The 72,089-nt window shown below is 39.9% G+C and overlaps 1 protein-coding gene across 1 annotated transcript; it reads left to right on the plus strand.

The window, feature by feature from the left end:
- The first annotated feature begins 32,271 nt into the window (after positions 1-32,271).
- Positions 32,272-58,476, plus strand: AADAT (aminoadipate aminotransferase). Its single transcript, XM_064371041.1, has 13 exons — positions 32,272-32,599; positions 33,616-33,784; positions 34,873-35,005; positions 39,392-39,466; positions 44,965-45,174; positions 47,519-47,584; positions 48,946-49,028; positions 49,523-49,619; positions 50,811-50,872; positions 51,648-51,712; positions 52,991-53,097; positions 56,729-56,830; positions 57,756-58,476. Exons 1-13 carry the CDS (start codon positions 32,533-32,535, stop codon positions 57,795-57,797), a joined length of 1,278 nt encoding a protein of 425 aa, XP_064227111.1. The 5' UTR covers positions 32,272-32,532; the 3' UTR covers positions 57,798-58,476.
- The last annotated feature ends 13,613 nt before the right edge of the window (positions 58,477-72,089 follow it).

Consider the following 72,089-nt stretch of genomic DNA (forward strand, 5'->3'; position numbering starts at 1 on the left):
ACATATAACCATGTACACATAAAGATTATACCAACATAAAGACATTATAGTTTTTATTTTATTTTATTTTATTTTCCAGGGTACATGTGCAGGACATGCAGGTTTGTTACATAGGTAAACATGCACCATGGTGGTTTGCTGCACCTGTAGACCCATCACCTAAGTATTAAGCCCAGTATGCATTAGCTATTTTTCCTGATGGTCTCCCACTGGCACCCACTCCCTGATAGGCCCCAGTGTGTATTGTTCCCCTCCCTGTGTCCACCTGTTCTCATTGTTCAGCTCCCACTTATAAGTGAGAACATGCAGTATTTGGTTTTCTGGTCCTGCATTAGTTTGTTGAGGATAATGGCTTCCAGCTCCATCCATGTTTCCGCAAAGGATGTGATCTCATTCTTCTTTATGGCTACCTAGCATTCTATGGTGTATATGAAACACATTTTCTTTATGTAGGACTTTATAGTTTTAATTTTAAAATTTTAGCCATGAGATAGATACATTCACTAGTTCAAAAAGACAGTTGGATTAAATTGTAAAAATGATAAAGTTTATCTGTTTCTCATGGCCATAACTAACACCCTCAATAAGTTTTGGAGAAAATATGATAGCAAATTTACATCTCAAATCAGAGAGAGAGAGAAAGAGAGAGAAAGTTTGAGTGTGTTAGAGGAAGTTTTAAAATGGTTGCCAGGCCTGGCACAGTGGCTCATACCTGTTATCACAGCACTTTGGGAGGCCAAGGTGGGCAGATCACTTGAGGTCAGGAGTTTGAGACCAGCCTAGCCAACATGGCAAAACCCTGTCTCTACTATAAATACAAAAATCAGCCAGACATAGTGGTGAGCATCTGTAAATCCAGATACCCAGGTGGCTGAGGCACAAGAATCACTTGAACATAGGAGGCAAAGGTTGGAGGCCAAGATCATGCCACTGCACTCCAGCCTGGGTGACAGAGCTAGACCCTGTCTCAAAAAATTAAAAATAAAGTAAAATAAATAATAAAATGGATGCTATGGCAGCACCAAATCATAGAAGTCTATCATAGTATTTCATTAGACCAATTTTATTTAGATAGGTAGTTTTTAATTTATTATCTTTTAACTGAACCACTGAGCCCAAGGCAGAGCCCACACTGAATCCTGGATTCCCAAAAAGAGATAAATATCATGGAGCTAGGCCACATAATATTTTGACAGCACATTTTGTTACAAAGACATGTCTTTAAATGTTTAAACCATGCCCTTTCTTATCTTAAATACATGAAGAGTATCCCCTGTAGTAATAACTATGTACTCTAAGCAACTACCATTAGCCATCTCCAAAAGTATATCTATTACAAATACCAATGTCAAAACTTTTTTCATAACGCAAAGTAATTTTCAATTCCCCAAAAGCCAAAACCATTAGGTAATGCAGTACAAAAGAGAGAAGGACTTTTAGTCCTGAGTGGAATCTGTCCACTTACAATTCTTGGGATTCCATGAAGAAAAACAGAGGTTCCTTCCAGACACAGGAGTCAGGTACACTTTCCATTTTTCCCAGGGGATCCTAGGCTGTTAGAGATCTCTTTTTTATTTTTATGTCCTTCATGTGGTATACAGGATGGAAAGAGGAAGGAAGATAAGAAGAAGTAAATGGTGGAACAGAAAGAATTCAGTTGACTGAGTTTATACAGAGAGAGAACAGAGGCCTTAAAACAATATAAATACACATATGTAGCCTAAATACCTGTTTTAATCAGGTTGACTTTCGACTATGGAACTCTTTAAAAAAATTCTTTCAAATCTCTTAATACCAGATTTAAGTCAGGACAAACAGCTGATATTTCTGACCTTTTTTTCCTATTTTTTTTTTTTTAATTATTATACTTTAAGTTCTGGGATACACATGCAGGTTTGTTACATAGGTATATATGTGACACGGTAGGTTGCTGCACCCATTAGCCCATCATCCACATTAGGTATTTCTCCTAATGCTCTCCCTCCCCTAGCCCCCCACCCACCAACAGACACTGGTGTGTGATGTTTCCCTCCCTGTGTCCATGTGTTCTCATTGTTCAACTCCCACTTAGGAGTGAAAACATGCAGTGCTTGGTTTCCTCCTCCTGTGTTAGTTTGCTGAGAATGATGGTTTCCAGCTTCATCCATGTCCCTGCAAAGGACATGAACTCATCCTTTTTTATGACTGCATAGTATTCCATGGTATATATGTGCCACGTTTTCTTTATCTAGTCCATCTTTGATGGGAATTTGCGTTGGTTCCAAGTCTTTGCTATTGTGAACAGTACTGCAGTAAACATATGTATGCATGTGTCTTTAAAGTATAATGATTTATAATCCTTTGGGTATATACCCAGTAATGAGATTGCAGAGTCAAATGGTATTTCTGGTTCTAGATCCTTGAGAAATTGCCACATTGTCTTCCACAATGATTGAACTAATTTACACTCCCACCAACAGCGTAAAAATGTTCCTATTTCTCCATATCCTCTCCAGCATTTGCTATTTCCTGACCTCTTAATGATCAACATTCTTATTGGCGTGAGACTGTATCTAATTGTGGTTTTGATTTGCATTTCTCTAATGGGCAGTGGTGATGAGCTTTTTTTCACATGTTTGTCGGATGCATAAATGTCTTCTTTGAGAAGTATCTGTTCATATCCTTCACCCACTTTTTGATGGGGTTATTTGTTTTTTTCTTGTAAAATTGTTTAAGTTCTTTGTAGATTCTGTATATTAGCCCTTTGTCAGATGGATATATGGCAAAAATTTTCTCCCATTCTGTAGGTTGCCTGTTTACTCTGATGATAGTTTATTTTGCTGCGCAGAAGCTCTTTAGTTTAATTAGATTCCACTTGCCAATTCTGGCTTTTGTTGCCATTGCTTTTAGTGTTTTGGTCATGAAGTCTTTGTCCATGACTACATCCTGTGCCCATTCTTTCCAAAAGAAGACATATATGAGCCCAACAAACATATGAAAAAAATGCTCATCATCACTGGTCATTAGAGAAATGCAAATCAAAACCACGTTGAGATACCATCTCACATCAGTTAGAATGACGCTCATTAAAAAATTGCTTTGGGCAGTATGGCCATTTCACAATATTGATTCTTCCTAACCATAAGCATGGAATGTTTTTCCATTTGTTTGTGTCCTCTCTCATTTCGTTGAGCAGTGGTTTGTAGTTCTCCTTGACGAGGTCCTTCACATTCCTGGTAAGTTGTATTCCTAAGTACTTTATTCTTTTTGTATCAATAGTGAATGGGAGTTCACTCATTATTTGGCTCTCTGTTAGTCTGTTATTGGTATATAGGAATACTTGTGATTTTTGTACATTGATTTTGTATCCTGAGACTTTGCTGAAGTTGCTTATCAGCTTAAGGAGATTGTGGGCTGAGACAATGGGTTTTTTAAAATATGCAAACATACATCTGCAAACAGAGACAATTTGATTTTCTCTCTTCCTATTTGAATATGCTTTATTTCTTTATCTTGCCTGATTGCCCTGGCCAGAATTTCCAATACTGTGTTGAATAGGAGTGGTGCAAGTTACCAAAGGTAGCTTCCTAGGTGAAATCAATAAGCCTCAACTAAAGTTATGACTTAACTACAGCAAATTTTTCTCAAGAAAATTATAAAGGCTAGCCATAATATTATTACATGTCTTTTTAAAAATTTAATCTTTCCATCGATTCTTTAGAATAAAAGATCTCTAAAATCTTTCCTTTAATCTATTCTGGCCACTGGCAATTAGAATGTTCAATGGTGTACTTTATTCCACTAGCAACTCAATTCAAAAGCCCCTTTAAAGCCCAGGTGGTAATTTTTCAGGTTTTACATTCCTGGAGAGGGCATAGAGGAAACATCCTCATGATTCCCAAAAATCAATTCTAAGAAATAGAGTTAAGAGAGACAAAAGATGACAAAAGCTCCATAGGGATGGGACCTTATAAGACTAAGTTTCCCTAAGAGTGTGACATATTCAGTATAAAAAGTATCCCGCTTAAAATATTATGTGTCTCAGACTCCAGTCTTTTCAGACTGTCCATCTGATGTGAACCAAAAAATTCATGCCCTCCAGATGGTAGAGACTAAGAGAGAATGCCCCCGTTAGTCACCGACTCAAGTTCTCAAGGACATAAAACAAGATGAGAAGGAAACCTCATATAATTTTTGTATCAGGGACTCACAGAAATGTTTGTCTGAACACATGCTGGTCTATCCATACTGTAAAAACTGACCACACTATGCAGGGTCAGCTTGAACAGCATGCATAAACATTCTAAGCCCATGTTCTATCCAATGCTACCCCTCTTTATGACAGAACAACACAGAAAGACAAAGGAATACAGCAAGAGAAAAAGCTATTTCTGAGAGAAAAGAGGTCACACACAATATGAACATTCATACCACAAGGTAATGAAAGTACACTAGGGTCACTACAATTGAAGACTAGCCAAATTCCTTTTTCCTGTTAATCAAAACCTTGCAGATGTGATTTTTACCATCTGCTCACTGGGGTACACAGAGAAAGAGAGGCCAGGAGCCTGCTAGTAAGAAATTTTCATCCCTTTGCCAGCAGATCAGTCTCTCTGTTTCTCTTTACTGTAGCCTCTAGAAGAAAAGAGCAGCTTTGATGATTATCCTGTTTTGTAGGGGGCCATAGGCTCTTGGCCACCTAAATGATCACTAAAAATCACTGATGGGGGAAAATTGATTAATAAGAGAAAAGGCATACAAATGTATTTAATATATATATAAGGGAGACTTCAGTGTGAAGACCCAAATACCCAATGAGTTACACACACTTATATACTATCCTGAGGCCACAGTAAGAAACACAGACTCAGAGTATGGCCAGAAACAGGTAAATCAGGTTTAGTGGCAAGCAGGTTAAGAGAGAAAGAAAGAAGCTTGGCTAGCAAAGATGGCCTTGTTATGTGAATGAAGCCTCCCTCAGAGGGCACAGATGATAAATGTTTCCTTTCAGACTTTAAAAGGTATCAGACTGTCAGTCTCTCCTGGATCCAGGGAAAGGCATAGGATGGGGAGGGAGGCATGGTTACTTTCATGGGGATTCTCTACAGATGCAAATTCTCTCCTCTTAAGACAGCTGTGCAGTGTCACTTCCATCAGGTTGGCCAAGTGGCAGTCATTTTTAACATGTCAAAGAAATATATTTTGGGGTAAAATATTTTAATTTCCTTCAAATAATTTCTGTCCTCAAATAGTTTACCAACTATTGGAAAAAGGGATGCTTATAAGCAACATTGTAGATACTGTGATAAATCTGCATCATGTTGTAAAACCAAAGAGAATGTCTGAGATGAGTTTCCATTAATTTAGAGGTTTATTTTGCCAAGATTGAGGATGCACCCAGGAAAAAGAGACACAAACCACGGTAGTATCTGTGGTCCATATTTTTCCAAAGAGGATTTTGAGAGTTTTGACACTTAAAGGGGAACAAGCAGGCAGGAGGGAAAAGAAAAAAAGAGGAGGGAAGGGATGTTCACTTTCTTGTGAGGTTTTGATTAGAGCTCAATGAATCCACATGTTGTATGTGAAAAGGAGGTGGTAGAAGGATCAATCAATTATGTATTTGTCTCATGCTTAGTGTTTCATGCTTAGTAAATCTGCACTTTACAAAAGATTAATGTAAGGTTTAAATGAAGCAAGTGAGGTTCGAATGAGGCAACTGAGGCCAGTTATTGAGATAAAGAAATTTAATCGGCTCCTGGGCGAGGTTCTGTGGTCTGACAGGATGGAGTGGAGGTGTCCTCATTGGTTGTGAGGAAGGAGGACATGGATGGGGGCAAGCTGCCATTGGCAGGTAGGTGGGATTTCCGGTGAGCAGGCCGCCCAGGGAAAGTGGGACCTGGATGGGGCAAAATGCTATTGGGCAGGTTTTGGCCGGGCTTCTTTTAAATTTTGGTGGGGTTTTTCAACGGTTGGCTAGGTGCTGAGTGCAGAGGCTAGTGTTGAGTGCAGATTTACATGCTGAGTGCAGAAGTGGGCATGGAGTGGTGATGTGGTTTCTAGGCAGGGAGGGTGGTGGGCTTGTCTGAGCTCCTGGCGAGGTGACCAGCCTTACAATTAACATAGAGAGAGTACAGGGAAAAGACAACTAGGCATTTGTCTCAGAGCTGGTTTGGGGATGATTTCTAGTCTCCTCTTGTCCCATATCTGTGAAGATAAGCTGTTGATTTACACTGTCAGGGTGAGGGAGCTCACCTGAAGAGACATGTGGCCTTTCTCCTGTAGCTATTTGTTTAGGAGCAAAAGGAAAGGCAGCGTTGTGGTGTTGGTGTTGCTGTTGCTGTTGTTGTTGTTGTAGCACGACTCAACTTTCAAGCTTAATTTTTCCCTTTTGGCATAGTGAATTTGCAGTCTTGAGATTTTTATTTTTCTTTCACAGGGTAATGGTAAGAAGTGGTGAATTAAAACCAGGAAGAACATCTGTGATCAACCTCGCAGAAGTGGATGAATTGGAGATCAATTATTGTACATGTATCCTTTGCTCTGGTAAGTCATTTTTCTGAGTCACTGCCCCACCAGACTTCTTTTCTGTCTCCTTATGCAATCATCTCCCTCTCTTCCTCCTACTTGTTTCTATTTTTACCCATCCATGTGCAACAAATTATCTCAGTTATACTCTGGAGTCTTGTAAGCAGCCCTGGTCTCAATTTTCAACCCCACACTAATTAAAGTGGACAGATTCTGTAAGCAATGGCTGTAACACTGCATGAGTTTCTAAAAAGCAGACCACAGGATCCAATAAAGTGCAGACTGAAAACCTCATCCGTCTCAGGGCATGCCCCAGAGGCACACTGCAAGGTAGATGCTGCTGACCACGGCATGTTGATGCACTACTGGTACATCAAAGGTAAGATCCAGCCTGCCTTGGAAAGGCTCCACATGCTTTTCTGATTGAAACAAGAACAGACAGACATGAAGCAGGCATTATCTCTTTGCAGGAGTTCCACTCCCAGAGCAAGCAGTATGGAGCAATAGAAAGGAAAGAAACACCAAAATACCTTGCCAGCCAAGTCCACCAAGTCAACCCTGGAAACCAGTATAATGTGTTAACAAAGCTATTCCTGCCAACATCCACACATCCAACAACAACAGCCCTAAAACCGATTCCTCAAGGTTCTAGAAATAGAAATTCCATTTGACTTAGCAATCCCATTACTGGATATATACCCAAAGAACTATAAATCATTCTACTATAAAGATACATATACACATATGTTCATTGCAGCCCTGTATACAATAGCAAAGACCTGGAACCAACCCAAATGCCCACAATGATAGACTTAACAAAGAAATTGTGGCACATATACACCATGGAATACTATGCAGCCATAAAAAACGATGAGATCGTGTCCTTTGTAGGGACTTGGATGAATCTGGAAACCATCATTCTCAGCAAACTGACAGAAGAACAGAAAGCTAACCACCGCGTGTTCTCATTCATAGGTGGGTGTTGAACAATGAGAACACGTGGACTCAGGGAGAGGAGCATCACACACTGGGGGCAGTTAGAGGGGTAGGGGAGAGACAGTGGGAGGTGGGGAGGGAGGGGAGGATGGGGAGGGATAACATGGGGAGAAATGCCAAATATAGTATGCACCTAAAGTAAAATAAAGAATTTTTTTTAAAAACCCATAAAACAACTATCTAAAAATTAAAAAAAAAAGAACTACGGTTCAGAAAAAAAAAAGATTTATTTCCAAATATTACTGCTCATTGACAATGCACTTGCACCCAAGAGTTCTGATAGAGATATAAAAGAAGACACTGTTTTCATGCCTGCTAATACAACATCTGCTCTGCAGCTCATAGATCAAGGAATAATTTCAACCTTCAAATCTTCGTATTTAAGAAATACATTTCATTAGTCTATAGAGGCCATTGATAGTATTCCTCTGATGGATGTGGGAAAAGTCAGTTGAAAACTTTCTGGAAAGAATTCACCATTCTAGATGTCATTCAGAACATCCATGATTAATGGGAGAAGGACAAAATTTCAACATTAACAAGAGTTTGGAAGAAGTTGATTTTAGCCCTCACAGATTGTTTAAAGGGGTGCAGGATTTCTGTGGAAGAAGCAACCACAAACGTGATAGAAATAGCAAAATAACTGGAATTAGAAGTGAAGCCTGCAGGTGTGACTGTGCTGCCACTATAAAGGATGAGGAGTGGCTTATTGCAGATGAGCAAAGAAAGTGTTTCTTGAGATAGCATCTACTCCTGCTGTGAACATTGCTGAAATGACAACATAGGATTTAGAATATTTTTTTTTATTGCATTTTAGGATTTGGGGTACATGTGAAAAACATGCAAGGTTGTTGCATAGGTGCATATGTGGCAGTGTGATTTGCTGCCTTCCTCCCCTTCACCTATGTGTGGTATTTCTCCCCTTGCTATCTCTCCCCAACTCCCCACCCCCCACTGTCCCCCCCACTCCCCTCCAACAGACCCCAGTGTATAGTGCTCCCCTCCCTGCGTCCATGTGTTCCCATTGTTCAACACCCGTCTATGAGTGAGAACATGCGATGTTTGATTTTGTGTTCTTGTGTCAGTTTGCTGAGAATGATGGTTTCCAGGTTCATCCATGTCCCTACAAAGGACGCAAACTCATCGTTTTTGATGGCTGCATAATATTCCATGGTGTATATGTGCCACATTTTTCCTGTCCAGTCTATCATCGATGGGCATTTGGGTTGGTTCCAGGTCTTTGCTATTGCGAACTGTGCTGCAATGAACATTCATGTCCATGTGTCCTTATAGTAGAACGATTTATAATCCTTTGGATATATACCCAGTAATGGGATTGCTGGGTCAAATGGAATTTCTATTTCTGGGTCCTTGAGGAATCGCCACACTGTCTTCCACAATGGTTGAACTAATTTACACTCCCACCAACAGTGTAAAAGTGTTCCTATTTCTCCACATCCTCTCCAGCATCTGTTGTCTCCAGATTTTTTAATGATTGCCATTCTAACTGGCGTGAGATGGTATCTCAATGTAGTTTTGATTTGCATTTCTCTAATGACCAGTAATGATGAGCATTTTTTCATATGCTTGTTGGCCTCATGTATGTTTTCTTTTGTAAAGTATCTGTTCATATCCTTCACCCATTTTTGAATGGGCTTGTTTGCTTTTTTTCTTGTAAATCTGTTTTAGTTCATTATAAATTCTGGATATCAGCCCTTTGTCAGATGGGTAGGCTGCAAAAATTTTTTCCCATTCTGTTGGTTGCCAATTCACTCTATTGACTGTTTCTTTCGCTGTGCAGAAGCTGTGGAGTTTGATTAGGTCCCATTTGTCTATTTTGGCTTTTGTTGCCAATGCTTTTTGTGTTTTGGTCATGAAGTCCTTGCCTCTACCTAGGTCCTGAATGGTTTCAACGCTATCCCCATCAAGATACCAATGACCTTCTTCACAGAACTGGAAAAAATCACCTTAAACTTCATATGGAACCAAAAGAGAGCCCGCATAGCCAAGTCAATTCTAAGCAAAAAGAACAAAGTGGGAGGCATCACACTACTGGACATTAAACTATACTACAAGGCTACAGTAATCAAAACAGCATGGTACTGGTACCAAAACAGAGACATAGACCAATGGAACAGAACAGAAGCATCGGAGGCAACACAACATATCTACAACCATCCGATCTTTGACAAACCTGATAAAAACAAGCAATGGGGAAAGGATTCCCTGTTTAATAAGTGGTGTTGGGAAAACTGGCTAGTCATATGCAGAAAGCAGAAACTGGACCCCTTCCTGACACCTTACACTAAAATTAACTCCAGATGGATTAAAGACTTAAACATAAGACCTAACACCATAAAAACCCTAGAAGAAAACCTAGGATTTAGAATATTACATAAACTTAGCCGATAAAAGAGCAGCAGAGCTGGAGACAACTGGCTCCAATTTTGAAAAAAATTCTACTATGAATAAAATGCTGTCAAACAGCATATGTGCTATGGAGAAATATTTTTGAAAGGAAGAGTCAATCCATGTGGTAAACTTCATTGTTGTCTTGTTGTTAAAAGTTGCCACAGCCACCCCAACTTTCAGCAACCACCACCCTAACCAGTCAGCAGCCATCAACATCAAGGCAAGACCCTCTCCCTCAAAGGAAGAATCAGGGAAGAAGGGATGCAAGACCCCAGAAGCACGCCAGTGTGTAAGCCCCAAGTTAAAAGGTCAAACAGGGCATTTCATCTCTTAAGTCACTTCAAGTTCAAGACTTGCTGAAAGTGCAAGTGATTGTTAGCATTTTGTAAGCTATAAAGTATTTTCTTATTTTTACATTTAATTTTTATAGTAGTTATATATGTATATACATACATTGCAGATACATACATATATACATAAAATTTTTATATTTTATTGTAGGTGTATACATGTATGGGGTACATGAGTTATTTTGATACAGGTATATATTACATAATAACTATATCAGGATAAATGGGGTATTCATCACCTCAAGTATTTATTATTTCTTCATGTTTTGAATGTTCCAATTATACTCTTAGTTATTTTAAAATGTACAATACGCTGTTCTTGACTATAGCCACCCTGTTGTGCTGTCAAATGCTGGAACTTATTTATTCTAACTATATTTTTGTACCCATTATCTATCCCCACTTTATCCTCCCCAACCAATTACCCTCTCCAGCCTCTGGTAATCATCACTCTATTCTCTACTCTATTATGAGTCCGATTGTTTTAATTTTGAGCTCCCACAAATAAGTGAGAATATGCAAAGTTTGTCTTTCTGTGCCTGACTTATTTCACTTAACATAATGTCTTCCAGGTCCATCCATGTTGTTGCAAATGACAGGATTGCTTTCTTTCTTATAATGGAATAGTACTCCATTGTGTATATGTACCACATTTTCTTTACCTGTTTTTCTGTTGATGAACACAGGTTAATTCCAAATCATGGCTATTAATAGTGCTGCAATAAACATAGGAGTCCAGATACCTCTTCAATATACTAGTTTCCTTTTCTTTAGATATACATCTCGTGGTGGGTTTACTGGATCATAGGGTAGTTCTATTTTCAGATTTTTGAGGAACCTCCATACTGTTCTCAATAGTAGCTGTATGAGTTTACATTCCCACCAACAGTGTACACAGGTTTCTCTTTCTCCACATCCTCACCAGCATTCATTATTGCCTATCCTTTAGATAAAACCCATTTTAACTGGGGTGAACGATATCTCATAGTAGTTTTGATCTGCATTTCTCTGATGATCAGTGATGTTGAGCACCTTTTTGTGTAATTGTTTGCCACTCAAATGTCTTCTTTTGTGAAATGTCTATTCAAATATTTGGTCCATTTTTAAGAGGATGACTAGATGTTTTCCTATCAAGTTATTTGAGCTCTTTATATATTCTGGATATTAATTCCTTGCCAGATAGATAGTTTGCAAATGTTTTCTCCCCTTCTGTATTGTCTCTTCACATCATTGATTGTTTCATTTGCTTTGCAGAAGCTTTTTACCTTAATGAAATTCCATTTGTCTGTTTTTGCTTTGGTTGCCTGTGCTTGTGGGGTATTACTCAAGAATCTTTACACAGACAAATACTTTGCAGAATTCCTCTAATGTTTTCTTCTATTAGTTTCATAGTAATCCATTTTTATTTGATTTTTGTATACAAAAGTGATAATGTCTAGTTTCATTCTTCTACATATGGATATCCAGTTTCCCTAGCACTATTTGTTAAAGATACTATCCTTTTGGCCAGGCATGGTGGCTCACACCTGTAATCCCAGCAATTTGGGAGACCAAGGCAGGTGGATCACCTGAGGTCAGGAAGTTCAAGACCAGCCTGACCAATATGCTGAAACCCTGTCTTTACTAAAAGTACAAAAAAAAAAAAATAGCCAAGAGTGGTGGCATGCACCTGTAGTCCCAGCTACTTGGAAGGCTGAAGCAGAAGAATTGCTTGAGCCCAGGAGATGGAGGCTGCAGTGAGCCAAGATCCTATCACTTATTCCAGCCTATACTCCAGCCTGGGTGACACAGTGAGACTCTGTCTCAAAAAAATAAATAAAAGATACAGTCGTTTCCCCCAGTGTGTGTATGTTCTTGGTATCCTTGTTAAAAATGAGTTGGCTTCAAATGCATAGATTTATTTCTGGGTTTTTGATTCTGTACTATTGGTCTATGTGTCTGTTTTTATGCCAGTACCATGCTGTTTTGGTTACTATAGCTCTGTAGTATAATTTGAAGTCAGGTAATGTAATTCCTCCAGTTTTCTTCTTTTCGTTCAGGATGGCCTTGGCTACTCTGGATCTTCTGTGATTCCACACAAATTTTGAGATTTTTTTTTTTTCTATTTCTGGGAAGAATGTCATTAGTATTTTGATAAGGATCACCTTGAATCTGTATGGACATTTTAACAATATTAATTCTTCCAATCTAGGAACATGGAATACTTTTCCTTTTTTCATGTGTTCTCTTCAATTTCTTGCATCAGTATTTTATAGTTTTCTAAGTAGAGATCATTCACTTCTTTGGATAAGTTTATTCCTAAGCATTTTGTTTTATTTGTAACTATTATAAACAGGATTACTTTCTCAATTTCTTTTTCAGATTGTTCACTGTTGGCATATAGAAATGCCACAGATTTTTGTATGTTGATTTTGTATCCTGTAACTTTGCTAAATTTGTTTGTTAGTTCTAATAGGATTCTCCAAATATAAGATCATACCATCTGACAACAAGAATAATTTGACTTATTTCTTTCCAATTTGGATGCCCTTAATTTGTTTCTCTTGACTAATTGCTCTAGCTAGGATTTCCAGTGCAACGTTGAGTAACAGTGGTAAAAGTTAGCATCCTTATTATATTCCCAATCTTAGAGAAAAGACTTTCAGTTTTTTGCTGTTCAATATAATACTTACAGCAGGTCTGTCATATTTGGATTCTATTGTGTTGAAGTATGTTCTTTCTATCTCTAGTTTTTGAGGGTTTTTTATCATGAAGGGATGTTGAATTTTATCAAACGCTTTTTCATGATCAATTGTAAAGATCATATGGTTTTCATCCTTCATTCTGTTGATTTGATGTATCACGTTGATTGATTTGTGTATGTTGAACTATTGCTATACCCCTGAGGTAAACTCTGCTTGGTCATGATAAGTGATCTAATGTATTGATGAATTTGGTTTGCCAGTATTTTGTTGAGGATTTTTGCATCAATGTTCATCAGAGATATTGGTTCATTGTTTTCTTTTTTTTTTAATGTGTTTGTGTTTTTGTCTGCTTTTGATATCAGGGCAATACTGGTCACATAGAATGAGTTTGAAAATATTCCCATCTCCTCTATTTTTCAGAATAGCTGAAGAGGATTCGTACTAGTTCTTCTTTAAATGTTTGGTCGATTTCAGCAGTGAAGTCATTGGGTCTTAGGCTTTTCTTTGCTGGAAGACAATTACAGCTTTGATCTTGTTATTTGTTATTGGTCCATTCAGGTTTTTAATTTCTTCATGATTCAATCTCGTAGCTTTTACATGTCTAGGAATTTATCCATTTCTGCTAGGTTTTCCAATTTATTGGCATATGGCTGCTTATGGTAGTTCTTTAATAATACTTTGAATTTCTGCAGTATCAATTGTAATGTGTCATCTCTGATTTTATTTATTTGTGTCTTTTTTTATAGTCTGGCTAAAGGTTTGTCAATTATTTTGTTTTGTCCAAAAAAACAACCTTTTATTTTCTTGATCCTTTGAGTTTTTTATTTAAACTTTATTTATTTGTGCTCTGATACTTATGGTTTCTTTTCTTCTATTAATTTGGTGTTTGGTTTGCTCTTACTTTTCTAGTTATTTAAGATGCATTGTTAGATTGATTATATGAAGTTTTTCTACTCTTTTGATGTAGGCATTTATTGCTATAAATTTCCCACTTAGTACTGCTTTTACTGTATCCCATAGGTTTTGGTATGTTGTGTTTCCATTTTCACTTGTTTCAATAAATTTTTTTATTTCCTTCTTAATTTTTTCATTGGTCGTTTAGGAAAATATTGTGTAATTTCATGGGTTTGTATAGTTTCCAAAGTTCCTCTTGTTGTTGATTTCTAGTTTTACCCCATTGTGGTCAGAGAAAATATTTGATACAATTGCTATTTTTTTTAATTTCTTGAAAAACTTGTTTTGTGACCTAACATATGGTCTATTCTTGAGAATAGCCCATGTACTGAGGAGAAGAGTGCATAGTCTGTAGTGGCTGAATACAGTGTTCTCTAAATAGTTACTACGTCCATTTGGTCAGTAGTGCAGATTAACATTAAGTCTGTTGTTCTTTCATTGATTTTCTGTCTGGATTATCTACCCAGTGTTGAAAGTGGGGTATGAGAGTATTTAGCTGTTATTGTGTTGGGGGTTATCTATCTCTTTCTTTAACTCTAATAATATTTGCTTTATGTATCTGGGTGCTCCACAGTTGGTGGAGCTAAAGGTTTGTCAATTATTTTGTCAATTATTTATATATATATAAAATAATATATATATATATATATAATTATTATATCCTTTTGCTGATTTGGTCCCTTTATCATTATATGATAACCTTCCTGGGAACTAGGGCCTAGAATCAGGGACTTTAGGAATCTACTTGGTGCTTTATTTTGCTGTAGCTGAGGTAGTACCCAGGTTGCAGGACAAAGTCCTTTTTACTCTTTCTTTTCCTTTCCTCAAGTAGAAAGAGCCTCTCCCCACAGCCACTACTATCCCAGGACCTTCATGAGTACTGCCTGGCTACCGCTGATGTTTGTTCAAGACCCAAGGTCTCTTTTGTCAGCAGGTGGTAAATCCTGCCAGGACTGGGTCCTTCTCTTCAGTACAGTAAGTTCCCCTCTGGCTCAGAATGGATCTAGAAATGTTGACCAGGCACTACAGACTGGATTGAACAACCTCAAAAATCTACTTGGAGCTTCATTTTACAGTGGCTGAGCTTGTACAAGACAAAGTTACATGACAAAGTCCTTCTTACCATTTCCTCTTCTTTCCTCAAGCAGAAAGAGTCTCTTCACATGGCCATCACCAGGACCCTGGCAATAAATGCCTAGCTACCACTGATATTTATTTCAAACCCAAGGTCTCTTTGGTCAGCAGATGGTGAATCCTGCCAGGACTGAGTCCTTCCCAACACTACAGTAGGTTCTATTCTGGCCCAGAGTGGGTCTAGAAATATTGTCCAGGCACTAGGTCCTAGAACTGGGAAATTTAGGAATCTGCTTGGAGTTTTCTTTTACTATATCTGGGCTGCAACCCAAGTCACAAGGCAAAGTCCTTTTTACTCCTCCCTCTCCTTTCTTCAAAAGGAGTCTCTCCCCACGTCATCATTATTCTAGTTCCGTGATGAGTACTGCCTGGCGGCTACTGATATTTATTCAAGGACCAGGGCTCTTTAGTCAGCAGGTGGTGAATGCTGCCAGGACTTTGTTTTTCCCTTCAGGATAACAGGATCTTTTCTGGCCCAGAGTGGATCTCCGAATGTTATCCAGGAGCTAGGGCCTAGAATGGAGATTTCAGAGATCTGCTTATTGTTTTATGTTACTGTGGCTGAGCTGGTATCTCAGTTGTCAGACAAAATCCTCTTTACTCTACTCTTTCCTTTCCTCAAGCAAAAGGAGTCTCTTTTAGAGCTGCAAGCTGTGCTTTCTGGAGTTAGGAGAGGGGTAAAACTAACAGTTCTTTGGCCACTGCAGCTAGTGTCTCTCTGGGCCACACACACTGCAAGTCCTGTGAGTGGCTCTGAGCCCAGCACTGCACCAGGACTTGCCCAGGAATTGCAATCCCTGTGGCAAGACTGCTGTTCAAATTTAGTTAGGACTACAGAGTGATTTAGCCTATGGTGGGTGGTGCTAGCCAGAGATGAATTTCCAACCACTGGCATGGACAATTCCCCTCTGGCTAGGGTTGGTCTAAATGGTCCCTCCATGGACGCTTAGCAGCTGAATTCTGCCTATGTTGCTTTCTTCTGTGACAGAGCAGCATTGAGTTTCAATGCAAAATCCCACAATCACTGCACTCTCCCTCCCCCAAACACATAGATTCTCTCTCCATGCCACACAGCCACTGCTGAGGGAAAGGGGAGGGGTGGTGTAGGCAATTCAAGACCGTCTTTCCTACTCTCTTTAGTGCCTCTTTCCTTGACATGACACTAAAACCAGTTACTGTGATTGCTCCTCTGATTTTTTGTTCTTATGAAGGTGCTTTCTTGTGGTCATAGTTGTTGAATGTGGTGTTTTTGCAGGAGGGGACAATCACTGGAGGGTTCACCTGGCCACTTTGCTCCACCTCTCCAATCAGCAATAAAATATTTTTAAATTAAGGTATGTATATTAATTTTCAGAAAAAAATGCTGTTGCACACCTTAGTAAACTACAGTATAGTATAAACATAACTTTTACATGTACTGGGAAACCAAAAACTTTTCATGACTTGCTATACTGAGATATTCACTTTATTACAATGGTCTGAAACCAAACTCACAATATCTATGAAGTATGCCTGTATATATATGCAGATGTAGAAGTAGGTACCAAGAGCAACTACTTGCCACAACAAATTTTATGCAGAAACTTGCAGATCCATTTTTCTCCCTTTACTTTAAACACAAAATGCGATAGGGCATTAAATATTTTTAAAATATAAAAAGACAAAAGTGAGCTCAAAAACAATTTAGAAATCTCAATGAAACAAAAAATAGAAGGGAACTACATAGTAGTGTCTGGGATTTGAAAATGCACATCTATAGGGCTCTGAGCTTCAGTATAGGCTGTCCACCCTTACTCAAATAATTATTTCTGGGGCAGATGCCATTTATGAACAGAGATTTTATAAGCCTCTGCAGGCAGCCAACCAAGGCTTTTTGCTCAGGGATGCTGACCCTGCCTTTCTAGTAACTTTCCTCTCTCTGCCCCCCTCCACCTCAGCCCACCCAAAGTTTCTGTTCTCACCCGTAGAGGTCATGATGGAAATTGGGGCCCCAGTTCCCTGCAGTATGTGCAGCCTCTCCTCATACCCTGGGTGGTAATCACAGATGTGGGCAGTGAAGATGCACAAGCTCATGTATCTATTCTCCCTCAGGAACCCAGCCCTTTCCTGGGCACAGCTGAAACAGGAACTCCAGGAGATGAAGCAGGTGATCCTGTAACACTGGGCCAGGTCCAGTTGCCAAGAAGAAACCAGGTCCAGGAAGCACTTTTCCACATGGTGGCCTTGATAGCCACTGAGAATATTCTGAGCCTAGGAAAGAAAACAGAGATAGGTCACTTGTTGTGAATAAAGAGGGAGAGCCTAGATCAGGTGAAGCTAGGGAAGCAAGGAGCCTCCAGCACAAAATTAGATAAGGCACCAAAACCCCAGTTATCAGAATGAATGAATTTCTATAGAATGCTGAAAATGTAAAAACTGAAGCAACAATTCTAAGATGAACAAATATCAACCATTTGATACAAAAAGATTGGGAGCAATTTTGTCCCAGCTCCAATATACTCAGCACAGCATTGTTACTATGTCTTTTTCTCCTCCTCCTCCTCCTCCTTCATCTTCCTCTTCTTCTTCTTTTTTTCCAACTATGTGTCTTCATTTAAAATCTTTTGGATGACTTCCAGTATTTCAACTCCTGCAAGGAAAGGGGACTAATATGGTTTCACTGTGTCCTCACCCAAATCTCATCTTGAATCGCAGCTCTCATAATCCCCACGTGTCATGGGAGGGACAAGGTGGGAGGTAACTGAATAATGGGTGTGGGTTTTTCCTATGCTGTTCTTGTGATGATGAATAGGTCTCACAAGATCTGATAATTTTGTAAAGGTAAGTTCCCCTTCACACACTTTCTTACTGTCACCAGGTAAAACATGTCTTTGTTCTTCCTTCCCCTTCTGCCATGATTGTGAAACCTCCTCAGCCATGTGAAACTGTCAGACTATTAAACCTCTTTTTCTTTATAAATTACCCAGTCTTGGGTAAGTGTTCATAGCAGTATGAAAATGGATTAATATGGTAAATTGGTACTGGTAGAGAGGGGTATTGCTATTAAGATACCCAAAAATAAGGAAGTGACTTTGGAACTGAGTAATAAACAGAGGTTAGAACAGTTTGGAGGGCTCGGAGGAAGTCAGGAAAATATGGGAAAGTTTGGAACTTCCTAGAGACTTGGAGGGCTCAGAAGACAGGAAGGTGTGGGAAAATTTGGAACTTCCTAGAGACTTGCTGAATGGCTTTGAACAAAATGCAGACAGTGATGTGAACAATAAAGTGCAGGCTGAGGTGGTCACAGAAGGAGATAAGGACCTTGTTGGGAACTGAAGCAAAGGTGACACTTGCTATGTTTAGCAGAGACTGGAGGCATTTTGCTCCTGCCCTAGAGATCTGTGGAACTTTGAACTTGAAACAGATGATTTAGGGTATCTGGTGGAAGAAATTTCTAAGAAGCAAAGCATTCAAGAGGAAGCAGAGTATAAAAATTTGGAAAATTTGCAGAGAAATAGAAGGGAAAACCCCATTCTGGGGAGAAATTCAAGCCTCTGCAGAAATTGGCATAAGTAACAAGGAGCTGAATCTTAATCACCAAAACAATGGGGAAAATGTCTCCAGGGCATGTCAGAGATCTTCATGGCAACCCTTCCCATCACAGACCTGGAGGCCTAGGAGGAAAAAATGGTTTCATGGGACAAGTCCACAGTGCCCCTGCTGTGTGCAGCCTAAGGAATTGGTGCCCTATGTCCCAGCTGCTCCAGCTGTGGCTAAAAGGGGCCAAAGTACAGCTCAGGCTGTGGCTTCAGAGGGTGCAAGCCCCAAGCCTTGGAAGCTTCTATGTGGTGTTGAGCCTGAGGGTGCAAACAAGTCAAGAATTCAGGTTTGGGAACCTCTCTCTAGATTTCAGAGCATGTATGGAAATGCCTGGATGTCGAAGCAGAAGTTTGCTGCAGGGGTAGGGGGCCTGATGGAGAACCCCCGCTAGGGCTGTGTGGAAGGGAAATGTGGGGGTGAAGACCTCACACAGAGTCCAACTGGGGCACTGCCTACTGGAGCTATGAGAAAAGGGCCACTGTCCTACAGACAGCAGAATGGTAGATCCACTGACAGCTTGTACTGTGCACCTAGAAAAGCTGTGGTCACTCAATACCAGCCTGTGAAAACAGCCAGAATGGGGGCTATATCCTGCAAAGCCACAGAGATGGAGCTGCCCAAGACTATAGGAACCCATCTCTTGCATTAGTGTGACCTGGATGTGAGACATGGAGTCAAAGGAGATCATTTTGCAACTTTAAAGGTCAATAACTGTCCTATTGGATTTTGAACTTGCATGGAGCCTGTAGCCCCTTTGTTTTGGCCAGTTTCTCCTATTTGGAAAGGGTGTATTTACCCAATGCCTCTGTCTTCATTGTATCTAGGAAGTAACTAACTTGCTTTTGATTTTACAGGTTCATAGATAGAAGGGACTTGGCTTGTCTCAGATGAGACTTTGGACTATGAACTTTTGAGTTAATACTGAAATGAGTTAAGATTTGGGGGGACTGTTGGGACACATGATTTGTTCCTAAATGTGAGGACATGAGATATTAGTGGAGACAGGGGTGGAGTTATATGGTTTGGCTGTGTCCCCATCCAAATCTCATCTCGAATTGTAGCTCTCATAATCCCCAAGTGTTGCAGGAGGGACCCGGTTGGAGCAATTGAATCATGGGGGCGGGTTCTTCCCATGCTGTTCTTGTGATAGTGAATAAGTCTCATGATATATGATGGTTTTATGTAGGGCAGTTCCCCTGTACACGCTCTCTTGTCTGCCACCATATAAGACATGACTTTGTCCTCCTTTACTTTGATTGTGACACCTCCCCAGCCACGTAAAACTGTGAGACTATTAAGCCTCTTTTTCTTTATAAATTATCCAGTCTCGGGTATGTCTTCATAGCAGTATGAAAATGGACTAACTCAGGGACCAAAATTAAGCAGCATGGGGCAGAAGCCATGATTCAGGATCATTGTACATAAAGTAGGCCAAGACAAGGTTCTTTTGCCCAGGAAAACAAGCTAAAAATAACTGGAACAATGCCCCAGGGCTGAGACTGATAAGAAGCCACCTTGTGGGAAAGAATAACTAATCACTGGTCAAGCCAAGCACAGGATATACAAAGCATCTGTGACATCCTTTGGACAAGAGCCACAAACTTTTATAGTAGAGCTGATTCTACCTCTCTTGGAATTTTGGAGGAAGCAGTGAATACTGCCAAAAGAAAGGAGGGAGTGCTAGGAGAGAAAACACCAAACAACCCATTCAAAGTGTTGAATACATGGGGAAAGCAGACACTATGAAATATGGGCCAAGAGAAGGTCAACAGATCTGAATTCACTCTCATGAAGATGAAAATAAGAAAGCAATATGAGAAAGACCTAAAAACAAGTATATTTAAGGCATGAAAGAACTAGCGGTGAAAATGATCCTACTTTTTGAAATCTAAATAAAGCAGATGAATATGTGAAAGAATCACAAATATGGAAAAGAATCAATCAGAATCCTAAAAATAAAAAATATTTTCATTAATATTTAAAACTTGGTCAGTTGCAGTGGCTCATCCCTCTAATCCCAGTACTTTGGGAGGCCAAGGTGTGTGAATCACTTGAGCTCAGGAGTTCAAGACCAGCCTAGCCAACATGGCAAAACCCCGTCTCTACAAAAACTACAAAAATTAGGCATGGTGATGTGTACCTGTGGTCCCAGCTACTTGGAAGGCTGAGGTAGGAGGGTTACTGGAGTCCAGAAAGTCAAAACTGCAGTGAGCCATACTTACATCACTGCACTCCAGCCTGGGTGACACAGTGAGACCCTGTTCTCAAAACAAATGAAAAATTAACCAAGAAAAATGTTCAAACAACTACAAATAATTGAATAAAAAATTAATAATACTTACAAATATACTATAAAATCTACAAGGACACAGCACAGTGAGAGTAATAAAATATGAAAGATATTAAAAGAAATGAATAGATTGAGAAGATTTAAAATACATATAGCATAAACAAGTATATTATATTACAATGTATGTAATAGAAGAATGGCATTATATCAAATGAACATTAGCTATTTACTAATGTTAATTCAGCTGAGCAGCTAGCATCCTAAATGACAAGGACAGCACTCCACAGACTCATCCTATGGTCTTCAGTCTAAAGACACACGTGTCTCTTTCCAAACCATACCTATAGACTCAACAAACAAGAGTATTGATTCTGAACAGTTCTCTAAGATGATACTATTTCTATTTAATTATGAAGTTCTAGAGTTGCCTACCCATTTCATGACAGTTAATATCTGCCATCTCTCAAGCTTTGACTAGTCATTCTATTATGATGGTCACTCTATAGACCTCAGTACACTTCTGTCTCTATCAGAACACAATGGTTATCTTCATATTTCTCCCCTGCACTCCAAATCACTGAGATCTCCAATACACTACCTCAACAGGGATATATTGGCCACAGGGCAAGGCTGTCCACCTTACCTACAAGAATTATTTCTCAGGTAGATGCCATTTATGAGCAGCAGTTTTTTTCAAGTTACTCTGTGCTGTGGTTTGGATTTTGTTTGTCTCCACAAAAACTCATGTTGAAATTTGATTAGCAGTGCAGCAGCATTGGGATGTGGAGCCTAATAGAAGGTCTTTGTATCATGGAGCCAAATGCCTCATGAATTGATTCATGTCATCTCATGGGAGTGAGTTTTTACTCTCACAGGACTGGATTCATTACTGCGAGAACAGGAGTTATGAAGTAAGCCCAGCCTTTAGTGATTGTCTCTTTGTATATGTCCTCTCGGTGTTCCACTTCTCTGCCGTGTTTTGACACAGCACATGGCCCTCCCCAGAAGCTGGCAGATTCAAGTATCATGCTCTTATACTTTCCAGCCATCAGAATCATGAGCCAGATCGGCCTATTTTCTCTATAAAGTACCTGGCCTCGGGTATTTGGCTATAGCAACGCTAAATGAACTAAGACCCTAAAACACAATCTCATGATTATTCCTTGATGAGACATGGGCTAGCATAAGATCCAAACAATTGTTACTCTTACTGGTTAGTAGTAACTGAATCTATGACCCTGGAGTTCTGAGATAAAAGATACAAGTTTATCCTCATAGGAGCCTTCAGTATTTCTCATGAAACATTCCCTTCCTTTGCTGTCTTTCTCACTGTAAACTTCTGGTTGTCCTCTTATCTCTTAGACTATTACATATTGGGCTTCCTTAGTCATTGACTATCATGGGCTGAATAGTGTCTCCCAAAAATCATGTCCATATACAAGCTGTGAATGTGATCTTATTTGTATGAGTTGTAGATTCCTGATCCAAAAATTTGAAATCCAAAATGCTCCAAAATCTGAAATGTTTTCAGCACCAAAATGATGTCACAGAGGATGATAAAGATGATGTTAACTCAGCAGGAAAAGTATTTATAGCTGACATGGTACAAATCTGTGATGGGCTTTTTTAAGCACTAGAGCAGCATGCATGTATAAGAGAACAAGGAACCATGTCAGCTTATGAAATGAAAGAGCACCTTCTCAGACAAAAACCATTGTTAATGAGGTAGATGACTCTGAAGGACCCATTTTTAAAATCCATCCAGCACATTGACTCCTCATCCCTAGGGAACCCAATTTCTGGTCCCTCAACTGCTTCTGACATTTCTTCTCACCTAAAATATAAAATACGGTCCACATAACCTTAATCAAAACACAGCATCATCTATAGACTGAAATCTGCCATTGTTTGCTGTTACCATGGTTTAACAGCTGATACAGGTATTGTGGTGATACTGCTGTGCTGCTCAGTTGCCCTGGCCACATTATTTGTTCACTGTACTATTGATTAATCAAATCTTTTACTGTTAAGTACTATGTGTGAATAATTATTAGAAAATGACTGCTTATCAGTAGCATATAAACTCAGAGTCCGGAATGATGGTGATGCCAAACAACCTCTGATTGCCCGCATGGGTGGTTCAATGTACATAAACTTTGTTTCATGCACAAAATTATTTTAAACATTGTATTAAATGAGTTTCAGGCTATGTGCATAAGGAGTATATGAAAAGTAAATGAATTTCATGTTTAGGATTGGGTTCCATCCCCAAGATATCTCATTATGTATATGCAAATATTCCAAAATGTAAAGAAATCCAAAACCCCCAAATACTGCTGTTCCCAAGTGTTTCACATAAGGGATACTCAAGAAGAGAACAGAGGGAGGGGAGGGGAAGGGAGGAGAGGGAAGGGGAGGGGGAAGGGGAGGGGAGGGGAGATTTTCTTCTCTCTGCTTTCCTTAGCAGCTTGTACCTGCCTCTGCCACAGATATTGTATTATATGAAATTGTTGATCTCTCAATGTACAAACACTTGATTTTCAAGAGTAGTGACTTGTCTTAGTTTTCTTTTTAAATGAATCACTGTTCCTAGAACAGAGGAAGAATTCAGTAAATGTTTGGAGAAAGAATCTGGCATCTTTAATTCTATCCTCAGGCAGTCCTAAGCCAAGACTTTAAAGCCGAGCTATCAACCTTACTCTTTCATCTTAGTCTCCCAGGAGTACACCTTCTTCTGTTGCACCTGACAAATCCAAAGTCTGGTTTCTCTGGCAATCAAATTTACCTTCAGTCTTCAGCTTCTATTGCCTGGTAAGCTCTTCCCACCTTAACCCTTGCCTGTCCCTTTCCCACCACTCTGACTATATTCTGCCTTGCATTTTCTGATCATGACCCCCAGTGCCCCTGTATTCCATTAGCTGGCTCTGATGGGCCACTTCTCTGCCTCTCTACCTGGCCTGAATCATCAGCCAGCTTATAATCAATCAGTTCCCCCAACCGTCTGACCAGTACAACTCCAGAGCAGGCCAAATAGAAAATTCAGCAAAGTGTTTAGGGGTTGAAAGCCTGCAACTTAGGATTTCATGACCTTAAATCTCTTTAGTGTTGATTCCTTAAATTGTGTTACCACTGACGGGAAAGGGGAAAAAAATCAATTAATTCTGTATTTTAAAAACTGCCTGTGTGAGACCAGGCACAGTGGCTCATGCCTGTAATCCCAGCACTTTCAGAGGCCAAAGTGGGAGGACTACTTGAAGCCAGGAGTTCAAGACCAGCCTGGGCAATACAGGGAGACCCCATCTCTACAAGGTATTTTTTAAAATGATCCTGGTGTGGTGGTGTTCACCTGTAGTCCCAGCTGCCCAGGAAGCTGAGGTGGGAGAAACTCTTGAGCCCGGGAGGATGAGGCTGCAGTAAGCTATGGTTGGCGCTACTGCATTCAAGCCTGGACAGCAAAGTGAGACTCTAGATACTCCACCTCTCAAAATAAAATTTAAAAAAAAAATAGCGTGGGCATAATAAATACTATAAATCACAGACCTGTGCATCAATGTGCTTACAAAAACCTTTAGTCTCTTCCTTGGCCCAGGGCTTCAGGCTCCATTGACCAAACAGGTTCCTATTACCAAAGAGAAGTTTAAATTTTAAATTTTCTTTCTCTCTTTTTTTTTTTTTTTTTTTTTTTTTTTTGAGACAGAGTCTCACTCTATTCCCCAGGCTGGAATGCAGTGGTGTGATCGCAGCTCACTTCACCTCCCGGGTTCAAGCAATTCTCAGGCCTCAGCCCCCCAAGTGGCTGGGATTACAGGCACCTGCCACCATACTCGGCTAACTTTTGTAATTTTTAAAAATATATTTTATTGCACTTTAGGTTCTGGGGTATAAGTATGGAACCTGCAGGACTGTTGCACAGGTACATACATGGCAATGTAGTTTGCTGCCTCCATCCCCCCGTCACCTATATCTGGCATTTCTCCCCGTGTTATCCCTCCCCAACTCCCTAACCCCCACTGTCCCTCCCCTAGTCCCCCACAACAGAACCCAGTGTGTGATGTTCCCCTCCCTGTGTCCATGTGTTCTCATTGTTCAACACCTGCCTATGAGTGAGAACATGCATTGTTTGATTTTCTGTTCTTGTGTCAGTTTGCTGAGAATGATGGTTTCCAGATTCATCCATGTCACTAAAAAGGACATGAACTCATCATTTTTTATGGTTGCATAGTATTCTATGGTGTATATGTGCCACATTTTCCTTGTCCAGTCTATCATTGATGGGCATTTGGGTTGGTTCCAGGTCTTTGCTATTGTAAACAGTGCTGCAATGAACATACATGTGCCTGTGTCTTTATAATAAAATGATTTATAATCCTTTGGCTATATACCCAGTAATGGGATTGCTGGGTCAAATGGACTTTCTATTTCTAGGTCCTTGAGGAATCACCACACTGTCTTCCACAGTGGCTGAACTAATTTACACTCCCACCAACAGTGTAAATGTTTTTCTATTTCTCCACATCCTCTCCAGCATCTATTGTCTCCAGATTTTTTAATGATTGCCATTCTAACTGGTGTTAGATGGTATCTCAATGTAGTTTTGATTTGCATTTCTCTAATGACCAGTGATGATGAGCATTTTTCATACGTTCATTGGGCTCATATATGTCTTCTTTTGAAAAGTGTCTGTTCATATCCTTCACCCACTTTGAATGGGTTGTTTGTTTCTTTCTTGTAAATCTGTTTTAGTTCTTTGTAGATTCTGGATATTAGCCCTTTGTCAGATGGGTAGATTGCAAACATTTTTTCCCATTCTGTTGGTTGCCAATTCTCTCTAATGATTGTTTCATTTGTGGTGCAGAAGCTCTGGAGTTTAATTAGATCCCATTTGTCTATTTTGGCTTTTGTTGCCATTGCTTTTGGTGTTTAGTCATGAAGTCCTTGCCTATGCCTATGTCCTGAATGGTTTTGCCTAGGTTTTCTTCTAGGGTTTTAATGGTGTTAGGTCTTATATTTAAGTCTTTAATCCATCTGGAGTTAATTTTAGTGTAAGATGTCAAGGAGGAGTCCAGTTTCTGCTTTCTGCACATGGCTAGCCAGTTTTCCCAACACCATTTATTAAACAGGGAATCCTTTCCCCATTGCTTGTTTTTGTCAGGTTTGTCAAAGTTTAGATGGTTTTAGATGTGTGGCGTTGCCTCTGAGTCCTCTGTTCCATTGGTCTATGTCTCTGTTTTGGTACCAGTACCATGCTGTTTTGATTACTGTAGCCTTGTAGTATAGTTTGAAGTCAGGTAGCATGATGCCTCCAGCTTTGCTCTTTTTACTTAGGATTGTTTTCACTATGTGGGTCCTCTTTTGTTCCATATGAAGTTTAAGGTGGTTTTTTTTTTTCAGTTTTGTGAAGAGGGTCATAGGTAGCTTGTTGGGGATAGCACTGAATCTATAAATTACTTTGGGCAGTATGGCCATTTTCACAATATTGATTCTTCCTAACCAGGAGCATGGAATGTTTTTCCATCTGTTTGTGTCCTCTCTTATTTCATCGAGCAGAGGTTTGTAGTTCTCCTTGAAGAGATCCTTTAGGTCCTTTGTTAGTTGTATTCTTAGGTATTGTATTCTCTTTGTAGCAATTGTGAAAGGCAGTTCATGCTTGATTTGGCTCTCTTTAAGTGTGTTATTGGTGTATAGGAACGCTTGTGATTTCTGCACATTGATTTTGTATCCTGAGACTTTGCTGAAGTTGCTTATTAGTTTCAGGAGATTTTGAGCTGAGACGATGGGGTCTTCTAAATATACAATCATGTCCTCTGCAAATAGAGACAATTTGACTTCCTCCTTTCCTAATTGAATATGCTTTATTTCTTTTTCTTGCCTGATTGCTCTGGCTAGAACGTCCAATACTATATAGAATAGGAGTGATGAGAGAGGGGATCCTTGTCTAGTGCCAGATTTCAAAGGGAATGCTTCCAGTTTTTGCCGATTCAGTATGATATTGACTGTTGGTTTGTTGTAAATAGCTTTTATTATTTTGAGATACGTTCTGTCGATACCTAGTTTATTGAGAGTTTTTAGCATAAATGACTGTTGAATTTTGTCAAAGGCCTTCTCTGCATCTATTGAGATAATCATGCAGTTTTTGTCTTTGGTTCTGTTTACGTGGTGAATTATGTTTATAGACTTGCATATGTTGAACCAGCCTTGCATCCCCTGAATGAAGCCTACTTGATTGTGATGGATAAGCTTTTTGATGTGCTCTTGCAATCGGTTTGCCAGTATTTTATTGAAGATTTTGGCATCGATGTTCATCATGGATATTGGCCTGAAGTTTTCTTTTCTTGTTGGGTCTCTGGCAGGTTTTGGTATCAGGATGATGTTGGTCTCATAAAATGATTTGGGAAGGATTCCCTCTTTTTGGATTATTTGGAATAGTTTCAGAAGGAGTGGTACCAGCTCCTCTTTGAACATCTGGTAGAATTCGGCTGTGAACCCATCTGGCCCTGGGCTTTTTTTGGTTGGTAGGCTATTAATTGCTGCCTGAACTTCAGCCCTTGTTATTGGTCTATTCAGGGTTTTGACTTCTTCCTGGTTTAGGCTTGGGAGGGTGCACGTGTACAGAAACTTATCAATTTCTTCCGGGCCTACTGGTTTGTATGCATCAAGGTGTTTGCAGTAATCTCTGATGGCAGTTTGTATTTCTGTGGAATCAGTGATGATATCCCCTTTATCATTTTTTATTGCATCTGTTTGATTCTTCCTTTTTTTTTAAATTAATCTGGCTAGTGGTCTGCCTATTTTGTTGATCTTTTCAAAAAACCAGCTCCTGGATTTATTAATTTTTTGAAGGGTTTTTTGTGTCTCTATCTCCCTCAGTTCTGCTCTGATCTTAGTTATTTCTTCTCTTCTGCTAGCTTTTGAGTTTTTTTGATCTTGCTCCTCTAGCTCTTTCAATTTTGATGATACGGTGTAAATTTTAGATCTTGCCTTGCTTCTCATGTGGGCAGGTATTGCTATAAATTTTCCTCTAGATACTGCTTTAAATGTGTCCCAGAGATTCTGGTACGTTGTGTCTTCATTCTTGTTGGTTTCAAAGAACATCTTTATTTCTGCCTTCATTTCATTGTTTACGCAGTCGACACTCAGAAGCAAGTTGTTCAGTTTCCATGAAGTTGTGCTTTTCTGAGTTAGTTTCTGAATCCTGAGTTCTAATTTGATTGCACTGTGATCTGAGAGACTGTTATGATTTCTGTTCTTTTGCATTTGCTGAGGAGTGATTTACTTCCAATTATATGGTCAATTTTAGAGGTGTCATGTGGTGCTGAGAAGAATGCATATTCTGTGGATTTAAGGTGAACGGTTCTGTAGATGTCTATTAGGTTTGCTTGGTCCAGATCTGAGTTCAAGTCCTGGATATCCTTGTTAATTTTCTGTCTCATTGATCTGTCTAATATTGATAGTGGAGTGTTAAAGTCTCCCACTATTATTGTGTGGGAGTCTATGTCTCTTTGTAGGTCATTAAGAACTTGCTTTACATCTCTCCTGTATTGGGTGTGTATATATTTAGGATGTTAGCTCTTCTTGTTGCATTGATCCTTTTACCATTATGTAATGCCCTTCTTTGTCTCTTTTGATCTTCGTTGGTTTAAAGTCTATTTTATCAGAGACTAGTATTGCAACTCCTGCTTTTTTTTTTTTTTGTTCTCCATTTGCTTGGTAAATCTTCCTCCATCCCTTTATTTTGAGCCTATGTATATCCTTGCACTTGAGATGGATCTCTGGATACAGTACACAGACGGGTTTTGACTTTTTATCCATTTTGCCAGTCTGTATCTTCTGATTATGGCATTTGGTCCATTTACATATAAGGTTAATATTGTTATGTGTGAATTTGATCCTGCCATTTTGATGCTAACTGGTTGTTTTGCCCATTAGTTGACACAGTTTCTTCATTGTGTCAATGCTGTTTACCATTTGGTACATTTTTGGAGTGGCTAGTACTGGTTGTTCCTTTCTATGTTTAGTGCTTCTTTCAGGAGCTCTTGTAAAGCAGGCCTGGTGGTGATGAAATCTGAGCAATTACTTGTTCATAAAGGATTTTGTTTCCCCTTCACTTATGAAGCTTAGTTTGGCTGGATATGAAATTCTAAGTTAAAAGTTCTTTTCTTTAAGGATTTTAAATATTGGCCCCCACTCTCTTCTGGCTTGTAGGGTTTCTGTCAAGAAATCCACTGTGAGTCTGATGCGCTTCCCTTTGTGGATAACCCAACCTCTCTCTCTGGCTGCCCTTAGCACTTTTTCCTTCATTTCGACCCTGGTGAATCTGAAGATTATGTGCCTTGGGGTTGCTCTTCTTGAGGAATGTCTTTGTGGTGTTCTCTGTATTTCCTGGACTTGAATATTGGCCTGCCTTGCTAGGTTGGGGAAGTTTTCCTGCATAATATCCTGAGGAGTGTTTTCCAGCTTGGATTCATTCTCTCCATCACATTCAGGTACACCTATCAAATGTATTAGGTCTTTTCACATAATCCCATATTTCTTGGAGGCTTTGTTCATTTCTTTTCCCTGTTTTTTCTCTAATCTTGCCTTCTCATTTTATTTCAGTGAGTTGGTCTTCAATCTCTGATATCCTTTGTTCTGCTTGCTAGATTTGGGTGCTGAAACTTGTGTATGCTTCGCGAAGTTCTCATGTTGTGTTTTTCAGCTCCATCAATTCATTTATATTCTTTTCTAAGCTGTTTATTCTCGTTAGCATTTTGTCAAACCTTTTTTCAAGGGTTTTGTTTCTTTGCATTGGGTTAGAACATATTCTTTTAGCTCAAAGAAGTTTGTTATTACCCACTTTCTGAAGCCTGTTTCTGTCAATTCATCAGACTCATTCTCCATCCAGCCTTGTTCCCTTGCTGGTGAGGAGTTGTGATCCCTTGAAGGAGGAGAGGCGTTCTGGTTTTGGGTGTTTTCATCCTTTTTGATGCTGGCTTCTTCCCATCTTTGTATATTTATCTACCTGTGGTCTTTGTAGTTGGTGACTTTCAGATGGGGTCTCTGAGTGGACATCCTTTTTGTTGATGATGTAGTTATTTCTTTCTGTTTTTTAGTTTTCCTTCTAACAGTCAGGCCCCTCTGCTGCAGGACTGCTGGAGGTCCACTCCAGACCCTGCTTGCCTGGGGATCACCTGCGGCAGCCTCTGCGTTCTCACTGGGAACTGCATTCCAGAGCTGTTCCTATTCGGCCATCTTGGATCTGTTCCTAATTTTTGTATTTTTTAGTACAGATGGGGTTTTGCCATGTTGACCAGACTGGTCTCAAAGTCCTGACTTGAGGTGATCCACCCACCTTGGCTTCCCAAAGTGCTGGGATTACATGCAAGAGGCACTGTGCCCTGCCGAAGTTTAAATTTTCTACTAAGTATCTGAAGAAACCACACTCAGAGTCCTCCCCCTACCAAAAAAAGCCTGAAGTCCCCAGGAACATCAATATATCTGGTTACAAGTCATAATTAACCTTGATCTACACTTTATTTTGATTTTTTAGTGCTTCTTGAGTTATCTTCTAGAAAACATTCAGGGACAACTACCTCCAGAATGGACAAGCTCAAATAGATAAGGATCTGTGTGCACGGATAAACCGAGAACATAATATGTCTTCAAAGTTGCCAAATAGTTTCTCTAGCCAAAAACATTTGGAGACTGAGTCCTTAATGTTTGCTTAAAAGCATTTCTTACTAACAAAAGCAGCCAATGTTCTTTGAGTATTTTTACGGTGTGCAGGCCACTGCTCTGATTCGTTTAATACAGTTATTGAATTTATTCCTGCCAACAGGCCTGGGAGAAAACCAAGACCCAGAAAGCTTAAGTAACTTGTCCAAAGACACCCAGCTGTTAAGCCATCAACTGAGATTTCAACCACTTGAAGCCTCTGCATCCAGAAGCATCTTGCCTCTTGGGTTTCTAGTAGTTTTACTAATGATACTCCATTTTGGTTATGTAGCTGCTCACATAAAAATTTCATTTGGGGGAGGGGGAGGTTGCAGTGGCTCACACCTGTAATCCCAGCACTTTGGGAGGCTGAGGTGGGTGGATCAGGAGGTCAGGAAATCGAGACCATCCTGGCTTACACCGTGAAACCCCACCTCTACTAAAAATACAAAAAATTAGCCGAGCGTGGTGGCACACGCCTGTGGTCCCAGCTACTCAGGAAGCTGAAGTAGAAGAATTGCTTGGACCTGGGAGGCAGAGGTCACGGTGAGCAGAGATAGCGCCACTGCACTCCAGGCTGGGCACCAGAGTGAGACTTCCTCCCAAAAAAAAAAAAGAGATTTTACTGAGTTATCTCATCCTTTTGTTGCCAGGACCCAAGAGCAGGGGCTCCTTGACCAACCTATCAAATAAAGCTTAAAAGAGAGCCATTTGACAGTGAGTCAATAATCACCCAGGAAGTACTCAGTAAATTTGTACTGATTAGAATGAATGCAGTTCATTCATTTTAATACTCATTAAAGAATTTTTTTTAAAAAAGAGAGAGAGAGAGGATGTCCGAAACCCTTCCCTCATTAAGTGCTCACGTAAAACGCTGTACATTTCATTTTGGTGATTCAGGAAGGAGAAGTTGCAGAAAAGTTGAGGGAGGTGGGGAGTGAGGAGGATTATTTTATAAGGAAAAAAAAAGGCAAGGTGCTGGACCCAAAAAGATCCCGATACTCACTTCCAACCTAATTCTTACATAACCAAAGGTCAGAAATTCAATGCGAGGGTAGACACTAAAATCAAAGAGACCCTCAGAGTGATTCTTCAAAAATTTTTGTCAGAACTCCATCGTCACTCCAAAATGCTGAGATCTTCGTGAAATTGATGTTGGAATTCGTTTGAGTCGCCAGGGTGCTTCCCAGGAGAGTGCCTAGAGTTTCACTAATAAAAAAAAAATGAGAATTTAGCACAGCCACTGTCTGAGCGGGAAAAATGCACAGTCCTCGGCACGAACGGAGGCCAGCTGGGCAGGCGGGAAGGAGGGCAGGGCCGCAGCAGGCCCCACGCAGCTCCGGGAGCCCCCTGCAGTGGACACCAGCGGCCGCCAGGTGGTGCCCGAGGATTAGGATGGCAGCCACTTCCGGTCCCCCCCGGGCGGCCCCGGGGTGAGCCGCGAGGCCAACGCGGACGCCGGGTGGCAGTGATTCCCAGCGGCGAGGTCAAGAGTCACTGAGCTAGGGCTGCATGCGCCTAGCGCCTGGGCTCCCTACCGCGCGCCCTGCGCTCTGAGGGCGATGATGATGGACGGGGAGGCGCGCGCGGCGGGCGGCCATAGGCCACGGCGCGGGGCGGGAGGGGGCGCGGCGAGGCCCGCGGCGGGGCAGAACCGGCCTGGGCCCTGGCGGCCGCCGGAGCGCGCGCGGCGTGGATTTTGCCGGACTCGCCCCCAGCCCCAGAGCCGTTTAGGACCGGGAGACCGAACGCAGCGTCCAGCCGTGGAGCTTCGGCGGCTTGCTCTGGGCCCCGCGCGCGGGAAGCCGGACGCAGCGGGGGGACAGCTGGCGGTGGCGTTGCCAGAGTGAGGAGTTCGCAGGCCGCGCTTGACGGGGCTCTTTGGTTTTTCTAGTCCTCTACCACGGAAGAAGGAGCTTGATGCTTGGCCATCAGAGACATGAATTACACACGGTTCATCACAGCCGCGAGCGCAGCCAGAAACCCTTCTCCCATCCGGGTCATGAGTGAGAAACGGGGCGAGCCTCCCTCCTGGGGGGTGGGGCTTTCCCGGCGCAGCCTCTAAGGGGAGTGGGGGTCCCTAGCAAACCCCCGCTGGGTCGCATCCACGCGTGCCCCTGTGCATGCTCCTGGTGAGCCGGGCTCTGCATGCAGAAATGAAATAGACAGCCTTTGTTCTCAAAGAACCCGGGCTGAGACGGGAGCCGAGCGCGAGGCGCAGACCGCTGTGGGACACGTCCTTGGAAGGCGGTGGGGGGGGGGGGGCGGGGGGCGGGCGTGCCCTCTAGAAAGGCTCTTCCTGGGAAGCTGAGGAGGGGCAGGCACCGCGCCACGTGCAGATGGGTGTGCAAGGGAGAAGGGAGAAGGCCGGATAAATGGGACACAGGGGGGCGGGCCGTGAAGCTTTCAGACAGGTCGGGGCCAAGGGGAGGAGGAGGCTTCTGCTGTTGCAGCCTTTTGCAGTCTTCCTGACCCCTCTGCCTTCTCTTTGGTCACCTTCATGCTTTAGTCCCTCTGCAGGTGAGGCCGGCTCAGAAAAAGTTATTCTGTATGTTTATTTGAGACTGGCGTTCGTCTTAGTCCATAAAGGCTGCTATATCAAAATACCACAAACTGGGTTATTTATGCACCATAGAATTATTTCTCACTGTTCTGGAGGCTAGGAAGTCTAAGAGCAAAGTGACAGCAGATTGTGCGTCTGGTGAGAGCCCTTCCTTATAGACAGAGCCTTCTTGCTGCATCCTCATGTGGAAGGGGGAGCCTGTGTCCTCACCTGGCAGAAGGGCCAAGGGCTTTCCCTCAGCCCTCTTTTATAAGTGCACCAATGCCGTTCAGGAGGGTGGATCCCTCCTTTTAAAACTATCACGAGTATTAAGTTCCAAGAATGAATCTGGGGGTAACACCAACATTTAGACCATAGCACATTCTGTCACTAGAAATTGTTCAACTTTATGCATGCTTAACTATCTGCTTATAGCAGTCTTCAACGAAATCGTTTCTTCTCTTTCCATGTTTATTATAGCCGATATATTGAGCAGAGGACCAAAATCGATGATCTCCTTGGCTGGTGGCTTACCCAATCCAAACATGTTTCCTTTTAAGACTGCTCTGATCACTGTAGAAGATGGAAAGACCCTCCAATTTGGAGAAGAGTTGATGAAGAAAGCACTTCAGTATTCTCCGACTGCTGGGTAGGTGTCAATATGTAACGTAGTCTTACTGGCTCATTTTCATGAGAAATATTCTAAGGCCCAATGATAAAGAATACTAAAGAAATATTCTAAGGCCTATTGATAAATATTTTTAAGGCCAATTGACCCATTTGGTCATTCCAAATACTCACTTGGTCATTGAATACTAACCAAGTGAGTATTCAGTGAGAATTCAGTGGTTCGGAAGGGCTAGGGAAAGGTTTTCAAAGGACGATTAAGAGCAAAAAGGATATTGAATGCTTAAAACTCCTCAGTGATTGCGTCTCAACCTCAAATGAAGGCTTCTAGAAGGAAGTACCATTAGCGCTGAGTCCGAAATAATGAGAAGATATCCAGGTGGGTAAACATAGCAGGAGAAATGAAGAAATGGAGGATCCAGGAAGCAGCGTCCCCAGCCAATTTTTTAAACCCTTTCTAAACAAACAGCTATGCAAATACATTGCCCTCATGGGTTCAGATGTCTTTAATTTCTCCAAGGCAAGCTGAAACATTTATCTTATTACTTACTTTAGCTGGTCTTCTTCCAGTGATAAAGGATAATTTATGGAGAATCTATAAAATATGCTCTATTAAAACCTTCTTTGTTCTATGATTTAAAAGTATATTGAAATATGTTATTCATGTGTGTATATGTATGTTACATAATATGTTAAATATACAGAGGCTTCTTCGAATATTTCATAATACAAACAACTTATTGAGCCTGAACTTCTAGGTAGCTGTAGAACTCTTCCTAGAGAGAACAAAGAATCGATTATGCAGTGAATGCTCTAGTGTGAAAGACAACAGGTTTGGAATAAGAAAAATGTAGATTCAAATCTCGGCTCATTGATTACATAATTGACTTTATGAGAATTTCTGGCTGATTAACTTTATGGGAATTTCCTAATCTCTAAGTCTACTGCCTGTCTTTTAAATGGGAATATTAATACTAGCAAAAAGCAGTTGAGGATTTTTTAAATGAGTGTATAAAGTGCTTGACAAAGTTGTCATTTATTATTTCCTGTCTACTACTAATTACTATGATTTTTACTACTGTAAATTTAAAAATGCATTTTATGCTTTAGAATTCCAGAGCTTGTGTCCTGGTTAAAACAGTTTCAAATAAAATTGCATAATCCTCCTACCATCCATTATCCACCCAGTCAAGGACAAATGGATCTGTGTGTCACATCTGGCAGCCAACAGGGTCTTTGTAAGGTAAGACTGAAAGGAAAAGTCAACCAAAGTATAGAATTGGAAGCATTCATTTATATAGTCCTCTCCCACTTAGCCACAGAGGATCATATTTTATGGATTACTGGTAGTCTTTCTTTGTCTTCACCTAGAATTATAAACAGGGAACTAAAAGACAAGTCATAGGATGGGGGTGAGAGCACTTGTGGCTGGGGATGGCAAGGGTGGGTAGGGGTGTTGACTGTAAATATTATAGCTTGATCCTATCGGTATTTCCCCCTAGTTTTCCTCATTGTGAACCCAAGGGCTTTGAAAACTTATTTGCTCTTAACATCATTCACTAGCCTAATCTTCCTTAAATATTAAATACAGATCCTGTGGTCAGTTACCCAAACCTATTAACCATTAAAGCTGGATTCCCACTAAGGGAGTACTGAACCCTTACCAGAAGCTTAGTGAACACTGCTTCATTTCATCTGGCTTAAAAATTCAGGTTACATTTGATTTCTGCCTATAGTTATGAAATTTCAATATGATTTTTAAACTTCTTAGAGGGCACACCTTCATACTCGTGAGATAAAAATATTTATCTTCCTTTGCATATCTGTCTATGGAATCTCTGCTTGCCACTGCTTGTATGTTGTCCCCCTCTTGGCTGTATTTCTCTAGATCTGTTTATATGTCTGTGTCTCCAACTTATTTACATGGATTGGTTATCTCCCTCCGTCTCCTGCTGGCATTACTTATTCCATCTTCCTCCCTTCTGGGTTCCAGGAAATCCACAAATATAAACACCACGGGTTAGTTGCCACAATAAAGAGGCCACATCTGTGGTCCTCAGTTTAACCTGTTATTTTATTTTCCTTTCTTCCTTCCTTCCTTTCTTCCTTCCTTCTTTCCTTCCTTCCTTTCTTCTTTCCTTCCTTCCTTCCTTCCTTCCTTCCTTCTTTCCTTCCTTCTTTCCTTCCTTCCTCCCTTCTTTCCTTCCTTCCTTCTTTCCTTCCTTCCTTCTTTCCTTCATTCCTTCTTTCCTTCTTCTCTTCTTCCTTTTCTTTCTTTTCTTTTTTGAGACAGGGTCTCACCCTGTCACCCAGGCTGGAATGTAGAGGCGCAATCACGCCTCACTGCAGTCTCGACCTCTCTGGACTCCAACAATTCTCCCACTTTAGCCTCCCAAGTAGCTGGGACTGCAGGTGCACACCAATATGCCTAGCTAATTTTTATATTCTTTTGCCATGTTGCATAGGCTGGTCTTGACCTCCTGTGCTCATGCAGTCTGCCCACCTTGGCCCCCCAAAATGCTGGTATGTTTTCTCCTTTTCTTTCCATGAATAATAAGATTCTGTGTATTCATTCTTAGATCTAGATTAATCTGTGACTCCCATTTATCTTTATCTTGAACCAGAGTAGTCTTCTTTTTCATGGAAATGGGAAAACTGTAATCTGGTTTGCTTTAATGAATTTTTAATTAAATTATTATTGCAGAATAATGGGTTACAATATTAAAAATATTTTTTAAAGTTTTTAAAAATTAAAAAAAAACTTACTCTTGTTGTATTTAATTAGGAATAGTAAAAGAATTAGCTATTGTTTGAGTCTTTACTTGAAGAGAAGCGTTTGTGATTATATAGAGTGATATGAGAGTATTTTTCAGTGAAATTCTTTCCTTAGGAAAGGATACTACGGACTTTTTCTTCCAGAAAGTTGCTCAAGACAGTATCTTCTTTATCCATTACAACACCAGTTACATAAAGAAGGAAGATAGCATAGATGGCCAAACACATCAATAACTCATTAGTTACAGGCCTGCTTATTACAGGGGCACTAATATGTATCTGCTTTAATATTTCTTCACTTTGTTCTCCAAAGTGAAGTAGTCATGTTATTTAGGCTACTGTGTTTCTGTCTCATCTTTTAAATGATGCTGCCAGATGATAAACAGCCTTCCCTTTTAATTTAGGATATTTGAAACTTATATGTCCCCTAATTGATATGGAAAATATATTTACAGTTGACCCTTGAACAACGCAGGGGTTAGGAGCAATGACTCCATGCAGTTGAAAATCTGCATATAACTTTTGACTCCTCCAAGACATAACTAATAGCTGACTCTTTACGAGAAGCCTTACTGATAATATAGTCAATTAACACATATTTTATATTTTATATGTATTATATACTGTAGTTTTACAATCAAGTATAAGCTAGAGAAAATAAAATGGTATTAAGAAAGTCACAAGCAAGAGAAACTATATTTACCATTAAGTGGAGTGGATCATCATACAGGTCTTCATCCTCAACATCTTCATGTTGATTGGCTTGAGGAGAAGGAGGAAGAGGAGGGGTTTGTCTTGCTGTCGCCGTGGAGGCAGAGGCAGAAGAAACTGTGCATATAAGTGAACCTGCGCAGTTCAAATCCATGTTGTTCAAGGGTCAACTCTAATTAGATTTTCATTTGATCTGTTGATATCCACATGCCACCCAAGTGATTCCTTTGGTCCTAGGATGTCCTGTAAAGCTTAAGTCAATTAACTTTTTCAGAGGAGGTTACTGTTTGTCATAAGATGCCAAAAGCTCATAAGGAAAAGGTAAATTGAACATCACAGGCCAATTGGGGAACAAAAGTTAAATCCTCTGTCTCAGTTGATAATGGCCCTACTGTTTGTGGTGAGATGTGGGTTGTTAAAATGATAGGAGAAAGAGTTCAAATGGGGGATTGTGAAACATCACCAGTTAAGAAGGATTGTTCTGTGACTTATGTATGATTTAATCATCATAGACCCCTTTTATATAAGCTGGAAAAATCTATTGCCTGGCCCTAGTGATTGCAGTAGGGATCATATTATCCACATCATTTCCTAAACTTTCTGTTACTTGACCGAGCAATATTCTTGAACACTGTTGATCTCCCCATCCATTTTTTTAAATTAATTTTTAATTTTTTCTATTGCCATAAAATGCATATATAAAATTTGCCATCCTTGCCATTTTTCAGTATACAGTTTAGTGGTAATAAGTACATTTATATTCTTTATTTTTTCCTTCACCCTGTATCCCTGCTGTCCTTCCCAGCCTCTGTTAACCACCAGTCTACTCTCTATCCTTATGGGATCCACTTTTTTAGCTCCCACAGATGAGGGAGAATATGCAATATTTGTCTTTCTGTCCTCGGCTTATTTCACTTAACATAATGACCTCCAGTTCTATCCATGTTGCTGCAAATGACAGGATTTTATTCTTTTTCATGGCTGAATAATATTCCATTGTGTGGAATTCCATTTTCCTTATCCATTCATCTGCTAATGGACATTTAGATTGGTTCCATATTTTGGCTATTGTGAATAAGTGCTATAATAAACATGGGGGTGCAGATACTGCTTTGATATATTGATATCTTTTGTTTTGGATATATACTCAGCAGGCCGGGCGCGGTGACTCAAGCCTGCAATCCCAGCACTTTGGGAGGCCAAGGCGGGCAGATCACCAGGTCAAGAGATCGAGACCATCCTGGCCAATATGGTGAAACTCTGTCTCTACTAAAAATACAAAAATTAGCTGGGTGTGGTGGCGTGTGCCTGTAGTCCCAGCTACTCGGGAGGCTGAGGCAGGAGAATTGCTTGAACCTGGGAGGCGGAGGTTGCAGTGAGCTGAGATTGTGCCACTGCACTCCAGCCTGGTGCCTGGCAACAGAGCAAGACTCTGTCTCAAAAAAAAAAAAAGAACGTGGATATATACTCAGCAGTGGGATTGAAGGATTATATGGTAGTTCTATTTTCAGTTCTTTGAGGAACCTCTGTACTGTTCTCCATAGTGGCTGTACTAATTTACATCCCCATCAACAGTGTACAAGGGTTCCCCTTTCTCTACCCTCACCAGCATCTGTTATTGCTTGTCTTTTTGAAACTAGCCATTTTGACTGCGGTGAGATAATATCTCATTGTGGTTTTGATCTGCATTTCTGATTGCATTAGTAATATTGAACATTTTTTTCTTATACCTGTTGGCCATTTTTATGTCTTCTTTTAGGAATGTCTGTTAAGATCTTTTGCCCATTTTTTAATGGGGTTATTTGGATTTTTGCTATTGAGTTGTTAATCCCTTGTCAGATGGGTGGTTCGCAAATATTTTCTCCTATCCTTTGGGTTGTTCTAGTTCCTTGAAGTGCATTATTAGGTTGTTAATTTGAAGTCTTTCTACTTTCTTGATACAGGCATTTATTGCCATAAACTTTCCTCTTAGTACTGCTTTTGCTATATTCCATAAATTTTAGTATATGGCGTTTGGCCCTTTGTAAACAATTTGCTAATTCTTACTGTAAAATCATGTGAGCTCAAAAAAAATGGGCTTCTGAGCATGGAAACAGTAATAAGCTATGCTGACTAACAAGCTAACCTATGCTTCTTTTGTTAGGTATTTGAAATGATCATTAACCCTGGAGATAATGTCCTCCTAGATGAACCTGCTTATTCAGGAACTCTTCAAGCTGTGAGTATACATCTTTACAAAAGGAAACTCTCTTGTAGTAAATAAGAAGAAACCTTATAATAAAGGTTTTATAAAAGCTTTGCAATAATAAACCTAATACCTTATTAACTTTAGAATAATCTGTCCACAGAAAAATGAAATAATAGCATCTTTTATCCATAAGCAGGATAATCTTAAATGATATATACAAAATATGTTAAATGTACCCTCTTCTTTATACATTTCTTTTTTGAAATCCAAGTGTATAGGCATTAAAATTAGGTTGTACAAAATCAGGTCCAATTCTCTTAATATTTCACTTGAAATAAAACTTAAATTACAAAAATTTATTTTTATTACTGTTTTATTACTATATGCATAACTATGTTATATGTCAATTTAGTATATTAATATGATATAATTAGGACTTTCCACTCCAAAGTTAGATCAGTGAAACTGTGATATGCAAAATGAGGAAGCCGATGATCTGACTCTGCTAGGTACTGGTCAGACCACATTGCTGAGAATTAGGTTTGTTTGGGGCAGTCTACTTTAGGACAGAAATGTCCACAACTGGAGCACATTCAGAGAAAGACAGGTAAATACGGAATTGGAAACTACACCGTAGGATGAATGGTTGTAGGAACCACAGCTATTTTCCCAAGAAGGTAAAGACTCAGAGCCATGAAAATCATCCTCAAATACATAGAAGTTAGCCATGTGACAAAAGAATTAGATTTATTTGTACATGACCTTAGGTTAATAGATCTGGAACCATGGGGAAACAATTTCAGCTCTATATAAGAACTTGCTAACCATTGGCCTTACTGGACTTCATAAGGGGTTACAACATTGCCTGTGACTGTAGGTGCTCAGTCAGTTATTCTTGACTGCCCCCTACCACAAATATTCTAAAAGTAATTCTAGCTTAGAGTAGGGGAATTGAATGAGATGACTTTTATGCTCTATTCATTCCAAATTCATGGATTCTTTTTTCAAATTTTATATTATTTTTATGAAAATCAACATATAAAGCAATATATAAAACAAATCGATTTGTAATAGCATCTAAAATAATAAAATACCTAGGAATCTAACAAAGGAGGTGAAAGACTTGTACATTAAAAACTGAAAAATTTTGCTGAAAGAAATTAAAGAAAACCCAAATAAATGGAAAGATATCCCTTGTTTATAGATTGGAAGACTTAATATTGTTAAGATGTTAATACTACGCTAAGCAATTTACAGACTCAATACAATCCCTATCAATATGCCAACAGCCTTTTTTGCAGAATTGGAAAAGCCAATCCTCAAGTTGATGTGAGTTTAAGGGACCTAAATAGCCAAAATAAACTTGAAAAAGAGCAAATTTGGAAGACCCCCCCCCAACTTCCCAATTTCAAAACCTACTACAAAGCTATAGTAATCAAACAATGTGGTACTGGCATAAGATAATCATACAGACCAATAGAATCGAACTGAGAGTCCAGAAATAAACGCACTAATCCAAGTGATTTCAGTAAGGGTGCTAAGATCATTCAGTAGGGGAAAGGATAGTCTCTCAACTGTGGTGCTGTAACAACTGGATTTTCACATGCATATGAAAGAACTTGGACCCTTACCTCACACCATATGAAAATTTAACTCAGAATGGATCCAAGACTTAAATATAAGGGCTAAAACTACAAAAACTTAGGAGAAAACATAAGGGCAAATTTTTATGACATTGGATTTGGTGGATTCTTTTAGATATGACCAAAAATATGAGCAACAACAACCATAAAAATAGATAAATCAGACTTGAAGATTTAAACATGGTTGTATGTCAAAGAACATTATGAAAAAAGTAAAAAAAAGAGTCTCTACAATGGGAGAAAGTATTTGTAATCATATATCTAATAAGGCTTTAATATCCAGAATATATAAAGAACTCCTACGGCTCAGCGACAGAAAGATGAACAGTCCAATTTAAAAATGGACAAAAGCCGGGCGCGGTGGCTCACTCCTGTAATCCCAGCACTTTGGGAGGCCGAGGCGGGTGGATCACAAGGTCAAGAGATCGAGACCATCCTGGTCAACATGGTGAAACCCCGTCTCTACTAAAAATACAAAAAATTAGCTGGTCATGGTGGCGAGTGCCTGTAATCCTAGCTACTCAGGAGGCTGAGGCAGGAGAATTGCCTGAACCCAGGAGGCGGAGGTTGCGGTGAGCTGAGATCGCACCATTGCACTCCAGCCTGGGTAACAAGAGCGAAACTCTGTCTCAAAAAAAAAAAAATGGACAAAGGACTTAAACAGACATTAGTCTGAAGAACATGTGCAAAAGGCCAATAAGCACATAAAAAGATGCTCAGCATCATTAGTGATTAGAGAAGTGCAAAGCAACATAAATCAACATGAAAGCTGCATGTGCCATGATCGTATAGTGGTTAGTATTCTGCAATGTGTGAGAGCTGCACCTGCAGTCTAATTATTTGGCGAGACTCAGGCTTAGGGGGAAAATAATGTTTAATAGAGAAATGCAAATCAAAACTGTGAGATACTACTTCACACATACCAGGATGGCTGTTATTTAAAAAAAAAAATAGTGAATATATGAAGAAACTGGGTTCATTCATTGCTGGTGGAAATTAAAATGGTGAGGCTGCTATGGGAAAGTTTGTCAGTTCCTCAGAAAATTAAAATAGAATTACCATGTAACCCACAATTCCACTCATGGGTATATACCTAAAAAGAATTGAAAACTGGGACTCAGATACTTGTATACAAATGTTCGTTGCAATATTACTTACAATAGCCAAAAGGTAGAAGCAACTTATGTCCATCAATGGATGAATGGATAAATAAAATATGGGTGTATACATACAATGGAATATTGTTCAGCCATAAGGAACACAGATCTGATACATGTTACATATGGATGAACCTTGAAAGCATTTTAACTGTAAGAAGCCAGACACAAAAAGACAAATAATGTATTATTCCAATTATATGAAACATCTAGAATAGATAAATTAATAGAGATGAACAGTACATGAGTGGCTACCGGGGGCTTGGGAGAGTAGAGAAAGGAGAGTTACTAAGAATGGTTATAGAGTCTCTATTTGGGGTGAGGAAAAGTTGTGGAAATAGATAGAGGTGATGGATGCTCACTCTGTGAATGTAATTAATGCGACTGAATTGTACTCCTAAAAAGAGTTAAAATGGGCTAGACAAGGTGGCTCACACCTGTAATCCCAGTACTTTGGGAATCTGAGGCAGAAGGATTGCTTGAGGTTAGGACCTCGAGACCATACTTGGCAACATAACAAGGTACATATCTACAAATTTCTTCTTTAATTAGCCAGGCGGAAGGCTGGAGTGGAAGGATCGCTTGAGCCCAGGAGCCTGGTGTTACAGTGAGCCATAATTGCACTACTGCACTTTGGCCCAGGCAATAAAGTGAGACCCTGCCTCTAAAAAAAAAAAAGCTTAAAATGGCAAAAATTTTACCACAATAAAAAAAAACTAAAATAAAATAGTTTCTTTTTCCTCATGATTGGATACTAATAATTTATTTTCCTAAACTCCTAAGTTTTAAGATTGCATGTTGCCTATAAATGTAAAACTGGTATCTACACAGAAAGCGTGCATGTACACATGCATAAATGTTTTCACATACCCAGACAGAAACTGTATACCAGGCTTTAAGAAAATGTGCTAATAAACAGTATGTGTTTACTTTATGACCCAGTATTGATTTGCTGTATTGATGATAGATGTGCTTTGTAAGATTAAGGCCTTTTAAATTTGTCATAAGGAGGACCTGAATTGTTCTTTCTTTATGCATAATTCTACATTTGACTGCTAAACGAGTATTAGCTTTTCATTTGCAATTTTTTGAGAACCTTATTCAACTATTATTTCTTAAGTTTTTTTTTCTTTAATGCTCAACCATGAATGAGATTCCACAATATTTGTAGAAAACTAAGTCTATAAGCAATGCCAGTACGTGCCCGTTCAGCCTTAGCAATTGGTGGAATATGGAAATTCTGCTGTACTGCTTGGTGATCTGCTCATCCCATTCATGTTCCACCACCACCCTGGCTTCCCTGACTCCTCTCCTAGGACCATACTGGTCATGGTCCAGAGTTAATGTCGGCATAACGGGAGGCTACAGGGCCCCATTCCAGCCTGCACTGTATCCAATATCCCCATGCGATGCCACTTGTTAAACATCTTTAATATCACCCCTGCTTGTGACTATTCTATGTATGAACACAACAGTAAATAAATCATGTGATTTATTTACTCTGTCAAAAAATATTCATTTATAAAACTGCTACTTTATAACCCAGCTGTAATTATAATTATAAAGATAACTCATGGGTACTCATCATGGACATAAAGATGACAACAATAGATACTGAGGCCGACTGCGGGGGAGAGGCAGGAAGGGGGCACAGGCTTGAAAAAATATACCTCTTGGGTACTCTGTTCAGTACCTGGGTAACAGGAGTAATCATACCCCAGACTTCAACATCATGCAGTACCTATGTCATAAACCTGCACATTTACCCCTTGAATCTAAAATAAAAGTTGAAAAAGTAATAATAATGATGAAAAAAATCAGAAGAAAAGGTAATTCCATCAGAAGAAGCTAGACTGTACTGTGTAATGGATGACTCCAGTACAGCTCGATTTCCCTCACACTCCATATCCTTAAGACTGCTGGGGCTCAGTTCCATGACATCTTCTAAGCCCCAAATTGACAGAAGCAACCTCTGTCTGAAACATGGCCAATTTTAGAGCAGAGGGAAAAGAGACATAGAGAACTACACGCTGGATTTTAAAGCTTCTGCCCCGAATTTTTTGCCCAGTACAAGACACATGTCCATACCAGACAAATGGGGCAAGAAAGTGTTACATAATTATTTGGGAAGGGACAGGAGGTATTTCTGAACACTAATGGAATCTGCCCCAGGGGAACAATAGAATTAAAATGTATAAGCTCAACCCTCAGGAGCTCAGAGCTTAGTGCAGATATATATATATATATATATATATATATATACACACACACACACACACACACATGCATACATATATATACATATATGTATATATATATTTTTTCCTTTTTCTTTTTTGAGATGGAGTCTTGCTCTGTCGCCCAGACTGGAGTGCAGTGGTGTGATCTTGGCTCACTGCAACCTCTGGCCCCTAGGTTCAAGCAATTCTTCTGCCTCAGCCTCCCGAATAGGTGGGACTACAAGTGCACGCCACCGTGCCCGGCTAATTTTTGTATTTGCAGTAAATACAGGGTTTCCCCATATGGGCCAGGCTGGTCTCGAACTCCTGACCTCGTGATCTGCCTGTCTCAGCCTCCCAAAGTGCTGGGATTACAGGCGTGAGCCACCAGGCCAGGATTATATATTTTTAAGGGTATAAATGGGCAAGTTCTTGGTTAGAAAGAAAGAAAAAATAGCACTTACATTTTGTAATCATGTCTGACTCAGGCTTTCTTTTGTGTTCAACAGCTGCACCCACTGGGCTGCAACATTATTAATGTTGCCAGTGATGAATATGGGATCGTTCCAGATTCCCTCAGAGATGTACTTTCCAGATGGAAACCAGAAGATTCAAAGAATCCCAAGAAAAACACTCCCAAATTGCTTTATACTGTTCCAAATGGTAACAACCCTACTGGAAACTCATTAACAAGTGAACGCAAAAAGGAAATTTATGAGGTATTGTAGAAGAATGGGTGAAAGTAGTTATGTTCCTTTTTCTTTCTGACTTTTTAGAAAAGCACTATGCAAGATCCCTTATTAGCCTTTTGCTTTCAAGGAATATAATTTTTAATAAAGGGAAATCATGTATACTCAGGGTTCTAATAAATTTGGACCCAATAAATTTCTGCATCTTTCATTACTTACGAGATTTTACTTTTCCCATAATTGATGTTTTATTACAAAAGAAATAACATCCTTGGCCTCATGTTTAATTTTATGAAATTATTTCATATTTCACCCCAAGTTTGATTTCCATTATTTTCTGTGTTGTTAACTTGTCTATTCTGCTTCCTATTCTTTGTCATTCTAAGTTACCAAGAATTCTTTAAAAATAAGAGGCATCCTCCTCTTTCATATAATCTCTTTGAGGTAACTATGATGCCTATCTTTTCTCTATAAACATTTTTTTAAGTATCAAACATATATTAAGCTCTACAGAAATCTTTGAAAAATAAGAGAAATGTGCCTTTTAGAAAGTCTCTTTTATGTACGTGACTATGCTCCCAACCTTTCACTACAAATAGCTTTTGAAAATAAATACCAAACCCATGTTAAACTCTATAGAAGTTAGTCACGTGCAGTGGAATCATAGAGAAGATTTCAGCCAGTTCCTTTTACTTAGAAAATTTTTAGGCTCAAAATATTGTCTCAGGTTGAGTGCAGTGGCTCACGTCTGTAATCCGAGCACTTTGGAAGGCTGAGGTGGGAGGATCGCTTGAGCCCAGGAGTTTGAGACCAGCCTGGGCAACATAGCAAGACCCTGCTCTAAATATATATAGTCATGTTCTTTTTGTTGAGCTTCCTGGGCTCTGTCCTGAGTTCTCTTCTCTGTTTACATACTCCCCCAGACAGCCTCGTCCAGTTTTGTGGTTATTCCATTATATACACAATGACTGCTACATTGCCTGGCTTGTACCTCTTCCCTAGACTTCTGTATCCAACTTTCTACTGATATCACCACAGAGATGTCTAATATGTATTTCACACTTAACATGCCCAAAATAGAACTCCTGATTTTCCACAGCCCCATCCCAAACCTCTGATCCACAGCCTTTCACATTCTCCATCTCCATAAAGAGTGCAGCTGTGAACAGTTACCCTTCATTCCTGTCTTTCCCTCCTCTACGCCATGCATCCCCCACAGCTGGCTCTTCCTGTGGACTCTACCACTGATTATCCAAGTCCATCCATTTTTCTCTGCTGCCATCACTGTCCTCATCACTGAGCCACTACCTGCCCTCACTGGACCCCTCCCATGCCTTCTTCACTGGACCAGCTGCATTTCACCCTGCCCTCTAACCAGTCACAGGCTTCACACAGCAGCCAGCCACATCCGTCCCTGTGGATATCTCAGTATAAAGCCAGGCTCTGGGTTCTCCTGTTTACAGCCCTCCAGCGGTTTCCCCTTGCAGTTAAAACAAAGCACGAACTCTTTTATCTGCCTTGCAGAGCCATGTAACATAGTCCATCTGTTCTCAAGCCGTTATCTTATCATTCACGCTGCCCTCGGGGCAGCCGCACTGTCCTTTTTAGCCTTTAACCATGTCAAGCGTCCTGTTCATCCTGGGGCCTTTGCCCTCATTCATCCCTCAGTCTAGATTCTTCTTCCCTGATATTTGCACAACTGACTTCCCCCTGTCATTTTAAGCTCTGATGTTACCTGGCCTACCCTGTCACTCCCTCCCTCACCTATTGTAATGCTCTGCCCAGCACTTTAAAGCCACCCATCTAGCTTGGTGCGGTGGCTCATGCCTGTAGTCTCAGCACTTTGGGAGCCTGAGGCGAGTGGATCACGAGGTCAGGAGTTTGAGACCAGCCTGACCAACATGGTGAAATCCCATCTCTACCAAAAATACAAAACTTAGCTGGGTGTGGTATTGCATGCCTGTAATCCCAGCTACTCGGGAGGCTGAAGCGGGAGAATCACTTGAGCCCAGGAGACGGAGGTTGCAGTGAGCCAAGATTGCACCACTGCACTCCAGCCTGGGCAACAGAGCCAGATGCCATCTCAAAAAATAAATACATAAAACCACTCATCTAATGTTTCTAATGCTCATGATCCACTGGCCTATGTATATTCTGTCTTTCCCCCTGGAATCTAACTTCCTTGAGAATAAGAGCCTTTAATGCCTTGTTGATTTTTTTGTCCTCATTGTCTAAGACGATAGACACACATTAGCTTCTTGAATGAGTGAATGAGTACAAAGAATTACAATTCCAAGTGAATTTAATTTTAGATCACTTTTAAGAAATAAATAGATTGCTTTAAGAAATAAACAATTACTTCAACCTTTTTTAGCTTGCAAGGAAATATGATTTCCTCATAATAGAAGATGATCCTTACTATTTTCTCCAGTTTAACAAGGTAAGTGATGATGTGAACTTATTTCACTATCAGAAGATAGGTTGTTGTAAGTTACTGCACTGCGTTAGATATTAGCCTGACTACTGAGTCAGAACAAATCCACTTTTACATGGAAAGTAAATGAATGAAGATTAGTCTGTTACTACTTCATTTTTCAGTCTTCCAGTTTTATTATGGTATTATTACCTTTCTTTTTTGGTATTACTGCTCTTTCCAGAAATTACTTACCTTCAAAATAGTAGTGGCGTTCCTTACCAGGCACTGGGGAAAACAGAGTGAATCAGGCTGGAAGGAGGTCTTGAACTCCATATCCAGGTTCACAGCTCCTCAAGCATCGCCCAGGGATGTGAACTGAGTTTCATCTTTGGCTGTCAGCTTCTGTGTGTTGGTAGTGGCTGATGCTGATTAGAATGATGTCTGAGAAGGACTAGGAAGCTGTGCTTAAGCTGAAGGAGAAAGAGGGCTGCGCTCCGTTGGCAGTGTCCCCCTTGGACACAAGAGGCGGCATCACAGGCGGCGCACCACACATTTGTCACCTGCCATTTATGTCCTGGATCTTACTACAGAGTGATGGGCGTTTAGATTCATTCTTGCTACATTATGTATGTGTGCTACCGTTCATGATTACTTTTTTCTGATAGTTGATAATCATGGTAAGACCAAAGCCTGATTCTTCAAAAGCCAACATTTTCTTTGCTCTCAGGGCTGCAAAGAACTTATACTTGGATTCCGCTTGCCCTTTAAACATACCAAGAAGAGACAAGAACTCTTGATTTCTCGATAGTGTTTCCTAAAACATCACATTTGCCTCCTGCCTCCCACCCTCAGCATGCCAGCAAATTCCCTTTCTCATTCGTAGCTACTTTTAAAGCAAATGTTGAAGTCAGTATTTCATATTGACTCATTCCTCATCTTCATTCTCATTGTTTTTCTTTCTGTCAGTCCTAAGGATCAGCGTTCTCTCTCTGAACACCGTGAAGTGCCGCTGGCCATCTTCATGATGGTCTTGTTCAAACTAGTCTTTGTTGAGTCCCTCCTTTAAGTCTGTTAATCCTGGATTTTAACCTCTGGGGCAAAGAGGGCCTGTTTGAAGTGTCCCTAAATTTATAATAATGGCATCTGGAGCAAATAAATAAGCCCTGGTGTGTGTTTTTGGCAGAAAACCCATGAAGACAAGCAGATGCTAATAAAAGAACATGCATCTTTGTTATTCTAAGTTAAAGGGTTGAAATAAAGGTAAGGGAATATGCATACTATTGTTATCCAAATCCATGTCCTGTCTACTCTCTATACAGAATAATCATACGGTGACTAACAGAGCTTTCAAACCAACAGCATTTTTTTATTTTTCTCATTTTAAGTTCAGGGCACCGACGTTTCTTTCCATGGACGTTGATGGACGTGTCATCAGAACTGACTCTTTTTCAAAAATCCTTTCCTCTGGGTAAGGCTATGTCTCTAACTTGATGCGAGATCTAATAGAGCCAGAGACAATACCTTAGTATCTTTCGGTCCAGACCATTCTTTTCCCTTAAGATGCATGTATTCTTCTTACCTTAAAACACCAGTTTGATTATTAATATTAGCATAGGCCTTTTCTCTCTTTATTCACCTCCAGTAGTCAAAGATTCTTGGCCATTTGTCTAAAGTTGTAGTGGGACCGGTCAGGTTTTTGATATCAGGTATGAAAGGGCACATCTGGAAACAAATACATAGTCAGTCTTGTTTTAAATGTACACTTAAATTGTTTTTGAAATAAGAAGTAGTTCATGTTATTAGAATGTTTTAATTATCTAGATCCTTTTGTCCCCAGGTCGCAACTGTCTGTCTAATGAAATCAGACATGATTTATTAAAGTGATTATGACTTAATACATAAAGTGATATGTATTAATTGTTAATATGGAATTGGCATCATGCCTTTTCTCTTTTGACATAGGTTGAGAATCGGATTTTTAACTGGTCCAAAACCCTTAATAGAAAGAGTTATTTTACACATACAAGTTTCAACAATGCACCCCAGCACTTTTAACCAGGTAAGGACAATTTAGGAAATATATATTTTTTTTAATAATCAGATGAGAATTTTTAAGAAATAGATGGTAGAGAGCAGAAAGTCCAAGCCTGTTTAGTGATTCATAGTTTGCCTTCTTTGCAGACATGCTAATCTTTCCTAACTATATTGGTTGGAATGCATTTAATTAAAATGAAGTAAAATTAATTTAAGAGAATGTGTAAATTTCCTCACAAACTTTGAGAAATTATTGGATCCCTCCGTAACACAACCTTGCAGGTCGCAAGAATATGAATAGAATAGAAAAGTTTGTGCAGAATAAGACACTTGTTTGATATTGTGTGTTCCATAAAGTGCAAATGGCCCCATGTTTTACCAAGTAGGGGATTTTTTTTCATATTTTTTGTATCTGTTATCAACACAAGTTCACTATCAATTTATAACATTTTAAGCTTCTTTTTTTAATCTTTTTTAGTTTTTATTTTTTGAGACAGAGTCTCACTCTGTCGCCCAGGCTGGAGTGCAGTGGCACAACCTTAGCTCACTGCAACCTCCGCCTCCCAGGTTCAAGTGATTCTCCTGCCTCAGTCTCCCTAGTAGCTGGGATTACAGGCTCACATCACCTTGCCCGGCTAATTTTGTATTTTTAGTACAAATGGAGTTTCACCATGTTGGCCAGGCTGATCTCTAACTCCTGGCCTCTGGTGATCCACCTACCTCAGCCTCCCAAAGTGCTGGGATTACAGGCATGAGCTACCATGCTGGCCTAGAACTTCTATTTTAAATAGATAATCTCCAAATATATCATGTAAATTTACACATCTACTGTACATTTTTATAGTTAGAGAAGCAGTATAGTATGGCAATTAACAGCACGGGTCAGGAGCTAGATAGTCTGACTGAATTGAGGCTGTGGGACTTCAGAAAAGTTAACTTAAACCTTGTGCCTCAGTAAAATCGAGATGTATTACATTTGGTAAAATATATTAGTATCTTACAGTAGTCCCTGCTATATAACAAGTACTATATCAGTATTATTTTTACTAATATTGTCATTGACATTTGTTTTAAATCACTGACTATATAAGCTAGGTTCAGCTTGTTATATATTCTTGTGGTTTACATGTAATCAAAAGTGATTTGTGTGTTGCCTATGGCAAAAATTATATTTTCAGGGGATGAAATATGGTTTTTATGATTTTACCTCTTTTAGCTCATGATATCACAGCTTCTACATGAATGGGGAGAAGAGGGTTTCATGGCTCATGTAGACAGGTACTGTATCATTTCTTTAAATATTTGTGAACAAAATAGGAGCCCAATAGTGAACATAGCACAGATCAACTACAGCATTGATTTATTCTTCCTTCCCAAGTATCCTAGGAAAGGAGAGACAATAGGAACATATATTATAAGTCAAAAGTCTATTCGTTTTATTAGCTCTTTAACTAGAAAGTCTTCTCAGCATCCAAGCTGTGGTTTGAAAGCAGTAAACTATTCATACACATAAATATTTTATTTAATAATGATTAATTGTGAAGAACACATGACACAGAATTTAGCTCAAGTAAAGATGAATGTGAACATAATTTCTCTAAATAGTCTGTATATTGGTACAAGTTATGGATTACTTTAGCTGTGTAAATGTGGTACCTCCTAGGAAATTGAGAAATAAGAAGGAATGGGGTATTCACATTCCCAAACCAGTGATTCATCATTTCAATATTGTTGTCTTTTATCCTGACTGATGAGAACCAGTATTGAGACAACTGAACACAAAGATTGATCCTGCAACTCCTAGGTTTCATATGACATAGAAATAGACTTCTCTTTATTAAATTTCATTTTGTAATTATTCTACAATGAAGAAAAAAAGACAGCAGTTAAAATTGATCACCAGACAAGTGAAACAAATATGCTCTGATTTTCTATCAAGCATTCAACATTTTAATCAAGATGGAAAACATTCTTATAGCCTGGACTCTGGAGCCTCTTTAGCTTCTGTGTTCAATGTCCTGAGCACATCCTTTTCGTCATTTTCTTCTTCTAGGGTTATTGATTTCTATAGTAACCAGAAGGATGCAATATTGGCAGCTGCAGACAAGTGGTTAACTGGTGAGTGGAACGTACATTCATCCTTATGATAAACAGTAGCACCTGGAAGGTAGGGGGCTAAACACTGCATACTACTAACAATCCTGGTGGAAAAGAAACAGTCCAGGAGTGTTCTTGCCAAGGAAACGTTACTCCATAAACGACCTCAGAAGTCACATTTGACAAACCTGGACACAGGTTTTCCTATCTATTTTACCTGTCTGCTGCAAAGAATTTGTGATTTTAAAAAAAAGATCTAAAAATCAACCACTAACTTACTTTAAGTTTAATAATACCTATTTTCAAAAATTTTAGTTATTTCAAAATTTTACTTCAAAGGGTAAAATTATCAAACCATTCTTCCTTCTCTAACTAAACTGTACAAAGGCAGATGTCCCATTGACAAATTTAATTGCCTTCTAATCATTAACTTCATTTATCTCTGTAACATTATCTATTGCTGATTTGATTCCAAGATGTTTTAGATTCATTTTTCTATTATGAAAGAAGGTCAGATTAATCACATGGCTTTAATTATATTATTCAAATGCCTTTGATATAAATAATAGTAAACCAAAAATAGCAATTCCTTATTTCTGTCCTGTCTTATTTTCTATAAAGTCTTGATAAAAACAGAATTAGTGGCTAGGTGTGGTGGCTCACGCCTGTAATCCCAGCACTCAGAGAGGCCAAGGGGTGGATCACCTGAGGTTGGGAGTTTGAGACTAGCCTGGCCAATATGGCGAAACCCTGTCTCTACTAAAAATATAAAAATTATCTGGGCATGGTGGCAGGCACCTATAATCCCAGCTACTCAGGAGGCTAAGCCAGGAGAATCGCTTGAACCTGGGAGGCAGAGGTTGCCGTGAGCCGAGATCATGCCATTGCACTCCAGCCTGGGTAACAAGAGCGAAACTCCGTCTCAAAAAAAAAAAACTATTGCAAGAATAATAGGATTTGTTAAAATGCTGGAAAAATCCATAAATAATGGACGAACCCTCTTCGAAATTGAAATACCCATGTTTGTCTAGGTATGGTTCAAGTGAAGGAGAGAGGAGTGGGCCTTCTTGTACTAACCTAAGACTGACTACGTTGTAAATATGCACACGGGAGCTATTCACTGCCCACCTTACCTCTGCCTTCCTCCCTCACCCACACTTACTCTTTGAAATCAAACCCAGAACATCAATTTTCAAGGCTCATAAAATGATATTTTTTTAAATGCTATAATTGAAGGAACTTTTTAGGAGTACTAGTTTCTAATCACTACAGACATTTATTCTCTTCTTTTGTTCATAGGTTTGGCAGAATGGCATGTTCCTGCTGCCGGAATGTTTTTATGGATTAAAGTTAAAGGCATTAAAGATGTAAAAGAACTGATTGAAGAAAAAGCCATTAAGATGGGGGTAAAGCTGGGAGGTGAAGGGCGGGGAAGCCTAAAGAAAGGTTGTGCCTTTTCTCTAAAGTAATATTTTACTTGAATAGAAATGGAAAGGAATGTTTCTTGTTGCCCACCTCCCAACTCATCATGTTCTAATATTAGATATTTTATTGCATTATCAAAATCATAATAGGTTTTGGGTTACATAATTATCCAGCTGGTCTAGATTAGTGGAAATACAGTTGTTCGTCTCAGCTACTGATTAGCATAGTGGCTGAGGGAAGTCTCTGGAGCCACCTTGTTGGGTTTGAATCCCAGCGTCTCCCCATAGGGGATGTGTGGCCTTAAGTAGGTTACCCTTTCTGTGCTTTGTCTGTAAAACAGAGGTAATAAGAATCCCTCCCTCCTAAGGTGGCTCTGGTGATTCAGTGAGTTCATATATGTAAAGCCCGTACACTACTATGTGGTACATACTCAGGGCTCAAAAAGCATTAGCTACTAGTATTTAAAACGAAGGATTTTCTTCTGACCATGAAAATAAAGGCTGGGTGTGGTGGCTTATGCCTGTAATCTCAGCACTTTGGGAGGCTGAGGCGGGTGGATCACAAGGTCAGGAGTTTGAGACTAGCATGGCCAAGATGGTAAAACCCCGTCTCTACTAAAAATACAAAAGTTAGCCGGGCATAGTGGTGGGTGCCTGTAATCCCACCTACTCAGGAGGCTGAGGCAGAGAATTGCTTCAACTCGGGAGATGGAGGTTACAGTGAGCTGAGATTGCACCACTGCACTCCAGCCGGGGTGACAGAGCGAGACTCTGTCTCAAAACAAATAAAAAGAAAGAAAGCATACTCATGGTAGGATATTTGGAAAATATATAAAAGCCTAATGAAAAGTTTGTAAATAGCCCATGATTTTACCACCCAGATTTTGTGACCATTTATAGTATAGTTTCTCGAGGAGCTTGTTCTTCTAGTATTTTGGCTGTGCAATTATTTTACACGGTTAAAAATAATACAGAAAAGTTTGTATCCTGATTTTTTTTCACTTAAAATTAGCTCACAGAATGTCTCCTATGTTTCTTTTTTTCTCTCTCTCTCTTTGTATTTAAATTATAAGTCTACTTAAGTTTCATTTGGGGCATCAAGTAAGCTGAAAATTCTAAATATTTTTCTGTGTCGCTTTCCAGTGTACCAGATAAATTATTCCTTCTCCATTAATTAAAGCCATTAGCATGTTTGTCAGTCTTTTATACACACTGAAATCTGTTGCTAGATTCACTTTTGTCTTGACTCATAAGTACTGAAGGACAGATTGGATTGATGATGGCCAAGTGCCATTTAGTGCCTAAGAGACAAAGTGCTCTGGAAGTCAGATCTAGAGATAGACTGCCTGGCCTTCAGTCCTGCCTCTACCACCTTGGGAAAGCTATATCCTCTCTTAACCATCTTACCTAAGGGCAGGACTAAGACTTTATTCATTGTTCTATCCCTAATCACAGCACATAGTAAGTACTTAATAAACACTTAATTGACTTATTTTAAATAAATACATTGTAGTATAATCAATTTGATACATTCTTTGCTTTTCTGTCAATGCCATTGTCATCAGAGTATGTGGTAAGTGGTTATCTGTAAGTAGGTCTGTCCTAGGCGCTAAGGATCTAGACTTTCTGTTTCACTATACCTTCTTCAGTCCTCTTCATTTATTCCCTGGATCCTGCTATGTGTTCCTTTTTCACCTTTTCTAAATAATCTCCAGCTTTATCCCCACTTCGTTAGCCCAGATGTTGGTTATCTTGCAAAGAGATTATTACCGCTCCCTTCTCTTTCAGCTTCTTGCTTCTAGTACATCCAAAACTTTTCCATACTACTGGGAGAAATGTGGCTTTCTTTTTTTTTTTTTTTTTGAGACAGAGTCTTTCTCTGTCACCAGGCGCCAGGCTGGAGTGCAATGGCGCAGTCTCGGCTCACTGCAACCTCCACCTCCCGGGTTCAAGCAATTCTCCTGCCTTAGCCTTCCCAAGTAGCTGGGACTACAGGCACACGCCACCACACCCAGCTAATTTTTGTATTTTAGTAGAGACGGGGTTTCATCATGTTGGCCAGGATGGTCTTGATCTCTTGACCTCGTGATCCACCTGCCTCGGCCTCCCAAAGTGCTGGGATTACAGGCGTGAGCCACCGCGCCCGGCCCAGCTTTCATTTTATTTTTAACTAGAACAGAGAAACCCATCTTCTGCCTTGAAATCTTTTCCCCAGAGTAATCCAAATCATTTCACTCCCAACTCCTCCTATTTTAATGAACAGTGTAACAAACAGTTAATGCTTTTGAAGATCATGATTGTACTAGTCAACTCTAACCACCATAGAAGATAAACTTCAAGGTCAGGCGTGGTGGCTCACGCCTGTAATCCCAGCACTTTGGGAGACTGAGGTGGGTGGATCACAAGGTCAGAGTTCGAGACCAACCTGGCCAACATGGCGAAACTCCGTCTCTACTAAAAATACCAAAAATTACCCAGGCGTGGTGGTGCACTCCTGTAATCCCAGCTCCTCATAAGGCTGAGGCAGAAGAATCGCTTGAACCCAGGAGGTGGAGGTTGCTTTGAGCTGAGATCACACCATTGCACTCCAGCCTGGGTGACAGAGCAAGACTATCTCAAAAAATAAAAAATAAAACACTTCAAAATTTCAAAGACTTAATAAACAATAGAAGTTTATTTCTGACTCACATAAAATTCTGAGATGTGACCTGCATCCTCCTGTGTTTCAAAAGTGATTGGGAGGCCCTGGTTTCTTACATCTCATTGCTTTTCAGTCAACACACGGATTCCAAGATAACTACAGAATGGAAAGAGCATAGTGGATCATACATGGGATTATTTTTATGGGTCAGCCTTAGACATCGCTTACATGGCTTCTGTTCACATCCATTAGTTAGGATTCGCTCTCGTGGTCCCACAGCTAGGAAGAGGCTGGGAAATACGGTACATGTGATGCCCAGGAAGAAGAGGAAATGGCAGTTATAGTCAGTGAGCCGTCTGCCTCTGTGGCCATCAAGAACAGCAACTGTTCCCACCGCCCCATTTTAACAGGCTTACTCAATTTTATGTATTAAGTTTTTTATTCCTTCATTTTATGTGTTAAATTTTTTACCTCCTTTCAGTTACTTGAATGCACCAATTTTCTTCCCATCTCAGGGCCTTTACTCTATACTCAAATACTGCTTTTTGCCCGACCTAATTTATTTTTCAGGCCCCAGCTTAAAAGTACCTGTCAAACTTACTAACTTAAAAATTGCTTTTCTAGTTAGAGTAGTAAACATTTGCTTGTATTTATTACCATTTAGCTTCAGTAAGCTGCCCTTTCTGCATTAAAGCTGGAATTTGAGTGTTCTCAGTTTCCCTGTATTCCTGATACTTTGAGAAGAGATAGCATCTGCCATATTTATTCTGAACATTTTTTCAGTTTCTCTGTGTTTAGTTTTGTTCATTGGATGACATACATAATTTTTAGATAAATTAGTATTTTTTCTTGTGATTTCTTTCACTGCTTTTAAACTTAAATCATCTTCCCCCTACTCCGAGATTAGGCTTAACTATATTATCTGAGTTTTTCTTTAGTGGTACATTACTTATCTTCCACAAACTCTCTTAGGTAGTAATGCTCCCTGGAAATGCTTTCTACGTGGATAGCTCAGCTCCTAGCCCTTACTTGAGAGCATCCTTCTCTTCAGCTTCTCCAGAACAGATGGATGTGGTGAGTGCAATATTCTCTTCAGAGTAACACTAGCTAGCAGTTCTGTTTTTTAATGCATGAGTTTACTTTGTGAATTAGGACATTAATTAATATCTGTTTTGGATTCTAAAATCCAGATATTTGTTCATCACTCATGAACTACCATTAAAAAAAAACTATCATTTTACTTTGTTGCTAGACTTCTATAGAAATGAGACTAAATTAGACTTAAAGTTTATTGTCTGCATGAATAATGTGTCACAACCTACTGAGCTGGGTAAATTGTCAGGTTATGAGGAAAACCTCTTTCCTTCCTTAATGGATTTAACATGAGCGAGAAGTACAAATTCATGATGGCTATCCGTCTGTCTCTCTGAAGAAAGAAGTATCAGCAAGGGTCAAATAGAATAATATTCTTAAGTTAATCGCAATCTAGCTTTAACCAAAATAAGCTGTGTATGTGGAAATCAAACAGAACTGCTATAAATTGAACATGCCACTAACCTTGAGAAGAGTTTATATTTGTTCTTGGAAATGGACTTTTTGGGCATGTTCTTTATTTACTTTCCTTCTCATGTCATTAAATATGTTTTTCATAAGTTCTCTCTGCTTTAATATATTTGTGGAGTTGGACATTGGAACTATATAAAATGTAGGTGAGAGATTATATAAAAATCTAAAATAATCAATGTTACGGATAAAATGGAAAATGATCTTGAAGGCTGCAAGAACAAAAAAAAAAATCCTGGCAAGCTGATGTTCTTCAGTCTTCATATTTTAGTAGACATTGATGGCATCCTGCACAGATAAAGTTGATATTAAACTTGACTTTTCAATGCCTTCTCGACCTTAGACAGATACTCTTTCTTTGGATTTTCAGAGTTATTACAGAATTTTCTAATGTAGTATCTTAAATGAATTAATTCTAATCTTTCTTCTGTTTTAGGCCTTCCAGGTATTAGCACAACTTATAAAAGAATCTTTATGAAGAAATTAAACTAGGTTGGGCATGGTGGCTCACACCTGTAATCCCAGCACATTGGGAGGCTGAGGAGGGAGGATCACTTGAGCCCAGGAATTCAAGGCTGCAGTAAGCTATGATCACACCACTGCACTCTGGCCTGAGTGGCAGAATGAGACTGTCTCTAAAAAAAGAGAAAGAAAGAAATCAAACTAATCATGCTGCTCATGGATTTTCCCAATAAATTTCTTGTTTTGGCAGGAAGAAATGAACACTGGTATTAGACTTACAGATTGAATTTCCTCAAACATGTCCTATCTGTAGTAGTTCAACTAGACACCTTTTAAAGTGCCTCTAAATTCATCAGAGGGCCAAAATGCATTTATAATCCACTGATGCTTTTGAAAAATGTTCAACCTGTAAAAATTTCTTGGATTTATTATAAAGAACTTTATAGTTGCTTTATAATTTCCCACAAATTGTCTTTGAAACTAACATTTTACACTGAATTATTTTGAGAGTTTAAAGAAATAATTAAGTTCAAAATCGTATATAGTGTGTACTTTTTCTACTTTTAGGAAAATTTAATGAGAGCTTATTGCAAAAATTGTTATAATTTGATCTTTATAAGTGACTTTTAGTAAAAGTACCATAAACATATGTTCTGCCACAGAAATACCTTTAAAATAAAATTCTTATACCTAAAGGCATCAGACTTATTAATTCTAAGTAAGGATGGAAGATTGTGGACTTAGGAGAATTTACTACATTGCATTTTCATAATACTACACAATTTATAAAAACATTCTTATCAATTAAGTAATTTAAATCTGCCTTTAGGTATTAGGAAATACTTTTTTAGAGATTTTTTTTCTCACATTTTAAAATCTCCATTTATCAAAGTAAGATATGCTCATTTTAGAATTTTCAAACGATCCAGAATATATAAGGAATAAAGTAAAAGCCACTCACTATCTCACCCCCAGTGCTAACTGCTTATGCATTTAGCATTCTTCCCTTGCAGTGTTTTTCTCTGCATACACATGTAATATCTGGAAGAAAACGGTCTCACTGTGACAATGTATCATAAACACACTGTATTCATTTCCTATCACTGTTTAACAAATTGACAAAGTGTTCCACGACCCAGTAATTGTAAAGTTGTAAGTACCTTTGAGGAATGAGGACGTTTATGTCATCCCTTGTGTATATAAACATCATCACAGTTATTATGTTCCTGGACATCTGGATGAGGTTACATCTTTGAGCAGCTAAAATTCTCCAGCAGAAATCTCAACCTCAAAGATCAAAGCAGCTGACCCCAAGTCCAAATCCCTATTTCTAAGGCAACCAGTGGTAATTATGTAGGACCGATTGAAGAGACACAGGGCCTGGAGGAGGACCAAGATGAGGAACCTGACAATTCTCTTAACTGTGGGAGCAGAAAAGTATAAATCAGAGAGACTTATAAAAGTAAAATAAGCCTTCCCCTTACTTTATTCAGTACTTCTCAACAATAATCAAAATTGCTTAGCCCAGCATTGCATAGATGAGTGCCTCGCTTTGGTTTGTTGGTTTGTTTTTAAGCCACCATCATAGAATAGTTGATTTATAAAGCGACATAATTCCTAGCTTTCAAGCAAGGGATTACTCTTAACCACAATCTTAAGGAATCTGTTTCTTCAAAAAAAAAAAAAACAGCAAGAAAATGGGGGCCCCCACAGTGCCTTATGACTCAGTGTTTGTTTTTGTCTGCTGAGATTATCTTTCCCTCATCAGGAAACCGTAAAGTATTGGGAAAATTGAGCCTCATTCATTGCTACTGCCATTGTGAATTTTTCCAACCTTCTGGAAAAGCAATTTGGCTGTGTGTACCAAGAAACGTTAAAATGTTCTTACCCTTGAACACTGTGTTAGATACTGTGGATTAGCTCACTCAGCATAAATTCTAATTTCCTGTTTGTATCTTTGAGCACTGTAAAAGCAAAATGCTACATTTCCAGATGCCCTTGCAGCTACAATGTCAGATATGGCTGTCATTCGGATACCTGAATTCAGAGCTGAGTTAAGAGGGCAGCCAGGTAAGATGTGAGGCACACATTTTGCTGGCATGGATCTCAGCTAAGGCAATATGATTTTTATAGCAAGTAGCATCTTAGTTTGGTAGCTTTCTGATTCTGGCAGAATCAGTGAAATGCCGGTGCTAGAAATGGTTCCTGGAAGCTCCATCTACTTTTTTAGCAATTCCAACAACTTTGGAAACCACAGAATATGGGATAATAAACAATTTTAAACCATTTTGGAAACCACAGAATACATGAAAATAAACACTTTTTGCTTTAATCGGCTAGAGTAGTTTTCATTATCTGGAACTGAATACCAGTCAATATAGCCAGGGGTGTCAAGGGTCTCCACGCGTGGTGATTTACTAAATGGACTCACATGTGATTGTGCTTGGAGCAAAGTCTGGAGGAAACTTCCAGGCATAAGTTTCCAAGACTCCTGTCTCAGTGGAGTCTCAGTGATGTCCCAGAGGATGTGCTTAATTCCTCCAGCAAGGATGTGTGATGACACATGCAACCACACCTCACCTCACCTGAGACTGGTTTTTATTGCTGGCCAGTCACATATGCATACAGTGCCTGCATGGCTGACCTCAGTTACTGATGCTCCAACCCACAGAGGGAACGCAGGTGTTCACTGTAAATCCTATTGTTAGGAAAAACTAAATGGAAAACCTAAATGGAGTTCAGTATGGCTGAAGACCTCCCAGCATGCAAAATGCTCTGACCAGTCAGAATATTATAAGGGCTCAGTTCCAAGGAGCCAGCCAAGAGTCAGTCATGAAAACACCCTTCCCGGGGAATGTGTATGGTTTAAGTGGCCTAGATCTGCTCAGTTAACCCTTTCCTCCCCACTGAGGATCCCACTTTTAGACATTTATAGTAAAGAATTACGCAAATTATAGAAGATACTTTTAAAATGTGTAGTTATTGCAGTTTAAAATAGCAGAAAGCTGGGGGTAGGGGCAGAGATATCGTGACTAAAGTTCTCACAGTAGGAAAATGTCAATTATGGTTCATCCACTTAACTGAATTTGAGGCAACCACTGAAACACCATTATGAAGCAGTATTATTCATTTTAGGATGAGGCAGCAAGGTAAAAATGAGTGTAATAGGAATGAAAACCCAGGGTATAAGAAGCATGGCCATAATTTAGTTACAACTATGTGAACACAGAAAACAGCTATCAAAGTGGCAACCGTTGGGTAATTTTTTTCCCTATTTTCAAAATATTCTATAACATGGCTCTTTACTTTTATAATTTACAAATAAATTTAACACCTTAAGTAACCTGGTGACGTGATGCCTTTTTCAGTTAGACAAGCATAGATTGCTAAAGGCAACGATCAAAACATATGTATCTCGGGATGGCAGCAGGGCTAGTACTAAGCAATAGGAATCGCATTGAAAGTCACACCCATGTGATCACAGTCAACGTGGGCCCGGACAAGAATGACCTGGGTTTAATTTCCCACCGTTGGTCTGCGTAGCTTCAGCATGGAAGCCGTGGTCTCCTTGGTCATGGTCCACGCTGACGTGAAGCAGCAGGAGTACCTGGTCCTGGTGGTACGCAACATGGCAATTTCAAGGTGGCTTGTAACGGAGCAGTTGTCACTTGGCATAGTTCTCCTTAAATTTAAATTTGAATATTTGTCCACTTAGGAATTTCTTACATGGAGGGGATAATTCTTGTACAGCATAGTATAGCTTCAAATTTCTTTTCCCACACAACTAATTAGATACTCAGTGAGTAGGAAGTATTAACTTTATCAAAAGTAGGATTAAGTATTTTAGAGAATCTGAAGTCTTAATGAAAGTGAAATATCGACCAGTCACATAATTTTCACTAGTGATGTGTGTTTATTAACATTTTAAGTTCTCTGAAGTCCAGAAGCATACTTTCTTTAGAACCCAGTGGTAACTAGGAGTACCTCATTTTCAAAAGGAGTGTATTGGTTAGCATGCCTTCACAGTTACCCTAGTTCCAAGCTTTAGGATTTAAATTTTCACATATATATATATATTTTTTTCACATATATATATATTTTCATATATATATATATATATATATATATATATATGGGGTTTTGTTTTTCGTTTTTTGTTTTTTGTTTTTGAGACGGAGTCTCACTCTGTTGCCCAGGCTGGAGTGCAATGGCACGATTTCAACTTACTGCAACCTCCACCTCCCAGGTTCAAGTGATTCTCCTACCTCAGCCTCCTGAGTAGCTGGGATTACAGATCCTACCACCACACCCAGCTAGCTTTTGTATTTTTAGGAGAGATGAGGCCTTCACTTATATATTTTTTTCATTCCTTCAGCAAATATTTATTGAGCGCCTATTACTCTAGACTCGGCATATACCAGGGAACAAAGAGAAATTCTTGACCTTCATGGAACTTGTATTTGGGATCTGAATTATTCTAATGGAAATTGCAAGCCATTGGAGAGTTTTAAACAGGGCCGTGCAGATACCTGTGCAAAGATACCAGGTAGCCTGAATCTTGCAATGCAGAACCCCTGAGGAGGAACTGCACCTGGCCTGTTGGAGGAGCTGTAGAGTCCAGAGTGCTAGAGAGCACACAGGTGTATTATAGTCCACTAGGGTTGCATAACAAAGTACCACAAACTGACTGGCTTAACAGAAATGTATTGTCTCACCGTTCTGGAATCTGGAAGTCCAGGATCAAAATGTCTGTAGGGCCATGCTCCCTCTGAAAGTGTAGGGAAGGATCCATTCCAGGCCTGTCTTCTTGCGGTCTTGGTGGTTCTTGGCTGTGGCAGCATCACTGCAGTCTTCATGAGGCATTCTCCCCATGTAAGTGTCCATGTCCAAATTTCCCCTTTTTACAAGATACCAGTCCTAATGGATTAAGGGACCTGTCCTACTCCAGTATGACCTCATCTTAACTAATCACATCTGCAACAACCTTATTTCCAAATAAGGTCACATTCTGAGATACTGGGGATTAGGACCTCGAAACATGAACTTGGAAGCTAGGGAACAGTTCAGCTCACAAAAACAGGAAAGCAGTAAAAGAAGAAAAGTCAAAGATAGGAGTGAGGTGATAGCCAGGTCATGTGAGTGTCTCAATTATTCTAATGGAAATTGGAAGCCATTGGAGGGTTTAAAACAGTAGAACAGGCCAGGCGTGGTGGCTCATGCCTGTAATCCCAGCACTTTGAGAGGCCAGGGTGGGCAGATCATAAGGTCAAGAGTTCCAGACCAGCCTAGTCAACTTAGTGAAACCCCATCTCTACTAAAAATACAAAAAAAAAAAAAAAAGTAGCCAGGCATGGTGGTGCGCACCTGTAGTCCCAGCTACTGGGGAGGCTGAGGCAGGAAAATTGCTTGAACTCGGGAGGCTAAGGTTGCAGTGAGCAGAGATCATGCCACTGCACTCCAGCCTGGGTGACAGAGTGAGACTCCATCTCTAAATAAATAAACAGCAAAACAGCATGGGCTAACCTGGATTTCAAAAGAGCACTCTGACTCCAGCATAGAGAATAGGTCAGAATGAACAGGGTAGAAGCTGGAAGACCATGTAGGAATCTCTGTTTTAACTAGTGTGATTGGGAAAGAACTCTGATGTCATGGCATTTAAGGCAAGACCGAAATAAAGTAGAGGGCAATTCACAGAGGTATCTGAGGAGAGACGCATAACTATTTTTTCAAGAAAAAAACTGAACATAAAAAGACCTCTTGAAATAAAATGAGAAGACAAGATTAGAGAAAAAAGGGTAAAAAGGAATGAGCAAAGTCTCCAGAAAATATGGGATTATGTGAAAAGACCTAATCTATGTTTGATAGGTGTACCTGAATGTGACGAAGAGAATGAATCCAAGCTGGAAAATATTCTTCAGGATATTATCCAGGAAAACTATCCCAACCTAGCAAGACAGGACAACACTCAACTCCAGGTAATACAGAGAACACCACAAAGATATTCCTCAAGAAGAGCAACCCCAAGGCACATAATCGTCAGATTCACCAGGGTTGAAATGAAGGAGAAAATGCTAAGGGCAGCCAGAGAGAAAGGTCAGATTACCCACAAAGGGAAGCCCATCAGACTCACAGCAGATCTCTCAGCAGAAACCCTACAAGCCAGAAGAGAGTGGGGACCAATATTCAATATCCTTAAAGAAAAGAACTTCAACCCAGAATTTCATATCCAGCCAAACTAAGCTTCATAAGTGAAGGAAAAATAAAATTTTTTGCAAACAAGCAAGTACTCAGAGATTTCATCACCACCAGGCCTGCTTTACAAGAGCTTCTGAAAGAAGCATTACATATAGAAAGGAACAACCAGTATCAACCATTCCAAAAACATACCAAATGGTAAAGAGCATCAACACAATGAAGAATCTCCATCAATTAATGGGCAAAACAGCCAGCTAGCATTAAATGGCAGTATTAAACTCACATATATCAATATCAATCCTAAATTTAAATGGACTAAATGCCCCAATCAAAAGACACAGACAGACAAATTAGATAAAAAGCCAAAACCCATCGGTATGCTACATCCAGACCCATCTCACATGTAAGGATACACAAAGACTCAAAACAAAGGGACAGAGGAAGATTTACCAACCAAACGGAGAGCAAAAAAATAAATAAATAAATAAAAAGCAGGAGCTGCAATTCTCATCTCTGATAAAATAGACTTTAAAGCAACAAAGACCAAAAGAGACAAAGAAGGGCATTACATAATGGTAAAAGGATCAATGCAACAAGAAGAGCTAATGATCCTAAATATATATGCACCCAATACAGGAGCACCCAGATACATAAGGCAAGTTCTTAATGACTTACAAAGAGACTTAGACTTCCACACAATAATAGTGGGAGACTTTAACACCACACTGTCCATATTAGACAAATCAACGAGATAGAAAATTAACAAGGATATCCAGGACTTGAACTCAGACCTGGAACAAGTAAACTTAATAAACATTTACAGAACTCTCCACCCCAAATCCACAAAACATACATTCTTCTCAGTATCACATCACACCTATTCTAAAAGTAACCACATAATTGGAAGTAAATCACTCCTCAGCAATTGCATAGCATTTCACAGGTTTAAATGAAATATTGGTTGGCTGTTTGTTATTTTCCTCCCTTATTCCTTTCTGTCTCCATTGTTAAGCACAGTTATTGGCATAAAAGAGGTTTTTAATACCTATTTTTAGACTGCATTCTAGACTGGGCAATAGAGCAAGATTCCCGTTCTCTCTCCCTCTTTCTCTTCCTCTTTCTCTCTCTCTTTTATTCTTTTTTTCTTTCTCTCTTTCTTTCTTTCTTCTTTTCTTTTTTTTCTTTCTTTGTTCTCTTTCAAAAAAAAAAAAAACAAGGCCTCTCAATGAATTTAAGGTAAAATAAGTATTACATGCCTCCTCCTTTCATATAACTTGAATGTAACTCATCCGATTTCTTGTTTTTAGTATGATTTGGCCACTTTGCTTTTTCTTTCCTTATTCCTGCTTTCAGATTTTTTATTTCCATTTTCTTTCATGTGCTTCTTGTAAACGACTTCGTGCCTTTTTTAAATTTGGAATTTAGAACTGAAATTGAAATTTGCAGTACTAACCTGCAATATGGTCATAATTTCAGTACCACTTAGTACTTAAATAGCTAGATTGCCCAGACACTACAATAATGTGTTCATCAGAGTCACTGAAAAAGCAATCAAAATTAGAACCTAATAGAGTTATTCAATGACTTTCCATTTAAGAAAGAAACTAAGTAAAGGGAAAATAGGCAGGTTGTGGTTGCTCATGCCTATAATTCCAGCACTTTGGGAGGCCAAATCAGGCAGATCGCTTGAGTTCAGGAATTCGAGACCAGCCTGGCCAACATGGGAAAACCCCGTCTCTACCAAAAAAAAAAAAAAAAAAAAATACAAAAATTAGCTGAGTATGGTGGTGTGCACCTGTGGTCCCACCTACGCAGGAGGCTGATGTGGGAGGATCACTTGCGCCCAGGAAGCAGAGGTTGCAGTGAACCGAGATCGCACCAGTGCACTCAAAGAGAGACTGTCTCAAAAAAAAAAAGAAAAAAGAAAAACATTTCTCACTCCACTTCAGATCTACTGAAACCTAATTTGAATGCTCAGAACTTTTGATGCTCTTTATTCTTGTGGCATTGCAGCTACCTGCCAGCCTCAGTTTACAAAGATTTGCCACAGGATCTTATTTTCCAAGGTTCCCGGAATCCTGTCTGAATCATCTTGAAAAGGAAGCAGCAAAATAGTGGGGTCCTTGGAATTCCCTAGACACCTAAACCACCACCTTCTAGCAATGTAGTACATAGGACAGGCTTAAGAAAAAAGAAAAAAAGGGAGAGAGAGGAAGGGAGGATGGATCTGCATACACCTTGACCTAGCAATATCATTTCTAGGGATTTGCCTTAAGGAAAAACAAATTTTTTCTGAGACAGAGTTTTGCTCTTATTGCCCAGACTCGAGTGCAGTGGCCCGATCTCGGCTCACTGCAACCTCCGCCTCTCAGGTTCAAGCAATTCTCCTGCCTCAGCCCCTCGAGTGGGGGATTACAGGCACTTGCCACCACGCCGGCTAATTTTTTTTGTATTTTTAGTAGAGACGAGGTTTCACCATGTTGGCCAGGCTGGTCTCAAACTCCTAACCTCAGGTGATCCACCAGCCTTGGCCTACCAAAGTGCTGGGATTACAGGCGAATTGTAAACTTTAAATGGGTGGATTTTATGGTATGTGAATTACATCTCAATAAAGATGTTTTTTAAAAAAAATTACCATAAAAACATAAATTGCTTGTTTAATTGAACATGAACTGATGAAAACTGGAATATAGTAGCCCATGATGCGGTTAGAAAACATATTTGAATCGTATGTCTATTGACATGAGAACACATTCAAAAAATATGAGGCCAAAGAGTCTTTCTAAAGCAGTTTGTGCAATGCAATCTCATTTTTGTTTGCTAACAAAAGGGTATGTTTATTCCAACTGTATGTATGGATGCCCACATTGAGTGTTCATGACCTATTAGTGAATAGATCCTTGTTATCGTGAAGCCTACATCTGAGGATGGGGACACCCCTTAAGTAAGAAGCATAACAGGCCGGGCACCGTGGCTCATGCTTGTAATCCTTGCACTTTGGGAGGCCGCGGTGGGTGGATCACTTGAGGCCAGGAGTTCAACACCAGCCTGGCCAATGTGGCAAAAACCAGTCTCTACTAAAAATACAAAAATTAGCCAGGGATGGTGGTACGCACCTGTAGTCCCAGCTACTCGTGAAGGTGAGGCAGGAGGGTCACCTGAACCCAGGAAGCGGAGGTTGCAGCGAAGCGAGATTGCATCACTGCACTCCAGCCTGGGCAACAGAGCGAGACTCTATCTCAAAAAAAAAAAAAAAAAGTAATAAGCATAATAAATGAGTGAACTGCACAGTATGTTAGAAGTGTAAAAGGATCATGGGTTGGAGAGGGTAAAGAAGAGGGGCTGGATGCGGGGGTGGGGGGCATGATGCAGTGTTCCGTGGGGTGGTCGCTCGTCCTCATTGAGGAAGTGAGAAGGTGAGCAAACCCTCAAGTGAGGCAAGCGGTGGCTGGGGGAGGAGCCAGGCCCCGCAGCGAGTTTGAGCCCTCTCAACTCAGGATCCCAGGACCAGGCAGGAGACCAGCGCGGAGCAGCAGAGAAAACAAGGCGTGTGCAGGCCTGTCGCACTTTACTGAGCTTTGCTTTCTAACTTTCCAGAGTCTGCATTTCTTACAAAGGGAAGGTTTGTGGCAACCTTCTGCGTCGGCGCTATTTTTCCAACCACAGGCCTTCGCTTTGTGTCTCTGCGTCACATTTGGGTAATTCTTACAATATTTCACCGTGTCATTATTATGATATATGTTATGCGGATCGATAATTATCTTTGACATGACTATTGTAATTTGAGTGGGGAGGTGCCATGAACTGTGCCCCTGTAAGATAGCAAACTTCGTCAACAAATATTGTGACTGTTTCATGGACCGGCCATTTCCCCATCTCTATCCTCAGGCCTCCGTATTCCCTGAGACGCAACAATATTGAAATTAGGCCAATTAAGAACCCTGCAATACCAGCCAGGTATACTGGCTCATGCCTATTAATCCTAGCACTTTGGGAGGCTGAGGCGGGTGGATCACTGGAAGCCAGGAGTTCCGGACCAGCCTGGCCAACATGGTGAAACCCCATCTCTCCTAAAAATACAAATTGCTCCTAAAAATACAAACAAACAAACAAAATACCTAGCCAGACATGGTGGCACATACCCTGAATAGTAATTCCAGCTACTCAGGAGGCTGAGGCAAGAGAATCGCTTGAACCTGGGAGGTGGAGGTTGCAGTGAGCTGAGATTGTGCCACTGCACTCCAGCCTGGGTGACACAGTGAGACTCCATCTCAAAAAAAAAAAAAAAAAAAAAAAAATTCTACAATAGCCTGTAATCTCAGCACTTTAAGATGCTGAGGCAGGCAGATCGCTTGAGTCCAGAAGTTCAAGACCAGCTTGGGCAACATGGAGAAACCCCGTCTCTACAAAACTACAAAAATTAGCATGCTGGTGCACACCTGTAGTCCCAGCTACTTGGGAGGCTGAGGTGAAAGAATCACCTGAGCCCAGGAAGTGGAGGCTTCAGTGAGCCGAGATCGTGCCACCATACTCTAGCCTGGGCGACAGAGCAAGACCCTGTCTTAAAGAAAAAAAAGAATCTTACAATAACCTCTAAGTGTTCAACTGAAAGGAAGAATCTCAAGTCTCTCACTTTAAATCAAAAGCTGGAAATAATTAGGCTTAGTGAGAAAGGCATGTTGAAAGCCGAGATACGCAGAAATCTAGGCCTCTTCACCAAGCAGCTAGCAACCTCCCAGAACCTCAGTTTCCTCCTCATTTGTAAAATGGGGCAAATCTGCTTCCAGTTGTTTTGAACATTAACTTAGGTAATGCATGCAAAGCACATAGCGTCACTGTTGTTATTTATGAGCCTTAGAAGATTCTGCCATCCATGTCTATTATCCACAGTTAGAAAGTTCACTGAGATATGACGGTATGACTTTCTCCCCCATCTATATCGCCAAATCTATTTTTAATTCTCGTTTTCCTTTCTCATGGACTTTGAAGACCTCGTTCCTTGGCAGACAGACTTTGCAATCCCAGGGACTCTGAGTTTCACGCATCGCCATTAGCACCACAGAATTCATCTGGAGGCTGGGGAGAGATGCCCAGGAGTCCTCCAAACATTTGAAGCTTCTCCAGCTTCACTTGTCTGTTTCTTACTTAGTCTGTGCTCATTCCGCCTCACTTTGTATTTGCTAGATGAAGGGGATAACGATTATGACTGTTTCCGTAAGCAAGAGCAAGGGAGGCAATTAGTTCAATAAATGTTAATTAAGTGCTAACTATATGCAGCTACTGTGAGAGGTGCTGGAAATACAAGATCGGGAAAAGAGCCCCTGTCCAGAAGAAGTTCACAAAAATCTCTTAACTCTTTGCATCCCAACATCAAGGTAACTTTCTGGCCATTACAGAATGTCACATTTGAATTTCCCAAGATTTCCTTTTTACCTTTCTCGTTCTTACAAACTTCACGTGCCTGAAAGTTCTCATGTTTGCCTTTTTTTCCTCAATCGAGTTGACAGATACCTCTGCTGGCTAGGTCTCTTGGCGATCCTGAATAAACGGTGTTCGTGGTGCAAATTAAGCATGTAGAAAGCACATTCATCTTTTTAAATGCACTGTCTAGCAAGTTCTTGCTACCTGGAAAGTGTTCCATAAATATTTGTTTTAATCAGGAAAAGGATTTTCAAGTTGTCAGGGGTACAATTTAATTTCAACATGCTCTGTAAGCTTGAGAAGAGCAGACAGGATGTGCATAATTTGGTTTTCTTGGGGAAAAGGAGAAGGTGGAGCGATGTCTGGGAACTGAAACTGACACCCAAGGACTTGAATCTGCACTTTCTGTTTCTTGGCCCTGAGCCTCTTGGAACTCAGCGTCAGCCTCAGATCAGGGCAGGTTGGTGGTTGAAGCATTTAGGGAAGGATGTTTATAACAACTTATTTTTTACTTTTTATAGAAGGAGTGCATGCTCATGATGACCAGAATGAGTCATTGAGGTAGCCAGGGGTAGACCAGGCTTTCAAACTCAGGTTGTCTGTCCCCTAGAGCAGGGGTGCCCAACCCCCAGTCCATGGCCCATTAGGAACTGGGCCACACAGCAGGAGGTGAGCTCCAGCTGTATTGACAGCCACTCCGGTCACTTTCATTACAGCCTGAGCTCCGCCTCCTGCCGGATCAGCTGCAAGATTAGATGCTCACAGGAGCGCTAACCCTATCATGAACTGCGCATGCGAGGGATCTAGGTTGCATGCATCTTATGAGAATCTAATGCCTGATGATCTGTCTCTGTCTCCCCTCTGCCCCAGATGGAACCGTCTAGTTGCAGGAAAACAAGCTCAGGGCTCCCAGATTCTCCATTATGGTGACTTGTGTAAATTTTCATTCTTTATTACAATGTCATCATAATAGAAATAAAGTGCACAATCAATGTAATAATCTTGAATCATCCCCAAACCATCCCCCCAACCCCAGTTCCTGGAAAAATTACCTTCCACAAAACCAGTCCTTGATGCCAAAAAGGTTGGGAACTGCTGCCCCAGAGTCATGATACAAGACTGTATCCCCTGAGTGATGGTTGACCTCAGGGCTGGGCTCAGAGCCAGTGAGAGGAGTGGGAGACGTCTTCACACTGGGGTTCCAGAAGAGGACAAAGCAGTGTTGCCAGTATATTTGTGAGATGTCGTCAGAAAAAGACAAGGTAGAGGAGGGCAGTTATGCAGCAGGTTCAGCAACACTTAGAGGCCCCTCACCTAGCGACAGATGCTTGTCTCACACTGCTCAGGAGAAAGGAGCCTGCATGCAACTTAGCCTCTAGATTCAGATTTCAAAGACTCAGAAATATACAGCCATAGATTTGTTATCAACGGCCATCAAGAGGGAAGGATAGGCCAGGGGCGGTGGCTCACGCCTATAATCCCAGCACTTTGGGAGGTCGAGGCGGGTAGATCACGAGGTCAAGAGATCGAGTCCATCCTGGTCAACATGGAAACCCCGTCTCTACTAAAAATACAAAAAAAAAAAATTAGCTGGGCATGGTGGCGCGTGCCTGTAGTTCCAGCTACTCGGGAGGCTGAGGCAGGAGAATTACCTGAACCCAGGAGGCGGAGGTTGCGGTGAGCCGAGATCGCGCCATTGCACTCCAGCCTGGGTAACAAGAGCGAAACTCCGTCTCGAAAAAAAAAAAAAAAGAGGGAAGGATAAACAGGAAAGGTTTGTGGGAATCATAATCGTTAGGATGTTCAAGCATCAATAATTTGTGACAACTTAGGACATCTCAAAAGTCTCTATGTTGGATTGCTTCGAATTGTATTTATTACATCCTATGCTATAGTGAAAAACAAGTTTGAAAAGTAAAAGAAACAACAAATCTTGACCAGCAGGCGGCAGTCTTACCTCATGTAATTTCTTTAAAAGCTTGCAGAAAGAGTTACAGTACATTATTTTATTCTGTGATATCTTAACAGAAATCTAAATATAAAACTCATATTTAGAATGAATTATAAATTCAATATTATTTAATCATACCATGGCCTGGAGTTCCATGACTAATGTTAACTAAACTGTTCAACTAACTGCAAAAATACAAGATAATACATGGTTATTAAGTGAATTTATCATCAAGACATATTTCAGCACACTAGATAGAAAAGCATAATGTCTAGACTACTCTAAGTCATGGGGGGTAAATACAGTTAAATATCAGTTTTCCAATTAAGATATTTAATATAGTTTACCTTCCTATGCCAGGCCTATATAATTTTATATTACATACCTCGGAAATCTCATTAACTTTTTTAATGTATAAGTTTTCATTCACTCTGAAGAAAGATTATTTTCAATGTTTTAGAAAGGTTAATATATGGTTGTAATTTTTATCACATTTAAAAGCATATTTCACACACTTAGTCCACTTTGTGTTGCTATCACAGAATGCCACAGGCTAGGTAATTTATAAGGAAAGGAAGTTTATTTGGCTCATGGTTCTGGAGTCCCGGAAGTCCAAGTGCATGATGCTGGTGTCTGGTAAAGACATTAGTGCTGCATCACTCCATGGCAGAAGGCAGAAGGGAAAGAGAGGGTGAGAGCAAGAGAGGGTCAAATTTGCTTTTATAACAAACCCACTCCTAC

The sequence above is a fragment of the Aotus nancymaae genome, unplaced genomic scaffold (genome assembly GCF_030222135.1).
Source record: "Aotus nancymaae isolate 86718 unplaced genomic scaffold, 86718_ANA_hifiasm-v0.15.2.pri h1tg000115l, whole genome shotgun sequence".
In the NCBI taxonomy this organism is placed as follows: Eukaryota; Metazoa; Chordata; class Mammalia; order Primates; family Aotidae; genus Aotus; species Aotus nancymaae.

Excerpts from the sequence above, each read along its gene's own strand:
- AADAT (XM_064371041.1), top strand. The coding sequence starts at position 32,533 with ATGAATTACACACGGTTCATCACAGCCGCGAGCGCAGCCAGAAACCCT. Across the intron at positions 47,585-48,945 it reads ATTTTCTCCAGTTTAACAAG|TTCAGGGCACCGACGTTTCT; the intron begins GTAAGTGATGAT and ends TCTCATTTTAAG. Across the intron at positions 53,098-56,728 it reads AAAAAGCCATTAAGATGGGG|GTAGTAATGCTCCCTGGAAA; the intron begins GTAAAGCTGGGA and ends AAACTCTCTTAG.